General features: G+C 39.2%; 1 protein-coding gene across 1 annotated transcript; it reads right to left on the bottom strand.

The window, feature by feature from the left end:
• Positions 1 to 526: 526 nt before the first annotated feature.
• Positions 527 to 60,530, bottom strand: NUDT14 (nudix hydrolase 14). The gene is given in 6 exon segments (XM_066188969.1): positions 527 to 2,029; positions 12,367 to 12,604; positions 17,402 to 17,466; positions 31,543 to 31,586; positions 60,182 to 60,475; positions 60,477 to 60,530. Coding segments are annotated over 6 exon segments (936 nt in total). The 3' UTR covers positions 527 to 1,788.
• Positions 60,531 to 72,089: the final 11,559 nt, after the last annotated feature.

Consider the following 72,089-nt stretch of genomic DNA (forward strand, 5'->3'; position numbering starts at 1 on the left):
CAAAATATTTTATTTTTCCCAATTTCTGCATTATACAGAAAAAAGTCTTGTGACATGTATGTACACAAGCTGCTGTGTGACCAGTAACTTTGATGGAATCAAGTAGAAACTTTGTAACTACAGCCTGGAATAAAAGGCATTATTTATTCTATGGACTGTAGTACTTCATAAAGGCCTCAGCAGCAATCAGGACACACTGTACTAGACAGAGCAGTGTAGACCCCACCTTAAAACACCTTCCAATGTAAATACATCAGAGAGACAGAATTTATTTGCTTCTCACAATAACTCAGCCCTTGACTCACCATGGACCAGGCCCAGCTCAACACAGCTGTGTCTGAACTTTCACAAACAGTCTGACTCCACAGACAGAGGCTGCTCCTTCTTCAGTGGCTTTCCAAGGACCTTTCCTCCCTATCAGGAGGGGAACCAGCAAGCAGCAATTCTAAAAGCTTTTTTTTAAAAAAACCCCTTTTTTATTTATACACCAATTGAGATTTGCAGTGATTTAAAATCAGCCACTGGATACCATCAGACACCTCTGCTGCATTTATTTCAGCTGTTAAGTTCAAGTTTGCATATTTGCAGTCCTCTTTTAAACACACTTAGCACCTCAGTACTCCTGGAGGCACATATAATGTGAGCATGTTGATTAAGTCAGTAAATAACATAACCCAGTGCATAATTAAATTGTCAGACTTGATTCTCTTTCATTCATGCTCTTAACAGTTTCACACGACAAACAGTCCACCTCCAAACTACACTGACAGAACAAGTACTCTGTGTTCTAATGAGACCACTTCATTAAATCAAATTGTGTTCCTCAGTACATCTGTGCAGGTTGCACAGGCTTCCATGTAAACTACATAAATCATTATAAAATCACAATAAAACACTTCCAATCATTAGATTCCAAGAAGCGTTATCTGAGGCTAAGTCCCATTCCTCCCATTTGGGTGGTAAGGAGATTGAGACCACAGAAAGCCTCATAGAAATCACTTGTATTAGTCACCTCAGAGTCAAATCAAAAGAATCTGGCCTCTCTGGTCTCACTCTAGAGGACAAAGTTTGATCTAATTTATCAAGTATTGCCCATAAAGCAAACAAAGAAGCATGTGTTCCAGCAGAAGCCCCCATCCTTCACTCCTCCATCACCATCACTGCTGCCCAGCATTGTGACGGGAACAAACAGGAGCACATAATCTTACAGCTGCTCCATTGTCAAAGTGACACGTTAGCAGAAGGATTTATAAACCTGTTTGCTTATGAAATAAAGGTTTGAATGTTCAGAAATGCAAACGCCTCCTCTGCACAGGAGCCACACACCACAGAGAAAGCTGCTCCCTGAAAGCTGTGCTGAACTCAGGAACATTGTTAAGGTATCCGGGACTATTAAGGTTTGCTGCTTTCTTCAAAAAAATACCAAACCCGACAATGAATACACAATTGCCAGTATGTACAGACAAGGTGAGAGGCTCCTGAGTCAGCTGCCCTGAGGGCTTGGGTTCTTCAAAAAAGTGCTGTGAAAAAGGAGAACTGGACACATTCACTTAACCTTTGCACAAAAATCAACGTTTACCTCTCCAAGTAAAATCCTGGCCCCAGCGATGCCATTAAGTGTTTTGCTAATAATCGAAATTGTATGAATACTTTAATTCAGATTTTACTTCAAAATTTATTTAAAGAAAGATTTGTCTTGTAGGAAGTTGAGTTGATTGAGGAAGGCAGATTTGCAGCTTTCTGCATGCGGAGTACCAGCAGAAAAGCTTTCCTTAAAATCACGGTGCTTTACTTTTTGGGTAGTTTAGGTGCTATGTTGTTGTGGAACCACATGAAGCTGAAGATGACACCCATTGTCTTTGGGAAAGTCTCATCATAAGCAAACTTCATGGATTCTCCTAAAGGTATTTCAACAACTTCAATCAGCTCTCCTTCTTCAGGCTGGCCACCTCCTCCACTGGTTCTCATCTGGTCGTTCACTTCTGCATAAAACAATGTCTGCCTAGAACCTGTCACACCAACTCCAGACCTGGAAAAAAGCAGAGGGGAACTCTGTTTTAGACAGAAAGAAGGCAACAAGGAGCAAGGAATGGAAAACTGGGTCCTTAACTTGTGAGACAGAAATTGATTGAGACAGAATTACTGAGACAGAAATTGATGGCAACTTTCATGCAGAAATACCAACAGCTGTGAATACAGTTCCATATAAAATAGACCCACCTTCAAATACATTCTTTGGAAAAATGTGAATTTGGGAGAAATTAAAAAAAAAAAAGATTTTGTATTGGTGAACTGTTGTTCTACACATGCTGAAGTCAACAGAAGTTCTTTCAGCTGACCTCAGGGAGAGCAGAACTGCAGGATGACTCACAGAGATGCACAAACAACAGGAAGAAGCTCCCCAGTGTATCTGTGTGCTGTCGTGCTACATTTGTTTGCTTGTTTTTACACAAATATTTAGCTATTTTACTCTTAAGAGGATTATGTCCATTCACAGCTGGAGTCCTCCACTCATGGACTGGATAGGTAAAGAAGGGAAAGGCAGTCTGAGACTCGCTTTCTATCCTTCCTGAACTTTAGCCTTGACCCAAATGGACCACTGTAAGCACGCACATGTCCAAAGTAATTCAGTCTGCCTGCTAAATTTGCTTCAGTGGATTTAGTTGAGGATATTTTAGATTATGTAGTCTTTCTTCAGCTAGACTGCTTGCTGTGTATTATACTTCTTATTTGTTAATCCTCTATTTCCTTGGGACTATTTAATTTAGGTATTATTAAATAAGGGATAAGGACATAATCCACTCATTTAGTCCTTCCAAGAAAATATTCACATTGTAATCGCAAGTTCTTCATTTCACATGATTACAAGCGACTTTTCACATTAAATCTGGATCCAAAGTTCACTGAAACTATGAATGAGGCATTAAGGCAAGATGAAAAATTAGCTTCCATATTATTACACATACAGAGGATTCTCAGATTTGCAGCAGTGTTATGATCTTAGAGTGTATATCCAGATTTACCCAACCATTAGGCAACTAAATCTTTCAGTTAATCCAGCACACATCACACCCCAGAGCAGGAATTAATCATTTGTCTCTCAGTTTTCTAAGAACACTGGCAATTATTTTGTTTGGGGAATTAATAGTGACTACTGACGTTGGTTTCTAATAGTGACTATTGAAATTGATTTCTTACATTGAGATATACTTTTTAAAAATACTGAATAGGGAGCAGACCAGTGAACTCTTCTGTGACTTTGGACCCCCTCCAGGATCATTCCTGTACATCTATGAAAAGAAACTTAACCATCTTTGGCATTTTCAGGAACTCTGAAGGTTGATATTGGACCTCTTTCATTCTCTTTATTCCAGCGTTAGGACTGGGGTTTTTGATCCATGTTTTAACCAACTGTAAAATTTGCAAGACAAAGAATGCAGTTTGCTGGTTGCCACAGGTTCCATGAAAAACACAGGACTGTGTTTAATGTTTTTAATGTCCTGATATTTATGATGAGTGTCAAGTCTGACACCTTCCTCTGGAGTGCCCCACCTGGAGAATGAAAATGATCCTAACCTGAGTATTTCCATGTCCACTTGGTATTATATAAAGGTTATACACAAAACCAGCATATTTATATAAGAAGTCCTTCTATAAGAATATTCTGGCTTGATTATTTGCAGCATAATCTCCCTCTATAGCACCTGTGACCATTTCCTTATGAAATAGCTACAGCTGTGGAAATCAGTTCACTTTCCACACATCTTTTCTCTGAAGTAAAGGAAAACCAATTTCCAAGGTGCTACACTGTAAGACTCAGGTTCTCGCCACCACAACTCAAACAGCAGGGGGTGATTACCATATGGTGTAATTTCTTTGTACTTATTCATATTATACTCTCTTGTTATGAACTAAATATATCAAGAGTAGCTACTACACTTAATATACTTTAAAAGATCAAAGTCTTGGACATCAAGGTCTTTCCTTTGTTATGATGCCCAAAGTTATGGTATTTCTTCACATCTATTGGCATATAATTACCCACAGAAAAGAATAAAAATTTGTAACAATGTATATTCAAAGGATGACATACCCACGTGATCATTCTCTCTTACCTGACTACCTTAGCCATCTCTGGTGCAACTTTGCCACAAGATATTAGTTAAAAAGTAATAAAAAACTTCCAAATGAGATATAAATAAAATTAAAGAATGGTGGTATGAATAATCAATAATCCTTACATTCTATTCTACTCTTTCCTCCCCAAACCAGCAAATCTAACATTGCTAAACCTACCTAGAATCCCTTCACTATTTAGATGGTGACTTTGCAGACTGTTGCAGGATGTTATTTATAAACATATTCACTGCTTTAATTGGTTGTCTAATCCCCCTCAAGAGAGCTGACAGTTCGTCCCAATTTGATGATACTAAATTGGGAGGAGCTGTTGACTCCTCCAAGGGCAGAGAAACTCTGCAGAGAGACCTCAGTGAATTAAAAGATGGGCAATCACCAACCATATGGAGTTTAACAAGGGCAAGTGCTGGATTCTGTCTTCAACATCCTCACGAGGTGCAGCAGAGGGACAGACCCGAGGAAACAGCATGAAGCTGAGTCAGGAGAGGTTTAGATGGATAATAGGAAAAAGGTTCTTCACCTAGAGGGTGGGTGGGCACTGGAACAGCTCCCCAGGGCAGTGGTCATAGGCCCAAGCCTGACAGAACTCAAGAAACATTTGGACAACGCTCTCAGGCACAGGGTGTGACCCTTGGAGTGTCCTGTGCACGGTCAGGAGTTGTACTGGATGACCCTTGCGGGTCTCTTCCAACGCAGTATATTCCATGAGTCTCTGATTCTAAAAGACCATTTCAATGGTTTCAGAAAGAAGTTGAAAGATGTAGAAATACACTTAATTCTTAAAAGAGGCAAATATCTTACCTTTTTTTCACTTGATATTTAATTCTCTAAATGCTCTGGCTTACCCTGCCAGTTGATCATTTTTGCATAGATCCACGTGGACTGCCCTTTACTAAATTAAATATTCTCCAGTATTGCTTACTGCTGCCTTTCACGACATTTCCAGATTGCTAATGTTTCCTGCTTGTCCTTAGAAAATTGCACAAAAATCAATGCTATTCACATTTTGTCTGTCTTAATACCTTTGGCTTTTATAGAAATCAGAAGATAGGTTTGTTGCTTTGAAGATTTTCTGGTGGAAGTAATAAAGTATTTTTGCATTTAACCTTGCAAAACATTGTACATTTCAGTGATTTTGGGCACTGGGGCAGAGGAGAAGAGAGCAGAGAGGGAGAAGGTGGGTCTGACTGGTGAATAGTCTACAGGAAATAATATGTTTGCAGTCTGCTTTCAGGTTTATCTGTCACTAGGAATTTCCTCTGCTTTTGCCTAATCACTCACACTTTCTGAGTATGCTGTTAAAGGAATTTTGATGTGTGTTTAATCATATTTATACTGCTCTTTCTGCTACTGTCTTCTTCTCTCCCACATCTGTGACATACGCTTTTCCTTACCCCAGTATTTCCCACTACAAATAAAACACTTTTGCCATGGTCTGAAATGAGTCACCTATTAACAGATTACAGCTCTATTCATTAGCTTTGCATCTGTGGAAATCACAGGGGTCAACACACCCGAACTGCAAGTGATGAGTTTCAGCCTGGGAAAGCCACCTTCCTGATAAAGGTGCCTTCCTGGGACAAGAGAGGCTTGGCTGGGGGGAGGGTGAGCAGGTCTGAACTCAGCACCAGCCCATGGTGAGACTTCAGGCTTTGGTGTCAGCCCAGGGTTTAGCACCGTGCTGCCCAAACCCGGCATGTCACGGCTCACACTGACCCAGACCTACTAAGCCTGGCTTGACCTAGCTGACTGCTCCAGCTGTGTTCTGATGTGTCTGCATGGTGCTTGACTTATTTGCCACTGTGGGACAAAGGCAAATGTTCCACACAAAACACAGCTCGGTTTTCCTCCTCTCTTTATCACGAGGATCAGTTTCCTTGAGGAGTTTATGGTCATTCCAATTAACAGCTACATGACTGACAAATACTTCTTGTCAAGTCATTAGGGCCTAAGCTCACAAGACCTGTAATTTCAACAGAGAGATTTTAAACCCCAAAACTCTATTAGCACTAAACTTTCTGCACTGCTTCAGACAGTTAGAAACCTCCATTACCTTTGACAACAGCAAGTCTAGGAATGTAAGCATGTCAAAGTAAGGATACCAAAGTCGTATGGTTTTCATCACAATAGTAACTTATATATAAGTTTAACACATCAAAACAAGATTGTATGCTGCCTTCCCATATTTCATCTTGAATAAAACACTCAAACAGTGAGATTAAATCATGCTGTGGCTTTTAAAGCCCTGGGCAACACACTTTTAGGCAACGCCATACCAGAGAAGGAGCTTCTGCAGAATGACAGAGAAGCGCTTCTCACCTCCCGCCCAAGGGTGGGACTGGCTGGCAGCACAAGGCTGTAATTACAGCATTTCCATCTACTTCCTCCTCAGACCAGGGGAAACACAGGAGGCAGATTGTCTCTCCAATCTGGTTTTGAAACACGGCAATAGCAGCTACCAAAAGCCTTTGTTTAACTCTTCCCTTTTATCAAATGCATGAGGAGACACACAGCGCATGAAATGGAGCTCACGAATTGGGACTTTTCACTTGTCCTAAGTTCAAGAGCATAAAGATACAGTACATACATTTTTTATCAGAAGTGGGAAACACTATTTTATGGCTTAAAAAAAGGTTTAGTAGCGTCTGAAGCCACAAGTGAGATCGGGTTTGCCAACAGTCAGTGGGCTTTTTCTTCACACTGTGCGTGCACACACGTGTGCATGTCCACACACAAACACACTGGTAATCCGGGCCCAAATTCAAAGCTTTTGTTTCAGATTAGCTTTGCCTTTTTCCCATGTCTGGGTGCTTGCCTATGCCAACCAATTATCTCATTCATAAGTATCATGTTTGTAAATATTGTATTTTTAATTTGAAGAAACAAGCATGTATGAGAATATAAACAGTATTTTATACTCTACTCCTCTGCTGCAACACGGGGGACAAATAAATTCACTTATCCTTCTGAAGACTTATTACTTTAGTTCAGATTTCTGATGGACAGCAATTAAGAGCTAAATTTCTTGTAATGTGTTAATATTAAAAACATACAAAATCTATAAACAATCAACATTCTTATCAACACAGAAATATATCTTCTTTGTTGTTTTAATCTTACATAATTAATGTGCAAATTCCTGAAAGCAATATATCCTTTTGGAGGACATAAACCATCTGGATGCAGAATTTGGATATAGAGTGAATGCATAATTCATGTTTACAAATAAATGTGACACAAATCTCTGTTATTTATGCTTAAATCAAGATCCAGTTAGGCATGCAACATGTAAACTGATGATCAGTGACATGCAGCATCTATTGTCACTTCTTAGGACCTTTGTACAGTTCTGACATTATAAGCAGCAGGTGCAGGGAAAAAAGCACAGAAGTAATTAACATAAAATTATATTACACTATGCCATCACCCAACAGGTGTACTAGCAGGTGATCTTTCTAATTATAATGCACTCCAACATTTTCAGGGCTATTATTCCTTCCACATAAAAACCTTTGTATTCCTTCCACATACAAACCATTTTTACCTCATTGCACAGAGGCTAAAAGCCATGGCATACTAATTGGAACATCCGATATTAATTCTCTGAATGCTCTTCTTGTACACTTTGGGAAAAAATTAAATGTAGGAAGATTAACGTAAGTATGTATTTTAATATAGTCAGTCCTTTAATGCATCTGATTTCTTTGCAGTGGGGCTGAGAACCTACAGCTCCTATTGTATCCAGGTCAGAGCCAAGAGTTTTTTACAGCCTCTGGGACAAAACAAAGATGTAATGAAGGGAAAAGGAAGTTGAACCAGAAGCTCTGGTTCAACTCTACCCTGATGCTCTGAGGTGTTATTGAAGCTCAATTAATTTTATAAATATTCTTCATGATAACCAAAATTTTCCAGAACTAAAAGAAAATACTTTGCAATAGCAACAATAACATCAGTGATAACGACAACAACGACAACAACTTATTTCCCTGCTGCTGTCTTATAAGGAAACAAGTCTCAAGGCAGATCAGATAGCTGGAAGTACTTCAACCTAAGAAACTACCTCACAGCTGAATTTCAGCACATGAGAGTCAGTCAAAAAACTGCTGGGATACCATGACAGATAGAAAAATTCTTGTATCTGGTATATGTGTAAGTCCAAGATAAGACGTTCACTTAAAAAAACCTGCATTTGTGAAAAAAACCCCCACCAAATTTTAAGGAAAGCTCACAGATTTAAGAGCTTTTAAAAATATTGAATTTAACTGCAACCTTCAACCTTCATGAACCCTCAGTTTATAATTATACTACTATAGGATTAGCTTCATTTTGTTATTTTATTATTGAACCAGGTCATTCCTTTACACCCCTCACATCAACCACCTATGCTATGACTGATGCCATACATACAACTGACAAGAACTCATGACACCAGCAGCCACCAAAACTTACTGAAAGTCTCCAAAAGTGAATTAGCTGCTGCCATCATTTAAACCAATCTTTTTGCAATACCAAAATGAAGTTACTGAATGCAAAGCACAAAAGCAGAAATTTGTGCAGTGATGACACTAAACTCACCACACAGGCTGCAAACAATACAGATTCTTCTCAGAATGATCCCTCCTCTGTCTACACAGCAACACAAACCATCTGCATTTCAATTCACCTCCTGTCTGGCATTTTTCTATAATAAGAACAGATATTTTTGATTTTTGAAGTGTGATTCCTCTGTCCTCCTCCAGTCAAGTTCCTCTAAATATGTTTGTGTTTCTTGTTACCTGCCCCCAACCAAGCCTCCTTCACTCACCCACACCATACTGTCCTCCTGTTGCTGGAACAATTTGTTCCAAAGACTCTTACTCAAATGGTGTAAATTCCCCAACTCCTGGCTTCTTTCCTGATTCCTCATTGAGTCCACAGCTCCTCTGTGGATCATCCAAGGTAATTAAATCTGAGATCTGTTTAATTCAGTGTCTGAGTTGTATGTGATGAGTATTAAGTCACTGGAGCTTTGACAGAGCTTAATAAGGGGGTCCAGTGGGTTACCTGCAAGTGTATGAATTACCTGTAGCAGTACTGGGGCACTTTCCAGGTTAGCTGAGAACGGCTAAAAAAAAAAAAAATTCTCCAAAACCACTGCTACAGGCCCTGATATAAATGAGGAAAATCCCTGCTATCTTCAGATTACCTCTAACCTATACAATTCCCACTGTTTGACAACAGAGCAAAGTTGAATACAGTCTAAATACTTTCTTCATTTCCTTGCAGAGAATTCTTCACCACAATGAACGCATTTTCCCCAGGTCCATTTAGTTCTCAGCCTATGATTTTTCTCTGCATTGTTCCTTCATCTCTTCTTCCTCTTTTTCCACTCAAGGTTTTCATATTCAATTTTCCCCCACAGTCTAAGTTCTCCATATGGATTGTCCATGCTCCATCTTTCTTAATCCATTAGGCACAGAACTGTATTGACCTCCCTAGCCAAAACCATTTCTCCCTTTACATTTGACGTGTCTTTGGCTTTTCATGCCCTTCTGTCAGGCCTAGCTCAACTCCTGCTTTTATTCCAGGCAGGCAATTTCTTCTCATGACCATGATTCCAGAAAGGGGTGTCACTAGGAATACAACTCCCTGCTTTCAGATCAAAGGCTGTGATGACGCAGAATACGGACAGGAGGTGAATGACAATGCAGAATCATGGAATATTTGGAGTTGGAAGGGACCCACAAGGATCATCAGGTTCAACTCCTAGTTTTGAGATGGGGGAGGCACTGTGGAAGATAAATTATATCAATAATGTAATGCCTCTGCAAATAAGGTAAACAACAAACTCCTGTGTACAGAGAATGATCAGTGAGACTAGGGGAGATAATGCTTCCATTCTATCCAGGAAAGACCCCACTAAAGTATTGTGCTTCAGTTTGGGCACCAAATTTTTAAGAAATACGCAGACCAGATGGAAAGAAGGCAGAGGACAGCAGAAGGAATGATCAGATATCTAGAAAACATGATCTGAAGAGAAAGACTAAATCAACTAAAATAGTTTTGCACAGGCAAAAATAAAATAAAGGGAACATGTTTTAACAAATAGGTGGAAGGTGCAGAAGTACTTCATGTCCACTGGGGACAGAGTAGTAAGTGTCAGTCTTGAAATAAAGAAAGGGGAATTTAGGCAAGACATAAGGGCAAAGTTGCTTGTGGTACAGACAGAAAAGACACTTCAGACAGAATGCCAAAACCCTCCAAGAGGGGCCACGGAATGATCAGATTTGAGAGAAAGCACAGATGCACATTTGTCACAACTGGTGCCAGTCCAGCTGAGGTTGATCTTTGGAAGAGGAGCCATCCAGAGAGAGCCCCCCAAAACTCTGACTGAGGCACTGGAACAATAAATAATGCAGAGCAACTATTACACAGATTGCTGGGATGGGAGATAAGAGTAGAAGTGCAGGATGCATTGCAATTGTAATGGCATGCATATGCATTAATGCAATGCTTTATGCCTGTGCTTTGTATTGACAGTCACAGCATGAAACAGCAGCAAAAACCACTTGGAAAAACCTGCTACACTTGGAAAAAGCCCAGGAATTCTTGTATGTAGTATAGCCATTGCAGATAAAATGTCCTTAGGAGACCATAAATGAAATTATTATTTCCTGTCTTTGCATCAAATCCTCAAGGATCAGAAAGATATGCCAATCCTTACAAAAACTGTAAAATATCATCTTTGAGGCTTCAACCTTTCATATTAATTTAAAAGTGTAAAAATTATACAGGCCCTTCTGACTTCAGCATGGATCTCCATGGGCAGAAAGCTGTGTCCACATGGACAATGGAGGATTACGAGCTCTTTGCAAGGGTCTCGACAAAGAAAACCCCAATTGTATACACTCTTCACAAGTCAGTGCAATTAAAAAAAAAAATAAAAGCAACTGAACAAACAACCACCTGTAACATACAAAGACATTTATCAACACCAAAACACAGAGAGTTTTAGGCAGATATAAATCATTAATATTGAGTCAAACTTCCACACTAAATCTACAACCTTCTACAGGAATTGTATTCTACTTTTCCTCATTTGCATTTGTATGCACATACATACGTACATATACATATGTATATATCTGCATGCAGCAGCCTGTCAGTGTCACCCAACCTATGAAATTCTATAGACAGCTTTTGCTCATAAATCTGGAAGACACTTTTTCTTTCAGCAGAACAAACCCTTAATCTGGTTTCAATGAGTTGTAAAAGACAGCTCCTGTGATTCACCCCCTCCCCTCAACAGAAGCACTGCTTGTTAATCCAGCAGGAAATAACATTTGCCAGGATTGACAGCTGTGGATTTGTATTCAATTCCCAAATTAAAAACCAATGACAGTGCCTAGTTCAATGGAGATGTCAAGTAACATAAAGAAAGTAAAAAACCTGCTGCTTTCTCTGTAAAATACAAACATACATACATTTTGGATAACAATACTAAAAGCTCGGAATGAGATATAATAGGATTAAAGCTGTGTGCAAAGTTTCTCTTGAGGCTTTTTTTTTTCAACAACAATTCACATTTTGTATTTTTCCACTTACATATTAATTTTTCCCTTTACTCCTAATAAATATTTTAAAACATGATAAAAACTATTTCAATTACTATTTGAAATCCTGCAAAAATACAAAGTAATAATTTTCACAGTCAAATCAGCAACATCTTCATATATAACCATAATTATTGTCCAATTCAAAGAAGCATTAATTACAGACCAAATATTATGAAGAGATCTACTGCCACAGGTTCTCATGCTTCTGCAAAATCATGTTAAAGGTTAATCAGAGAGCATCTTGGGCAGTTTGTATGGTTAATCTGAATAGTAAGAATCAGATATGGAAAACACCCAGTATAGTAAAGATGGGCTGTTTTCTAATGCTGTCACAAACTGCTCTGAAGAGCCCAATGCAATTTTTCCCTGTTCTAATAGTCTTTGGAGTAAGTCACAATAGTATGACTGTTCCTGGGAATTCAATCCCATAATTATCATATTGATTATATACTTCTAATTCCTTACATTTCTGTAAATACTCCTCTCACTTGCTAAAAATTACACCTTTCTTGTACCTTCAGATTCCCCCGTTCCTCCAACACATTGCTTAAAGAAGGCAAGAGGGAACATTCAGGCCACTTCAGCAATCTGTGGAACAAAGAAATGCAAAGTGTTGTAACTTGCTGCTATTTACCTGTAAGAAGTGATCCTCTTGAGGTCTGCAATGGAAACACGATAGCCACACTCTTCCAAGACTTCCTCACAGGCAATTTCTTCTAAAGAAAGGCCTGGCTTGTCCACAATGCCAGCACAGAGCTCATAGGTCACTCCAACCACAGCAGGTAAGGGATTCTCCAGGGAACGGAGGCTCTCCTTGTCCTGATTCAGAAAGCCTTGAGGATGATGCCTTTCTACTTCACACATGTAAACAGCTTAAAAAAACCCCAGAAGACAAAAGAAACAAGGGACAGTAAGTTAGTCTCTTCATATTAAATATAAAAAAAAGGGTGGCAGACAATTTTTTTGACTGGAAATTAACAACCATGAGAGTACTTGAGAGTAACAAGGAGTTCAGCTGTGTTATCTGTTAAAGTAATGAGACACAAAAGTGGAATTTTAAAAAATAAAGGTTCTCTTACCATGTCCATAAAATTATTCCTTAAATTGTTATTTGAACTTATATCATCTGAAATGAATTCATGCACACCTTAAAATAAATAAAAATTGAAAAATGAGGCTAGTTCATCCAAGAAATCTAAGCGCCAGAAGCACCATACAGCTTCCATTTGTTGGGCAATGCGGATATTGGGATTTAATTTAAACTATGCAGTTATCTTGCAGGAAAGTTGGGTTGCACATAAAGCACCATGTGCACAATGACAAGTCTTTCAGCCTGTCAACTCAGCTGTTATTTAGAAAGGGTATGAAAAGCATGTATGTTTGTTTGAAAAAAAAATCCTCTTTTGAACATACAGTTCCTTGCACAGATTCCTGTGTGCAGTCTGAAAAAGACTTCTTGAACTAATCTACAAACAGCTGCCACTGTAATGCACTCCTAAAGAAAGTGCAAATGTCAGATTTTAGTCCTTATTTAAGCAAAACCTCTCACTGATGTCAACAGAAAATTTGCCTGAGTGAGAACTGCAGGACTGGATGTCAACACACAAAGAATCCCTGCTGACAGACAACTCCAGATCATTGCAACTTTAATATACAGGTATAATTCCACTTGTTAATTCCTTGAAATGTCCTTATGTCTATCCCCTTCCTTTTCATGAAAGGTTTCCAAGAGAGTAAACCACTTTGAATAAAACTATTTTAAACTTTGAACCTATTTTTATTCCATTAAAATATTTTATATTCATATTTCACATGCACATAACATGGTTTTCAAATCGGTGTCTCTTTTACTTCCCATTCTAAATCTTGCAGAATTGATATATAAGAACTGAGGTTTAATAAGCAGGTTTTTGTCCTTCCAGGTATTGTAGCTTGGTATTTCTTTAAAAAAAAAAAAGTCTCTAGAGAAATGTTATTGCATAACAGTGAAGTACCACAGTGACTTCTTAAGCACTTGGTCTCTGAGGCAGAGTCTACACCCCAGAAATTTGTGCCTGGGCTCTTTCTGCAATGCTCGTTTTTACACTTCAGAAGTGTGGAATAGCAAGATCTGCACTTCAAAGGGAGATGTCTGGATCAGTCCAATATCCAAAATCTAATCTTGCTCCAGAAGTTAAGACTTTCAAAGCTCCTAGTCTTAGGTATATCCAGTTCTTTGAGATGCAAACAGGTATGGATAGGAGTTGCCATTTCTTATTTGAGAGACGTGACTTAGAACTCAGTTTTCTTTTTAAAGTGCAGCAGGAAGCCAAAAAAAAAAAAAATTCCCTGCCAGCTCTAAGGGACAGCTCCTTGAAGGGTGTCTATTGTCATTATTCCAAAAACTTCAAAAAGCTAGGAAAATTATCATAAATGACAACCACATCTAAGATTTCTGTGAGACAAGCCAAATCCTCTGAAAGTTTTATTTCATTTTTAGTACTGACATACCCATATCAGATAATTAAAAAAGGAACAACACATGCATCCCATTAAAGGCTTTGGGCAGTAAAACAGGATGCAGGTAAGAGTGTGGGGTACAGAAATGTGAAACTGTGACTTAAGAGTGTTAAAAGTATTCTGTATCCCTGAAACCCTTCCTGTCATTCCATCAGGCACCTGCCATTCTCCTTCTCCCTCAGCACAACTGGGCTCCACATAGATCAAAACCTACATTCCCAGAAGGACCTAATCCATCAGTCCTCTTCAGAGCAAAGTCCTGTGATATGCCCATACTTCAAGCCCACGGACAGTTTTTCTCTGTAGATAAGGAAGAAAAGAAGCAGTACCAGCCACTTCTATGAGAGTCCAAACATTAGAGCATTCACCAAGGAGTCTTATTATGAATTTAATGTCACCTGGCTTGCAAAGGTCCAAACTGAATTTATCTCTCACAGATAAGCAAAGCCTAGAAAGCCAAGCTGTCTGCTAATATCAGGGAACAGAGAATCTCCCAAAACCCCCTTGAAGGTGCAAAACTGACTGCACAAGTGATGCACTGGGTGATAAAGAATTGGATAGAAAAGCAGTGTGTGACCTACTGGCTAAGGCACACTCTTCAGAGGGAAACCTGTGACCCTCCTCTTCCTCACCACAGGCAGTCATCTTACTGCAAATCCACAGTTTGGAAAACAGAATCCAGAAGCCCCAGCACAGTCACCCTCCTCCCCCACTTGTCCCATGTCCATTGTTCCCTAGTCTTCAGATGCTTCCTTGGCCAGGAACGGCCACGGCATCATTGCTGGGCAGTCTCCTCCACCTCCAGATGGACACGGCCATGAGCAGCAGCACAGTGAGGAATCAACCTGTGCCAGGGAGCTTCTGGTGGCAGATCAAGAAGAATGAAAACAGGAAGGGTTGTCAAGTTTTGGAAAAGGCTTCCCAAGGAAGTGATGGAATCCACATCTGGACTAATTACTGTGGAGCCACTCAGGTGTAAGAAAGTTTCCACTCAGAGTGGAAACTGCAGCAGAATTGATGTTCTCACTTGCCTTTCTGTAATGTGGGACAAAGGATAAATGGTTGAACCAAATGGAGCAAATAAGATCACTGTTGTTATTAAAAGCAGCCCTTGCAGGTGACACATACAGAGACCTGTTTGTATCCCTAAACGGAAGAAAACAACAGTAGGGACTAAGGATCCAGTGGGGTTTTGCTGTCTGGGAAGGTGCTGGCTCCTCTCTAAACTTCTGACTGTGCTGGTGTTTCATTTCTCCTGAAACGGAACACAGCTTATGATTCAAATCTTTGATACTGTTTATTTTAAGTCAGTGGAAAAAAAAAAAATCACAAGCCATTGAAAGGTCATTATACTTACAGTGAATAAACCATGTTCATAGGTCCCAACCCTAGCAACGTATCATTTTATTGTATTTGAAAAATTGTGGTTAATTGCCTACCAAAACAAGCATTGACCAATACCTTTGCAAATTAGTAATGGGTGAGGAAAGTATGCAGAGATACATGTTTATCTTTCTTCTCTCTGCTCCTCCCAAATGTGTTATGTCAGGATCACTCAAGATGATCTAAGCCCAGAGCACACTGTTTGCCTCACTGGCTGTGTGCTTCTGCCACCCTCAAGTCAGCATGAGCTCCTTCAGCTCCCTGATCCTCAAAACCTGTCTGCAGCCATTCTGCTGTGGCTGCAGAAGGGCTCCTGCTGCCAAAACAGAATGGGGTGGGAAGGTATGGGCAGGGAGGGATGAGTGCCTTTACAAGCAGCACAAATATCAGTGGGGAAAGCTGCTCCTGCCAGCACAGCATAGGGAAAGGTGACAGACATGGCACCAGCACACGTGCAGGGGATGAGCCTGGAGAGTGAGCAGCAGCTGTTCACTCATGAGTGATCACCTTCCTGGTGGGACCCTGGTAGGATCTGGCAATGAGAAAAGCCTCAGCCTTTGTCTTTGCTTTGTGGAACAGGCACCAGGGCAGACAATAACCCTGGAATGGAGATATAATTATAAATATAGGGATGTGAGTAATGGCAGAGCATGGTTGTGATCACGGAACTGCTGTGGGGTGTCTGACTGACCACTGTGCCTAAGCCCAGCATCTGAGCAGCTCCAGCCTCTGGAATGGTTTAACTCCAGTCTTTTGAGGCTGATTTGACACTTCCATAGAGATAATGCAATGAATGTGTTGCTGCTCAGTACATATATTTATATATGTGTGTATATATATATATATATATATATATATATACATATATATGCCTGCACATATATGAAGGCTTCTCCTCAAGATTGCCTCAAAGAGAGCAAGAGCTATGGGAGGCATTTATTCGCTGGCAAATAAAAGACAGTGGGTTAGTGATGAACAAAACACCAAACACTTTATACAAGTCAATTAGCACTTGATGAGAAGGACGCACTGTCAGTGTAACACTGATGCACAGTACTGGAGAGGCTGTAATCACTGTCAGGAAGAAAGGGCAGTGTGACACTACCCTAGAAAGTTTTCTATGAAGTCTACCATGAGCAGTCTTGAAATGGTCTCTTAGCAACAGTCAGTGAAATACCTTGTCATTTCTTTTAGTTAACATGCAGCGAATACACATTTCATTTTTAACTTCCAGAAAGTAAACACTGCTTTGAGTTAAAGTAATTGATACAAAAACTCAGAAAAAAAATAGATATTAACCTAAATTCATAATAACTGGTAAAATGAAGCTGTCCACATGCTGATGAAAAAGCATGCAGTCCTGAATCTCCCTCATTTTAAATTCCCAACTATAAAATGGACAATAAGATAGTACAAATAAAAATAATATTTAAGAGAAAACAAAACAAAAAGAAAAATACTGTGCTTCTGTATAAGTAGGTCAAGAAGGAACTCCAAATTAAAGCAATTTCTTGCACGATCATTGTAGAGCTGCTTGTAATTTCATCCAAAAGAGGACAACAACCAGCCCAAAAGCAGAATGGAAGACTACCCTGATCATTCGTTTCATCTGTAATGGAAATTTCCCTGGTTAGAAATTCTGACTGACTGAAAAGGATGGGCTATCATACAAAGAAACAGAATATAGAACAAAGATTTTATCACCACAGATGCACCAACTTTTAACTGCTAAACCCTTAAAAGCTTGCTTCACTAGAGAGCAAAATAAATCTAAAAAAGAGGATTACCTGGGCGGAACTGCTTCACCACAACAAAGCACTGCCGAGAAGAATTAAAGATCAGGATTGACACACTGAGGAGGAAGACAAAAACAAAACAAAACAAAACAAAACAACAAAAGATCAATGCTTTATGAAGAATTAATGCAGAACTATTAAACTTATATCTTGTGAATTTAATTTCAACTCCATAAATAAATACAAGATTTATTACTGAAGCCAAAACACCAGGTCCTTGTCCAAAATCCATCTAGAGGGATAGATAATGGGTCATGTTCCCAAAGCCCATGACAATTTTGCTCAAAATTAAGTCCCTTTTGCCTCCTGGCATGCAAAATAAGCACCAATCAATTCCTTCTTCCCAACAGGAACACCATCACCACCACCCCTCTCTTCCAGTCTAGGAACACTGGTACTAGATTGCAAAAAATCCTTACAAATAAAAACATTTTTCCCCTTATATCAGTCTCAAATTAGGATAGTCCAAACCTCAGGCACAGTCTAGTCTTATTCAGAGGCAGTGACTTCTGTATAAGCACAGAGCATCTCCTATCTGTAGCTACTTGCTGAGCTCAGGTTTCAGAACAGACACCATCCAAGTCCAATTTTGTACAAATTTAAACCAGTAGCTTCAACTGCCCCATTCAGTTGTTCTTCAGTTGCTTGCAATACGTGTCATGGAGACACCTGGCAGGCTGATTATTTGGACATGCTCTGGATGTGTCTGATGTTCTCTGCTTGCCTAACACACTCCCTTTTACTAGTTTAAGAAAATGCGGACAAAAGTTTTTCTCCTGAGCTGGTATACCACTGCCACCTGAAAAAACAAGTGTATATTTTGCTCATTACCATGGCAGCATTCTCTCATTTGTTCTGCCTCACTGTATGCAATCGAGACATTAATTCATTATTCTATGAACTCTGCAATAGATTAGACTCAACAATGGCATATTTGCAGGGTTGAGTCAAATTTTCAACCTCCCTTGTAAAAGAACTGTATATTTATTTTCACTATTTGATTCAATAATGAAGTCTCAAGCTGCCAAAGAAAATGCTATCTGATGATTATTAAAAATAATGTTAATGTTTATTATAATAATATATAAAAACCAAAACAGAAGGGAGAAGTCCAGATGTTAGTATTTATATTCATGCTTGCTATTCTCAAAGACCGGCACTGCATATTGATGGCTTCCTGCCCTGGGAGATGCCATTTGCAGGCAATTTTAAAGCAACAGTTTTAGCCTTCAGAGAGGCTGGAGGAAAACATTCACTCTGTTTACTGGCACTGGGGTTCTTCCTGGAATATCTGGGAGGTTGTGTAGGTTGCTGGAAGAAATGAAGTTAAACCACAGACCATAACATTTTTAAGGTTACTTAAATATTATTCTTTTATTCTTTGATTCTTTTTTTTTTTTCCTTTTTATGACTGTTCCTCTCTTCTGAGGGCAGACACTGCTCTAAATAAAAGGGGAAGAGGAATTACTGCTACTGAACCTTTGTTTTGTCCATGGGCACTGCCTAAAACTGGAGAGAGCAGCAGCCTAAAGCTGCTGAAGAAGAGTGGAAGCCTCCTGAAGCAGATGGTTGCCCTTTACCTTTCTTTACATTCACCACTCCAGGCCCAATCTTTCCTTTGGCTTGCCTTCTTCAGCACGTCTCATTAAATAACTCATACCAACTCATTAAAAATGGCTCAGCTATTAGACATTATTTTTTCCTAGGAGTCAATCACTTGAGATTTTTATGGAACAGATGGGAAAATTAAAAACAATCTGTCAGAATTAAGGAACAGGATCAAATTAGCTGGAAAGGAGTAGCAGCAAGTTATTACAATTGTCTGCTTCTCACACCATCTTGAGATGAGAGGGTACAGAAATGGCACAAATCTGTAGAACTTTCTATTTAATTACTTCTAATTTTCTGAGAGACTGACAAACAATTTTGAACAGAAATTTACATTTTTTAACAAACCACAACACACAAGTTTAAATGTTTCCCATCAGAGTTGGAGAGTCATGGAAGAGAAAGCTCAGAATTATACCCTCTTAGGAGGGGGGTAACACTGGGAATGCCATTTGCTCTTTCTTTGTTCACAAGAAACAACATAACATGAAATATTTCCACGGGTCACCAGGTCTGTAACTTCTGAAAACCCACTGAAGGCTGCATTCAGGACAGGTATTTGAATATTACACAAAGTTCAGCTGAGCTAAGTGGAGGAGCCTCACTCCCATTTTCAGTGGGTTTCTTTATAACAACCCAAAATGTGGGTTCAGATGATTGGTCTGGCCTGTAAGGAATATATATATCTTCTGGAGTTTTAAGCCATCACACAAAGAACTCACTACATGATTAGTTTGAGATTGCTATTTTTACAGATGATACAGGCTACCAAAAAGAACTACTACAAATCCATTGGTAGGTCCATATGCATCTTTCAGTGGTACCATGCCATGGGGTATTACAGAGGTATTTGATGTTTCAAGACAATTCCCTTCAAAATATTACAACCAGACATATTTTAGGGTATTATATATATGGTTTTTAAGTAAGGAGTAAACATATAAAAAATTAAAACATCCACAAGGACTTCTGTGAGCATCTCCATAACTAAAATATACAGAAAAGAAAGGAAGCCAAAGTTATACATTTGGGAAAAACACACAGAAGCACTAGAAAAAAAAAAAAAAACCAACAAAACAACAACAACAACAAAAAAGCTCAGCCACATTTCCTAAAAGAAATATTATACAAGAATTGAATCTAAAACGAATATCAAGGGTCCTAATGTAGCAACAGGCTTCATGTCTCAAACCAGGAGCACAAGACCACTTCTTGATCATATTTTACAAAGGAAAACAATACCCTGATATGAAAGGGTCATAATAAATCCCAAGCTTCCATCCATGCCTTAAAACAAGCTGTAACACCTCTGCACTAAGGAAACACTGTCTCAGACTTGCTAATCTTTACACTTTGTGTGGCAGATTACTTTTACCATATTCCAAGGGTGTGGATCTTTGCTGGCTATTCCTCCAGCAGCTGACTCTCAGGGAAATCAGAGGTGTAAAAGGAGAGGTCAGGAATGCAAATACCACTGACCAGTGATGGAGACTCAGCTCCTCCACACCTCATCTGTCAGTGGCTGCATTAGGGACTACAAACAAACAGAAAAAGAACTTATTAAGAGATCACAGGGTGTGTACAGTGTCTTCCAGAGCTGGTGAAGACCACAGACCTACTGAGGTCCCAGCCCAACCTCGTCCTCAGCTTTCCACTGCAGTAGTTCCCACTCACTTTATACTTTAAAATAAATCACTACACTAACTACAGTAGTGCTCCCCAAAGAAAGTATGCATGTAAACAGCTCACTGTGAAATGATGTAGAATATTGTTCTTTCTATAAAATAAAGGAATAGAGTCACTTTAAAACATTTTAAGAAAGAGATGTACCTAAAATGTCACATACAAAGAGGATTTAACCTGTACTTGAGCTGTTACTCTACTCAAGTTTGCAGTTGAAGTGTGTCTGGTCTTGGCATCTAACACAATGTTTTCTGAAAGAGATTCCAACTATTCAGCCAAGGCTCTCATGTAGCATTTAACCATCTAAACTTCAAAAAAGCCCTGAGCGAAATACGTATTAGGATTCTCTGATGGATATTTGACTTCCCTAAACTAAGTCAATGTGCAGAAATCAGACACATGACCCAAGGACATTGCAACACAAGAGTGCAGAACCTTAACTCCTCCTTCACCTTTAAGACTCTTATGAAAAGACAAGATACCCACCTGAATACAGCTGAAAATGTCTATGAGAGAACCTTTACAGCTGAAAACATCTCTGAGAATAGTTTAGAAAATTACTCCATTGTGTGCCATAGAAAACTACTTCCACATTTTTCCTTCCCCCAACATAGTCCAGCTCTGTATTTATTGAAATTTCAGTGCCTGATGCTTTGCGATATTCCAGCTCAGCAGACATTTAGCTAGAAATACTACAGCTTCACACTCTCAAACCTGAGAAAGGAAGGTGCTGTTTCATGGAGCAACACAAGACATGCAGCATTTGACCACAGCAGCTCCGAGGCAGGGGACAGATGAAAACTGACATCCTGTTAAAATGTGCACACACACATATGGACCATGCAAAGTTAATTTTTTTGAAACACATCCCAGTAACCAAGATCAGCAAATGAACTTTACCACAGCTTCTTAAACATGTACTTCTAGGGCTATAGTTAACCCACATGCAACTGCCGACACTTACTAATTGCTTTTCACGAGACAAACTTTCAAAATCCTTTAATAAATATGGATTGATTCAGTCTGTCTTTATTCTTTGATGTGGCCTTAATGCTGACTTTATAAATGTGAATTTGTAAACTAAAAAAGAATTTCAGAAAATCTCCATAGTATAGCAATAGCAAAGACAAGGACAAGACTCCTGTACTTCTGTCAGTGAGCTGGGACTCTGAAGGCTGGACATGAGGACTTTCGAAGGCAATCTTGTACTAGTAACTAAAATACTAATACACCAGGTAAACGATGAGGTAACACAGGCAAAGAAATTGGCCTTTCTTATATCCTTGTAAGAGCAACTCAGGAGCTGCTTGTGTCAAGCATGGGTATATGTGTGACACACACAAATTGTGATGAGGAATGAATAGTGGAAGATAAAGCACCTAAAAAAACCTGACATTAACACTGAAAACCAGGACACCTCAGCTATTAACCTCAGACACTTTCACCTACTTTAAAAGGCTAAAAAGTATCTCAAAATTAGTTTAAAGCCTATAATACTGGTAAGTGCTGCCTACAAAGAATAATCTCAGCTCCATGGGGGAGACTTTAGAAACTAATGATGTATGATTCCTAAAAAACCACAATAAACCAACCAAACCAAACTACCAAAATCCCTCCAATACTACTAATACCGCCTGCAGTATTTCAGTTACCATTCTCAAAGAAGACAAAGAAAAAGGAATTGCAGATTCCAAAAGGAGACACAAAAACGGCATGCAGGAATAAAGGCAAGTAAGCGATTTAATCAGCTCTCTTGACTCTCAACAGATACTTGGTTTTAAAAATCCCTTTGATATAATCAGAAGAAAATAATCAAATGTAGTGTGCAACCACAGAAGTATTTAGAGATGCATTCATCTCTGCTGGAGAGCATGTGAATATAAAACATACATTTCATATTTTTGCCCACATAACTCATAAAGGAGAAACTGTCAAGATTTACAAATCATACTAGATGAAAAGTTAGTAAGAAAGAAATAAATAATTTAGAAGTCCCATAATTGTTTTAGCTTTAAAGTATAATATTCGTTTTTCTTCTTGAACTGATATGAATTTGGCTTTCTTTGTTCATAGAGGGATGACAAATTGATTATTCATAGTTTTGGATATTAAGTCTATAATTCCATCTAGTCTTTTTAAAATATTGTGGTTGGGAAACACCCGAGATGACAAACAAAGTATGTTCATAAAATGCTAAGGGGTTGGGATGGACCTTGAAGATCCTTTATTCCCAACCCCCTCTGCCACAGGCAAGGACAGCTCCCACCAGACCAGGTTGTTCAAGGCTTTAAACCAAAAAAAGCCATGTTGTGTCCAACCTGGCTTTAAACACTTCCAGGGTTGGGACAACCTCCCTGGGTACCCTGCTCCAGTGCCTCACCATCCTCACAGTAAAAAATTTGGTCCTAGTGTCAAACCTAAAATTTTCCTCTTTGAATCTGCACCTATAAATCCTTGACCTGTCACTACAGTTCCTGATGGATAGTCTCTCTCTGGCTTTTCTGTGGGCCCCCTTCAGATCCTGCCAGGTGCTGTGAGGTCTCCACAGAGCCACATTCATGTTTGTGAACATGTCCTCTCCTTGTTCGAATCCAAAATGATTGTGCTTTTAATTTGAAAGTGATAATTAAAAACCACCTATACTTGTTCGAGCGCCAGCACTCATAAGCAATTCTTTGGGAGGAGTCAACCTTCAGGAGGGCCTACTCATCTTATTTCAAAATTATTTTTGATGTCCGTAAGAAAAAATTGTATGTAGCCCTTGAATACTTCTGTATTCAAATTAACCATCCATTTCACAGCTGGACACGTCCTGAAAACTTCTAATGTGATGTCTAAACCACTGCCTTCTTCCTTTTATCAGCACAGCACCCAGTACCTTAAGCCAGAGAAAACAGCCCCTTCGTTTTCAGAACAGAGATGTAATAAAGCTGTACCCTTTGATTATTCTCCAGTGCAACTCCTTTAGTTTCCCAGAGCTTTAACTATAATGCAGATAGTCCTGAGATTAAATGTGTGTGCTTGCACAATCTTTACTGGTTCATTTAAGTCTTCCTTCAAAGCATTTTGCATCTTTCAAAGGCCAAGACCAATCCAATTGGCTGCTTAAAATGCAGCCTATTACAAAAGCAAAGCCATAAGCTCCTGACAAAAACATTCACCCTTTCATACTAATCACAGATAAAGTGGATTTGGCAATAGATAATTAGAGACGTCTAAAAGACTTCTGTATTCTGAGGAAATTTGAATCTTTCCCCAACACAACATAAATATTTAATACTAAGTAAACCCGGAAAAAAAAGTGGTGAGCCATGTATGCCTAAGAAAATTAACGTTACTTTTGAGAAAATCAAAAGGAAGATTGGTTTCAGTAAACTGAACTGCAGCAGGAAGTTGTTCATGACACCATAAAGCAGGAAGCATATCTTTGGTTAATCATCAGACCAGTGTAAAAATGAACTAAGAAGTGGTAACAAACCCATATACATGCACTTTTAAAACACAATTTATATCTACTTGTGAAGTAGCAATTTGTATTGCCAACCAGAGAATATGATCAGGACAACTTCTTTGGAATAAACAATTCTCTCAGCAACTTATTTTCATACAACAAAGAAAAAAATAAAAAGAAAATTCAACTGCAAAATAAATGAGACATCAAAGCACACTGCTCTCAATAACATTCCTTAAGTGTCATATCTTGGCCAGTATCCCAGGATACCCTTAGAAATGACACATTGCATCTCAATGGGATTCTTTCAACAAAATATTTTAATAAATAAATTCAGGTTTTATGCTAACTTATTTAATTAAATACAGCTTTATAGGAATTATGTGCAACAGATGTCAGAGCCTGATGGGCTTTTGTTCCAATTCCTAATTATTTGTGAAACTGCCATTTATAAATGCTATCTCATATTAAGACCAATCAATAATCCACCTAAAAAGCGTAAGTATGGCTCTATTCCATTCTGAAATGGCAAAAGTCAAAGATTTAAAACACCATCAGGTTTCAAGGACAGCTCACAAAAAAAAAAAAAAAAGTCCAAGTGTTCTGCACTAAGGGAAACCAGCAACTTTATTACCTACCAAAATCCAAGTATGACGTGCATAACACAGCCTTTTGTCAGATATAACTGCATAGTCTCAGTACCATGAGAAACTGGTAGTTGTTCACATTTTCCTCAATTTTCCCATTTCTAGACTAAGGTTTAAATAATTTCCTCTTTTCCAAGAGATATTTTCAGCTAAAATTCTAAAATACAGGCACTTCAATTACAGAACATTTCCAAGCTTTCCTAAGATTATTTTTACCAATTCCAAATGCAGGCCATGATCATGCTAGTGTCTCTAGGCCATGTACAAACTCTTGGCACCCTTCACACAGAACAGGTTTATTTCAAAATCACCTGAAAGAGGGAAGACTCTTTCTCATTTTGGTGATTGTAAGAGAATAAACACATTCATTTATTTTGCACTAGAAAATTAAATCCCAAAACTTATAAAACTCAAGATGCTTCTAATCTGGATACCAGAAACCTATATTCAGAACTTTATGACCAACCAGCCAAAAGTCTGTGTACCTGCTTATAAGTTATAAGAATTTTCATGGATTCTATTCTTAAAATTAGGCAAACATTTAACTTCCTAAGGAAGCAATGCCCTCAATAAAGATTTTATTGCCCTTTTACTCTGTTTCTGTGATAGAACTGCAGAAAGATTGTATGCTATAGGATGCTTTCATATCACATGCTTAAAAAGATGAAATGAGAATTTGAAAATTAATGATTTCATGTTTCTCTCTGGTAACGTTACAGCATCTCATCTCACGTTTCTCTCATTCCTATGCTTTTATTTAGATTGGATGCTAAGGTAACAACATTGTAACTCATTTTAAAAGACAGTAAATATGCCTGCAGAATTTCTGGCACAAAAGCAGAGGATCTGTCAAGTCTCCACTGTAGAAAACCCCAAAAATGAACAACAAAAAACACAGATTTAAGTGCATTTTATTTGCAATATTGTGTGCAAACAAATCATGTAATTACTTGAGTTGAAGGAAACTAATAGGCTACTACATTTTTTCCTTCTAATACCAGGAAAATTATCATTATCCTGATAACATCCTTGATAGACAGATATCAAGCCTAGACCTGAGCATTTTCAATGACAGTGATTACAAAACATGCCTTCCTGGACTATCTTATTGCTTATTGGTAAAAACAGTTTCTTAGTGTTTAATTTTAAAAATACTTTCCCCACCACACATAATTTCTCCTTCTGTCATTGATTACTGATGAAATTAACTGAGTCTGGCCTGCTCTGAAATGTTCCTTTACATTTTGTGATAAGTGGTAATTTCTCACCTCAGTTGTGCTATCCTTTGCATGAACATGCCCAGTCCTCATTACCTTCTCTCAGCTATTATTTCCCTAAACTTTTCATCATTTTTGTTTGTTGAACTACCTCCAGTTGATTTTAAACAGTGCATTATCTTCAACACTATCTTTGAAGATAATCAAGAAAATTCCACATCATTGACACCCTGGAGGAGACATTACAAAGACAGACAAAGTTTACAGAACAACAGCACATCATTGAAAGTAAAAGGCATATGCCACCCAAGGAAAGCTTTTTTTTTTTTTTTTTTTTTTTTTTTTTACCTGTAAGGATGTTAAAAAGCTGTTTTTTTAAAGCTACTGTGATAATTCTTACACAAAGGAAGCATCTGAGTTAAATTTCATGGTGTCTTATAATACACTAGGACACAAACCAGAAAAATACATACAGGATTAAGTTTCCATAAAGCCCAAATGATCTGGCATATGAAATAGGAGAAGGAATTTAATCCACTCCTATAATGTGGTCAGGGCACATGACTTCCACCCTGTCTCCATAGCTGCCTGCTACAGCCACTGAGCCAGAATAGCAACGGTGGCTCCTGCAGGCCACTGGCCCGGCCCTGGTGACCCATCCCCGGTGGGATCCCGTGGGATGCAGCCGCCTCCTGGGGCAGCTGCTGGGCTGCATTCCTCACTCCCCTGGGCAGTCACCTCCTCATCTCTGCCCTGGGCCAGGTAACTGCACAGCACAGAGGCTGGACACCTCCATCTCCTCCTTCTGAGGACCTCCTCCTGCTTGCCCCCAGGACTGGTGCCTGCAGGAGAGAGCAAGCCGAGGTGCAGATTGCTTTGGTCTCCTTCACCCTGTAAACTCACTCTTGATGGAAAACTATACTTTTCAGTTGTCTTTGTAACAGATAAAGTGTAAAGTCATTTCTTCCAAGGAAGGAAATTAGATTAGGAATCATTTTGTTTCAAATTAATCTCTTTATTAAAAAAAAAAAGGCAAATCTTATAAAGCAGGAATATAAGAATAAACTTTCACGTTTTCTCATTAAGAATTTTTTAAGTCAGGAAATACTGCTGAGTCACTGTGACATGTTTTTGAAGGTAAAAATGCAGCATGAATGGGGTACAGTGCACATGCAGAGTTGCAAGCTTTTTAGTCCAAATGCTTTTTATTCATCACATGATATTTTCTGAGTTGAGAGGAACTCACATAACTATCTTGCACACAATTCAGTCTCCTCAAATTTGTTCTCTTTTAAATGCAGTGAGCTTTATAGTGAATTTTTCATACTTTCAAATAGAAAGGCAGACATAATTTTGTTTTGTCAACTAGGAAAAGGTACAGTTGTGTCCCTGCTCTCAAGCGTTATTACTCAAAGCACAGAAGGGAGCACATGACTGTACACTGACCTTCATCTGTTCCCAAATTATGCCTTCTAAAAGCCTTGAATCTGTTTAAGGGGAGCTGCTGAAACCTGAAACGAACGTGGTCTATTGCTTTATAAAGTAGAAATGTAGAACTTAAGTATTACATTTCAGGCTCTTACTGTACTAAATATAGCAAAATTAGGATGACGAAGAATATAACTGTAACCTGAGTCTGGCTTTAGAGAATAATTTTTTGTTACAGGTATCGATGGTTACTCTGTAAAATTTAGTATGTTTCTATTTCTAACAGAAAATCACCACAAATTTGCAGAAGGAAAATGTTCTCCTGATAAAGACTTGTATTTTTAAAAGCTGACTCTTTAAAAAAAATTAACAGCTCTTCAGCCCGCAAATCACACCCCCACAAATTGCTAACCAGTTCTGACAGACCCAAGTCTAAAAAGAATCTTGAAGTACACCTTCCATCTAAATTTTCATTGCTTGCACTCTGCTTGATTTTCATCAGGATATATTTAATAATGACCAAACACATCATCTTGAGTATTAAAGGGAAAATTACAGTTAATTAGTAAAGTAAGCAGTGCATAACTGCAAGCAAGCATCTTTTGCTGTGTGCCTAACACAACAGGCCAAAATTATGTAACTCTTAGGAGCAACACCTCTATAAACCTGTTCAATAATTTCAAGCTCAACAATTACAGTGGAGAAGAGGTAATCAAGGATTTTCACTTCATTCATTTTTACTAAAGTTCACTGTCATTTCTAATGACATAATAAAACCTTCCAGCGAGCTCTGATAATGTTCATCTGCATGTTTCAAAGAAAGATAAACTTAAATCTAACTCCACAGGACAAGAACAATTGTAAGCTCATTATTTTCCAATAGAAAAACGGCTTAGAAATTGAAAGGTTTCTTGACAAGTTTGCAAATTTTTGACAGTTTTCAGATGGGAACTGTAACACTCATTAGGCATTTAATATGCCTGTAAAATCATAGAAACCTTCACGATGTAAATGACTTTTGGAAATCATCTGAGCCAATCTCCTGTTAAAAGTCAGGCTAAGTTCTGAGTTAGATTCCTCGGAACCTTGTCCAGTCAAGGTTTGGATTTCTCTAAGAATGGAGATTTCCCAGTCTCTCTGAGCAAAACATTATGGGAACAAACTATTGTCCATGGTTATGTCCTTGTGTCATGGATCTTCCTTCTCTTAGAATTTAAACCTAAATATGGTAAGAAATGCTGCATCTTTTGTCTATGCTGACACACAGGTGACTTGACAGCAGAGGTTCTGAAGGTTTGCCTTAACACAGTTTGTTGTGTGACCAGTAATAAACTGCTAACTATTTTTATCTTTAACTGGCAGGGAGGGATTGGGAATAAGCAATTATTTGTTCAACATAAAGTACAGCAGTGACTTCAGGATTGATGTCTAGTTCTGAATGATCTTGATCTTAAGAAAGCTCATGCACCACATACTGTAGACTCATGCCCAGATCTGCAATAACTAAAGGAAAGAAAAGAAATAAAAGGGAAAAAAGATAAAGTAATACAACTTCTGCTATTTTACCTTGTGGTAGAGTTAGACCACCAGACTGCACATGGTTAAATGATCTTGCCCTACTGCAACATATAGTGAGATTTTAAAAGATGACTCACATCTAAGGCAAATGAAGTGACTACTGCAGTCCTTGTGTTTTAGTCTTTGTATAATTTAATCAGCTGTTCATCTGAACAGTTGGAAAGGATACACTTATACAACAATAACTTCCTCTCTCTTGGTAAATATTTTCCTGTATCTTCTGATACAAATATATTAAATATTGGCTTATATTGACCTAATTTGAAACGAGACAGAACACTGGGGTCCCAAAGGAACCCAGCAGACAAGCTCTCAGTTCACTGCCATACAGCAAGGAAGTCAGCCTTAAGCATGTTTACTTGTGCTGCTGAAAGAGGATGACAAACAAAGACATGGGTTAGGCACAATGGCTGGTTTTATATGATTACACAGTTGTTTTTTAAATTCATCATCACTGAATTCATAATACGTATCAATTCTATGTAAATACATAATATATACACGTGTTCTTTACAGATCTGGCATTCCAACATGCTCAGTTCAGGTAAACAGCCCTATTACAGACACTGGAGCATTTAAGTCTTGCAGCACTTCCCTAAGTAGTAAGCTATAAATACTTATGGAAAAGTGTATTATGGAAAAGGGATCTTAATTCTGGAAAACATCTACAATCTTGTATAGAAGACATAGACACAAGAAATCCTGACCAACAGAACATGTGTCTCAGAAACCTCTCTTCTTCAATATTCATCCTTCATTAACAGTAATGAACCTGTAAGAGCTCTCTCAGTATGAAGTTCTCTATAATCTTCAGGAACTGGTTAACATGACTTTTCCATATAACAAGCATCACAGGTATTAAAATACAGCAAAATGTAAGGTTTTAATGCATTATAAGGGATCTTGAATCTGACTGATGTATTGGATAATAACTGCCTTCCTATTCACAAAGAAAAAAAAAAAGTAAACCCATGAATTTCCTATGCAGAAAGTTCACATTACTGCCTTTGGTGTCAGAAGCTGCAATGAATTTCCTTGTGAAAGAGTGTTAGACATTCTGCAGCTCAACAGTAGTCACTAATAAGTTCGGGTGGCAGCTGTTGTACATCTGAAGCTAACAAATGTTATGTGACCAGAGATGACTGGCATGACATGTGGCCATAGCCTTTTTATAAAGTTATGTTCTCAACTATTTTAAAAATGTCCACAAAAGTCCTTCAGAAATACTGTTCCCAAGAAGTTCATGGAAAACTGATCCTTTAATACTTACCCCACTCAGTTAGTTGCATATATTCACACATTATCACACAGTGATAAACTAAAGTTTAAACAAAATAGTCATACAAATTCATCTAGAAGTCATGTTCTCAGCACTGTGACTTGAGGCTGGATTCACTTGCTTGAATGGGCATATATTAAATTTCCAGCAATCAATTATCATTTCAGCCTTTGTATCTGCCATCATAAATTCAGGCACATGCCCATATGGACAGACAAAGTGCAAAGACAGAACTGTCTTCCAGGCAAATTCCAAAAGCAAGTGTGAAGTTCAGTATTGAAATATCACTCCCTTTTTTGTCCTCATTCTCAAGCAGTACAAGCATTTTTAATCTAGCTAATACTTTCCTGGTCTTCATGAAAATTTTACCTTCATAATCTTTATAGAGATAAAAAATGTTGCTAGAATTTTATATCCCTCCCAGGCACCCACATGCATGTAAAGACTTGTGTCATAAAAAGATTCATGTAAGGACTTACAAGGTTCCAACAGAGAAGAATTTCCCAAAATGCAACAGATTTTAGTTATTTAATGCACATGAAAAACACATCTCTTGATGTGGTTCTGGTTACATCACAATTTATTTTAGTGTCTTGCTACATTTTTGACATTTAATAGATTTAAAAAAGCTTTTTCTTGGAAAAAGTTGTTACCCTTGCTTTTTAATTTTGTCTTCTAGTACCTGAATTTTCAGCAAACAGATTAAATATTTATACTTTTTGAAAGATATATAAATATTTTAGTTTTTAATAACACTGAGACTTGGTCTGTTTTATATACACGGTATTTGTTATAATCTTGTATGAACTGATCTTTGATATCAGGAATTAATTGCTTTTCTTCTCTGATCAGAGAAATACATTTGGAAAGACAGAAAAAACTCCTTCCTTCAAGTAATAAATTCCCACTCAAAAAAGAGGACTTCATACAATCCAAATTTACAGTTCCATCTTCTGTGTAATCATTAAAATGTACAATAAATTGTGTCCTAAAACTCTAATATTGGAATAGTCAAGCACAGACAAAACTTACTGAAAACATAAAAAACCACAGGGAGATTTCAAAATTTCTGCTAATTCTATCTTAAACAGTAGAGAACCACCTGCAAGCATTACACAAAAAATGAGAACTGAAGAGGAAATTGGAGACAAGAGAACATCAACAACGCTTGACCAATGAAAGAGAATATAGTATGAAATACTACATGAAGACAATGGGAAATAATGTGATGCCATCGTTACCTGTCATGTGTCCTCATAAAATCCCAGAACTTCTTAGTGCCATTCTGGGGGAAAAAAAAAAATTAAAAATCAGTCAAATTAACTCCAAATGAAAAATTACTGTAATGAAATTTAACAAAACTTAAGAGGCATTTCTTTGAAAACTCAGTATATTTGGTTTTATTTATGAGGCCAGTATTCTGGATTTTGACAGTTAGTATTGCAGACATTGAGAACTGTCTTAGCACAGTTCAAAATCTCAGACCCACAATATTATGATGACAGCGAACATCCGTTTATTGCAGCCTTCAGGCCCAGTTTTGGCCACAGCATCAACATCAGCTGCCCAGTCTAACCATTCATAGTACCAGGAAGCTATAAACGGCTGTTTTAAACAGAAAAATAACCCACAGGTATGTTCTTCCACATCCAGAAATGCTCTTACCTTGAGAACAGCTCAGCACTTACCTCCTAACTAAACCAACGTGGGATCCAGGAACAAGACACCTTCCCTCTAACCCCTTGCAAGGACCAAAATAGGAGTTTTATCCACACCTGACATGAAGGGGTCACACTCCACTCTACACAGCAGCTGCTCCTCTGCACTGCTGGTGGTGCTGAGAGCGCTGGCTCACAGCAGGCTTGAAATCACAGCACTCACTCAAGAACTGGGAGACATTAAATGGCTGATTTTCTCAAGATGGGCCCATTCCTGTCCTCTGCCAGCTTAAAAAATAATATCCACTACAGCACAGCTGACAGCGATCTCTGAAAACAAGTGTTCTTTCACAGTTATAATGAATTCATACACCTTGCTTACATTTATATTATAGTTACCTACAGCAATTCATACACGTCAGTTAATGGAGAGGCGTATAATTCCTTACTCTGTTTACTGGAAGTGTGATGGTGTTTTTCAGCTCAAATACAACTCAAGAGATTTCACTCCCAGGTCAGTTTTAAATCTACGTTAGGAACCAGTATGAAACCAGAGGAAATTCTTGTGGTTGATACCTTTTTCTTATTAGTAACACAAAAACGAGACCTGCTGAAGACCTACATATCTAAAATATGCTCAATGTGAAAAGCAGCACTTGACTTCTATTATAAAGTATGGTTAAATGGATGATCAAACCCTGAGCAACTGGTTAATGATTTAAAGCAGGTAAATGTGAGCAATGAGAGAAGAATCAAGTTCAGTTGGTGGGTAAAGGTGCCAACCAATATAGACAGGCCCTTCAGCTCTATTACAGATGTCATGGCTACCAAGTACACAACAGCTGGTGGGGATTAGATAACAAGCACTGTGGCTCAGATATTAAGCCCCTGAGCTTTATGAGTTTACCAAGCTTTTTGGAAGAGGGACTGTTTGGTTGCTAGCTGGGTTTTTCTTCATTCCCACAACTCTAATTATAAACAGTTGTTCACCTCAAGAGAAACTCTAATCCGTGCCTCCATTGGTGTCTGCACATACCTTCTGTTAGCACTGACAGGAATCGAACGTGTGCATTACAGGAGAAGCCCTGTCATTGTTTAAATGCAATATAAAGCTGTAGGGGAAGGGAAATAAAGACAGCAAATTCTCAGTGTAAACTGAAATATTAAAGCCATTGCTTCCAAACCTGAGTGTATATCCAACTCATTCCACCTGGTGAGAGACAGAGGAACAACTTTGACAGGACTATGATACAACACAGAGCTCCAGCATGGGCTGTGTTCTATGGCAAGATAATTGAAGGTATTAAATGTGCAAGGTCAGCTCAATCTTTCTGTAGGTTTATTTCTACCTGTAAGCAAGGTATGTGTGGGATTTGTTAGCAGATTGCTGAGCAATTTTCCATTTAACACAAAAGAACTGGAAAACGTTGTGCCAAGGGTAATGTCTTCTCATGTAACTTCATATTGTTTCTCTAGTCTCAACCTTCCCCTGCACCAAATCATAAGTTGGTACATCATCTATTCTCCCTTTGTAGTATCCACTTTGGAGAAGTGTGGGTGTCCAGCTGATGGAGATGCCAAAACCAGCCTGAATCAAGTCTCTCCATGCATTAATTCAGGCTGTTAGTCCTGTGATAGTGCATTCTAACACACAATCCCACCAACAATCTTCCTGGCTCTTTCCTCTTGCCATCATCTTGCAAATTATAGAACCTGATCACTTTGGAGCACTTATGAGAGGGTTTCAAATAGCTGAGGAAAATTACACCCTAGAGAATCATCCTCATACAGATGGGATCCATCAGAGCTAAATGACCTCTTCCCAAGGATGAGCACTATTACCATTAACAGAGCCCACCTCACAGACATGCACATAATTTTTAGCAGAAAGTAAAAGAAGGAACTTAGTACCTAAAAAGAAATCAATCAGAAAAAAAAAAAAATCTGTATTTTCTAAGCCCAGGTAAAGCATTTTCTCTAGAACATGATTTGATTAGTCTAAGACCCAAATTTAAAACCAGCCACAGGCTAAATTAATTTGAGTCAAGACATTGGTTAGTATCATATACTCTGACTGGACAATGCTTACTAAGATATTTTTGGCCTATATTTGAATTAAAAAATTATTTCATATGATCAAGTTGCACCTGTCCAAATAAATAAATCAATAAACAAATGAAACATTCCAACATCTCTTTGTTTACGGTGGCAGAAACTCAAATGAGCCCCATTCATGCCCCGTTGTCGAAGTCAAATGTAATTTGAACCCAACCGAATGGAGTTGAGTTTCTATTGTACCCAATGCATGGTTCTTTTCTAACAGACTGGTAGGAAGGTTGCTAATTATTAATAGCATGTAAATAGTTGCCAATGGTGCTTATGCTGCTTTACATACTTTACAGAACATTAATTCCAGCCAGCTTCTAACCAACTACATCAAGCTGCATGTAGTATCTCTATCTTATCTTTGAGACAAAAGTATTACTTGTTGAACTGATCAAGATTCGTGCCTTTAAAACCCAAGTGGCTCTGATTACTTGTTAAATTGTTCCACTCTATATACCCTGGTCTTTGACAAAGCTCTGCTCTGCTATCACCACAGTTACACATAGCTGCAATATTAAAGGTCTCAGTGGTGAACATCATTCCTGAAAAAGAGAATATCTTTATGAAACACAAAGGCTCTCTCAAACCCTTTAACATTTTTCATTTTAACAAGCATATGTAATTGCATTATTACAAGTAGTCCATTCTCCAGTGTTGAATAAGTAACGATCACAGTATCTCTCAATGCTGTGAGAACTGAGTATCACTGATTGCTGGGAGATCTAAACATTGAAGACAGGAAGGAGAAAGGATTATTTATGACATTTGAGAAAGATTCAAAAATTATTCTTTAAACAGGAAAGGTGTTCTGGCGTGTTTATAACGATGAGCGTGTCAGAATTATTTTACACTAGTTTTAATCAGTTCAGAATAGCAGTTCTGATACTGCAACAACCTCTGGTAACACATAATCGATTTGGTAAATCTTTAATCACAAAGTAATCACACTCTAGTTCTGTGCTCAGTGATCAGGTTCTGTGATGTTGCAACACTCAACTAGTGCATATAGTATGTGTAAATTAATAAAGCTGTATTCCAGGAGAGGCAGCATGTGAGACAACTTCGTTTCACATTACACAGAAGACAGATCACTTACATAAGTACTAATTGCATAAGAAAGCCATACCAGGTCAGACGAGATGTCCATCTTGCCTGGCAACCTGTCTCTAAAATTTAAGAACATAGAAAGCACACAACCAATGCTTCCCCAGAACACTCTTCCAAGTCTGGCAAAAGGCACTGAAGGGTGGCAAAAGATAGTGCTTCAAAAGGCACCCAGTCCTCTCCCTCAACTCTAAAAAGCAAGCGCAAATAGCCATTTCTGTACTACCTGAATGCGCAAAGTGTGTCACAAGACCACATTGTCTGTAAGACTGACTTGGTGATGGCATTGATAACTTAATCAGAATTAACAGCAGCTCACTCCCCGTTTGACAGTCTGCACAAAGAGACTCAAAGCCTTTTGGTTCAAGTAATTCCAGGACAACCAGGCACTGCCAAGTGCTCTCTGCTAAACAGGTGTTGACAGTGGCTGCAAGTTCAGCAGACGTGACTCCTACCTGCACAGAGCAGTTTATATCACCCACAGTTGATCTTCAGACTCTCTGTCCTGCTACCATCCTTGAAATAATTTTCCTAAGACTTCCTGCACCAGCTCAGTGCCATAATTACACTGTCTGTAATGGGTAAGTTGGACTTGTCTGCAGTCTATCAAAATACCACTCCTTTTGCCACATAACCTCTGGCTAAAATGCCTTAAGAATCACTGTGCCAGGAATATTGCTGTCCTTAGCTTTCCTCCACTACCTGAGGCAATAAAATATCTGAGCAACAAGGTCAAATCACTGCCAGAATGCCTAAAGGATAACTCTTGCTTGGTAGAGGAACTCGCCTAAGACTTAGCCCAGGAGAGCCAATACAGAAGAGAAAACGGACTTGCTGTGCTAATGATGTAGAAAGAAACTTTCTCTTGCATTGACTGTAGGGCAATACTGGTATGCTCCACATCTGACAGACCCTGGACATGCTCTGACACAAGTCACTGGGAGTTTCCACTCTTCACCTGGGACACCTTCCGTGCCTATGTCCTTCTTTTCCCTGAGGACAGTGCCCATGCCAGTCCTCTCAGTCCGCCACCTGAGAAGCTCTTGAACCATCTCTTACCTGAGATAATGTGTCTGCACAGGTACCAGTACTCATCACTCTTAGACTGACACCATCCTGGGCTTTCAAAAAACCCCCAACCCGAACAAAGCAAACCCCTCAGTCTGGCTGTGCTGTACAGCCCTCCCGGGACTCACAATTTCTCTGCAGATGCAGCTTTTCCAAATGGAAGGAATAAGTACTTAAACACAATTTCAGAGAGGTGTAGGCCCTTCCTCAAGGATCATTCCAAGAACCTTCCCAAAGAATGAGATCCTTTTTACAAATAATTTAATTGAATTAGAGCTGTGGTCGTCCAGTTATAAGATGCTACTGAGTTTCAAGGTGAGGAAGAGAAAGGACAGGGATGCTGTAGTCCATGCCACACAGCTTATGGTAACCTTGGTACAGTGCCACACTAAGGGCTGACACAGGAGAAGTCAGTAAAACCATGAATCACACTGAGATGGTGAATGTGAAAAAAATATTCACTATTTCTCATAATATAGAAGCATTATGTCATAGCTGGCTACCTGGGAAAAAGGCTGAGGTTTCTCTGGGCACTGATCTGCCTCATCCCAATGACAGTGCTCAAGTCCTGCAGCTGCAGAGAGAGGTTTGCCTTGCTTATGTACAAAAGAATTAACTGACAGCTTCTGAAACAGTTACAGACAAACTATATAATTGCTTAAAACAGTTATGTTCTAAATATGTGCAATAAAAGACTTATTCTTCTTAGATTTTATTAAAAGTTTTATTCTGAAGAGTAAACTGAAAACATGTTGGTGTAACAAGTGAAAGAACACTCACAAAACTGCTCTAAATGCTTCCTTTAACTTTGTGCAATATTTTTTTCACAACAACACACAAGGGTATATAAAATAAATCCTCCACACACAGGTTTACAATAACAGATTTCCTGTAGTTACTCTGTTGGGAGATTTATTCAACAATACAAAATTTACATTGGATTGTCACTTATTTAATGACTCCTTGAAATGAGCTCTGGACAGACAATGCACAAGTGTAAGAGAAATTATCTTTACCCAAAATCTTCTTAAAGCTTCTCCTATATTATTTGCCTTATACAAGTATTTAATAATTTAAAAAGTGACCAAATTAAAGTCACTGCCTTATGTCATCTCCCACGTTTATCCACAGAAAACTTCTGCTTGGGCAGAGAAAGTCTAAGTGGTCAAACACTGTAAAGTTACACCAAAACCACCTCAGTAAAATGGTTTGTACCTTGTATTACATATTTTTGAAGAGAAAGGTAATAGGCCATGCAGGCAGATCACTTATAATGCAGGAGACATATGTCCAAAATATGTCCAAAATAAGCAAATTAACATCACATATACCACTAAAAAAGAAAGAAAAGAAATCTGTCCATGACAATGATTAACTTCTTTCTGTTTACTTTACAGGAGAGACAACATGAGGTTTGGTGACCCATTGTGAAAGGCACAAAACACATATAGTGGGAACAGTTCCTGTTCAATGATCTTACAATTCAGTTAGAGCCCAGACAAAAGCTGATGTAAACAAACAGAGGCAGTTAAGAAAAATTACAAATACATTATGATTTAGATAAGCTACATGCACTAGTTATGAGGGGTTAAAACGACAAACAACAGTCATGATCCCCCAGTCTCTACCATTTGGATTAGGTTTAAAGCAGTCACCCAAGAGGAAAATGTTCCAGATCTGTGAAAAAAGCCAACTGGAGAAGTTGAAGCAATTATAACATAAAAATAACTTTGTCCTCATTGCTCCATCTACTCGGTTTCCACACTCCTAAGACTCAAAAGCAGTTAATGTCCTTAATGCAAAGGAGCATATAATGAGCATTCTTCATGTAATAAAACAACTATAAGTACAGAAAAACAGATAAGATAATTAATTGGCAAATAACGGTCTTAAACCAAAGTCAGCAAAGCCAAGCAAGAGTGAGGTCCCTGTTTAATGATTTACATGAACCAAAACAGTAAAATTCCCTTGAGGAATAATCAATTCTTTGCTTTTTTACTGCTCTCAAAATTTTTTTAAAGGTTTGAGAGTTATGCTTTTCTTTCAAAAAGTGTACAACTTGTTTTTCTATTGCACTTATTTTCACGTCGAACCAATCTTCTACGAATGTATTCCCAGTTTAGTACCAATGTGGAGAGCAATGCCTCTGCCTGGAAATTCATCCTGCGTTCTGCTGTGGAGGTGTCTATTTGTTGCCCAGATCTTCAAAGCAAGAGAACACTGAACTTGTCATTTTATTAGATGGTTTTTTCTCAGGTTAATCCACATAAGCAGTGTGCCTGGGGACTGAAGTAACTGACTGATGAAGACAAAAATCTGCACCAACACAGCCAGCTCCAGCTGCCCCCTGCCACCTTTATTTCCTTGAGTGCTATCAGCTTAATGCTTTTTAGCCATATTCACCTTTTTATGACCAGTAACAGCCGCCAAGAGATACATTTGAAATAAAAACAACTCAGTAATTCAGAACTTTTTGGTTTATAAAAGATATAGTTCTACAACAGGAAAGGTGCTTCTCAAGTCCCAGATTCTGGGTTAAACAGAGTGGACTTCTCCTACAATAAAGCCATAAAAGTTATGTCCTCATCCCTCTGTAAATGAACCTTTCCCTTCCTTTCCCCACTCACTACTGAAGAAGTGCTGCTACCACTTAAGGTTTCCTTGTTTCGTTTCTTTTTTCAACCTAATGGTACCTGATGTCACATCTGTAGCAGTTTTCAGTGGCAACATATGAGCATTGATAACCTAATGTAAACCATATCTTGTTAGCTGAATTATTAATGCTGGAACTCTCCGTTCTATAGAATCAATACAAGATGTTTTATCGGTGTCCGCAATGATGTGCCCACAGAAACCGCACTTCCAGGACAAACTCAGGACTTCAATATTTTCCCTTCACTATCAGAGACAATTAGTCACCAAATTACCTTGAATTGTCTGAACATTTTTCATAGTATTTTCAGTATATGCCACATACAAAAATCAAGTGAATAATAATATTAAAAAAATCACCCTCAAAATACAAAGTTTGGAATTTTTTAAAGAACAGAAATCAAACTGAGATAGACAGCTAAAGCAAGTTTGGACTTCTGAAGTTCTCCAAATGTCAATAAAATACCTATTCAATACCAATTCAATACATTTTAAAAGCTTCATTGCTTCCTGTTGAATATTTTTATTGGATTAATGAGTCAGTCGGGTGGATTTTTGTTTACAGAAGCTAAAGACCTGCCATGCTGTATCTAAAAATCTTCATCCACAGAAAAAAAACCCAAAAAACAGTGCAAATGAACAGTCAAAAATTCAAGGACATTTAATATTCAACTTTTTCATCTAAAAGAAAAACCCTGTCTTGAAAGGACTACTTTGCACCTGAAATCTCTTTGAAATAATGACTTATCATAATTTTTTTGTCTACTTGAAAGGTTTGATTTGTAGCAAGCAGGAAGAATGCTGCCTTCTTTTTATATAATTACAGACTTCATAGAAAGTTCTACATTATCTTTCAAAATGAAAGGAAGCACTTTCAGCTAGCATAAAACCTTGCAACTCAGTAAAAAAAAATCAATAAAATAATTTTGATTTGCAGTAGTTGAGTAACCTTTTTTTTTTTTCTTTTGAATGTACACATTAGTATTAGGGAACTGTCTTATGCTGGGGTATCTTATTACATAACTACTAATTCAAATACAAAGTCGAAGTCACTCTGTCCTGGGGTGGAGTCCCAAAACGGTGTAAGACAAACAAAAACCAGGCTGCCCCTTCTTTCTACTCCACCTGCATATCTTTACACTACTCTTACCCCACCACTGATATTTGTGTGGGCTGCTTCTGGGAACTCACCTAATTAATTATTTTTTTCTCTAGGAAAAAAAAAAACAAACCTGCTGAAAAAATTACTGAGTAGAATGAAAGCAAAAAATTAGTAATTAAAAGTTAGTAGTCAACATGAATGCAATGCCACCATACGGATTGCAAGTCTTCAGCAGTGACTATTATATAGAACAGCCTTGGTCCACTCACAACCACTCCAGGAGGACAGAGATGTGTCTGATAATAGGGAGTGTTTTACAGAGAGACACATGCACACAAAAAAGCCTAAATTACCATTTCAGTCCACACCCACTAATCCACTCCATCAGACTGCACACGCTGGAGTAAATGAAGGCTCATCTTCAAAAGCAATTTGCAGAATTACTTGCTGATGTCGAAAAACTACTTCAAAAGAGTTTAAGTGTTATGGAATTTTACTGGGTTTTTTAAACAAGCCACTGTTTAAGCTCAAGAGGAAGGGGGGGAGTGTTTGCTTTTTAAACAAAGCTTGTAATATTTCATTACTAAACTATCCAGAGTGTTTATTTTAAAAGCATCATGATTATAAATAATGGCATTTTTCAGTTTTTAACTTCCCTATTCGAGTTTTTCTGTTGGAAACAACTGAGTTTAGTGCCTTTGTGGAGTATGCATCCAAAAATACACAAACTGATGACATTTTAACAGAATTAAAAGTGAACATTCTACCTGAAGCAAAATACTTGTGCTGCTAATTGGCTTTAATCGATAACATTAACAATTTCAGAAGACTGAGCTAGTAAAGCCCATGGAGACAAAACATCCTTTACACTAGAGGACATCATGCCGGCCCCAGCTGACACAGCAATTCTGGGCAGGGCAGGACAAAGTTGCTGGGGTCTTCCTCAGGTCATTTTAAGGCTTGAACAACAGACTGGGGTGCTCAGCTCTGTGTGACAGCCAACTCTTTGATGCATGGGTTTCTTATCTAAAATTAACTGGAAGATACAAAGGTACTTCTTGAAGAAACCCTAACATCTACCAGTGCAGACCACACCAGGGATACCTCGAGGGACATAAAACCTAAGGTCAGAGACCGTAATTTTTACAACCCATATCAACTTACTCTTCAAAGAGGAGGTTATTCTGGTAGGAGTGTGTAATGAAACTGCAAACAGATGGTTACAGCAAGAGAGGTACTGTTCAAAGGTGCAATTTTTTCACACTTTGGGAGGTAAAATAAACAATGGAGAATGCATTAATTTATTCAACTGTTAATGCAATACTGGGCCAAGCCACTTTGTTCACTTTATGTACATCAACTGCCAGAACAATTACAACTAAGATACCTGATGTGTAAGTAAACTTTCTCCTATAATCCTCTGGAAGTTTACTTTTCAGGTCACAGTTTGTTTTTTAGTGTGTACTTTTCAACAATGGAGTTGTTGCAGTTTACCTTGGCATTCAGCTATCATTAAGATCATTTACCTTTGAATGAAATTTATTAAACACGAGAATTAAGCATAAGTACATTAAATTAAATCAAATCTCCTTTCTCGCCTCGTTTTTCTGTTTTTAATATACATTAATTATCAGGAACAATTGCATGTATAGATCAAACACACTTTATTCCAAGGCAAATCCGCAGCAGTGCACTGAAATCTATACTACAAAGAATAAGGACATTAAGAAACACAAGATGTACAAAGGTCAAATTTACGACTTTTCTCACATCATTTTACTGCCAAGTCAGCATATAATTTAAGGTTATAAGTTGAAATACGGATGGGGATTTCCTAGTATTAAGTTTAATACAATTCTGTACAAAGCAACCAATTGCTAACAGGTAGAGTCTTCAGACTCCTCTGTCACTGTATACAAATAATAAAATTTAAAGTGAATATTCAACTGCTCTTTTACATAAATTCCTGTTACCTTATTAAATTTTGCTGCATGAATTTTGCCATGTTCACTAAACTGTGTTTTCCCTTTGAAGTTTGTAACACGTTTTCTTATTTTGCAGGGATAAAAGGAACATACACCTTCCATATTTAAAAAAATTACTTACACTGTTTTTTCCAGAACACTACAGGAAAACATGAAACTTGAAACTTTGACTGGATGGTAGGTAAGAAATATATTCCTAATAACAAAAGAAGTTTTAACAGAGATAATAAAATCTGGAAAGGATGTGACAGCAAAATGCTTTACTGTAAATAAGTGCGGTGCTTTCAAATAGATTTATTGCACATCTCACACTTGCTGAGAACCTCCCAAGCAAGGCCTTTTCTGCAATCTTTTACCAATATTTTTCTGTTATTGTTTAAGAAAAAATCTCACATAATCTGCAATAACCATAACAGGAGGCTGAGAAACATAGGTTCAGGAGGCAGATCTGCTGGCTCCAGCTCAGAGAATAAAAGCCAGGAAAATACCTCAACCAAAGGCTGCTGAGAACTCCTGGGTGTTCTGTGCTTCAGTACTTTTCCTGTAGTTTTCCTTATTTGTATAAATGGTTGCATATTGTTGCAGTTGGAAACAAACAAACAAACAAACAAACAAGCATGGCCTTTGTCGTTCAGTAATAAATTAAGCTGGGGAACACAGACACAGGTTCACAGCCCTACTCCCAATTTATAATAATTCATTAATATCTCCAAAAGATGAGATTTATGAAAGCACTTTTCAGCATTCAATAACCTTCACCTATAAAACCCTCACTAGAAAGATGGAAGAATTGAATTTAGACTTTACTCTGGATCACTGCAATTTCAGCCAAATGCCAGAACCCCCCAGTTGCATCTAAACATCTTTATTGAATAATGTAATTTCTGTGGTGGGACCTTACCTGCAGTATTTATCTAGGATTACAGAATTATTTCTGCTCTACTACCTGATGGAGCATTAGTGAAATTAAGTGAGACTGATTCCTGAAAATTCCTTTGGAAAATGGCTCTTAAACTCCTAAGTTACTAAAGACAACATTTTTCAAACTTCTAAATTTTACTGAGACACACATAACTATGAGAATTTTTTTAATTTTTTTTTTTTTTAGAGAGACCAGAAGAATTAAAAACATCTCCAGAAAACTTGTTTTCTTCTTTTCTTGTCCACTGGCAGCTACTTCTTTTGACGAGTTACCAAGATAAAGGGCCTGACTGAAATTTCAGACTAGTGATATTTAATGACAGGCAGGGGCAATAATTCTGCACTCATCATAACATACCTAGATCAATCATGTCTGTCTGTAGTAGCTGTTTCAAGACAGTGAAATTCAATATAAAGTACCCATTGCAAGTTTGAGACCCCACAGTTGATGAGAATTCTTGCTGAATATTCTTGAGCTCCTTCCTGTACACATCCTGTGCATGCATCAGTCCAAATAACCTTTCAACACCTTAGGAAAAGGATTCTCTAAATGCTACACACAGGACAAACACTGCTTTGGTCCACATTCCCACAAGTCATGATTAGTTCCTGGTACAGCACAGCCTCATGTAGGACCTCTGACTCAGATTCACCCCCCTGATTTTGCTGGGATTTAGGGCTTTCACCTCATCTCTGCAGGCATAGCAGGGAGAGAAGCAAACACTAGTAGGTAGAAGGAGTAAACGAATCTTAAAATCATCAGTCCCAAGGCAACCACTACGCCTACAAGCATAATTTCTTCTTCTTTGCTACCCTAGGTCATGACCCTCATCCAAGAGAGGAAGGAAAGAAACTGTCCTTTCATCATTAATTTTGCTATGTCATTCAGGAAAACAACACTGACAACATCATAAAACCACAGTTTAAGTTGCCACTGGTACTTCAGCCAAAAGCTAATCACCACCATCAATTGTCTAATATTTCTCATTACCTCTTTAGTCATTCTAGCAATCCACTGCAACTTATATGGGATCTGATTAAAATCTTTTCTGGCTGACAAAGAGCCAGCGGGAAAATAAAACTATCCCTCTTCTACCACAATACTGGGCCACTCCACATTTAAAGAGACAATAAATCTGCATTCAAAAACTATGCAGCTTTCAGATTAGAACACTGCTCTAATTTAAAAAAAACCCCAACTACTGACTGTGTCACCTGAAGCACAATGCTGATAAGAAAAACTCTGTCCATAGACTGTTGTATCATTAAAATTTGATTTTTAAAAAAACTCCAAACAACATAGAAAACAATTCATCATGCATAACTGCCAAGTTACTTGGTTTTCCTAATGCACCTGATAAGAAATATCATGGATCACATGAGTATGATTTTAAAATAGTTAACAAATCTATTCACTTATATATATATAACTTACAAAGGACAAAATACTTGTGATGCAGCATTCAAACCAATGCAGCAAAGACAGCGCAATGAACTGTACACCTGGGCTCACACACCAGGCTGCTACCTGCCAACAAAGATCCAGCGTTAATAAGCTTGACCAAGGTTAGTAGGCAGCACTTGGGATATCCTGAGACTCAACAAAGTTGGGAACAAAGCCAGGTGCAGCACTGCTGTGTCTCCATGGTGAAGTAAGAGGAGAGGAGGACACGTCCTGTACACCCAATCTCTCACAGGAACTCAAGGCTACCACTTCCTCCAAGTATGTTCACAGACAGGGTCCCAGGATTTTGAGCATATCTTCTCAGCCATACTGAATCCTGTGAGCATGTTAAAACTATTCCTTGGCTGCTTCTGTTGGTTCCTTCAGTAGAACACCAAGACACTTTAAGCCCTAAGACTTCATTCTGAGCATGCAATGGCACAAACCCAGCATATACAGAAGAGCCTAAATCTTAGACAAAGAACGAAGGTCACAAGTTCACCCCACAGTGGGTCAGCAGGGCTGGTCTGAGAATGAAGATTTAACATTCACAACTACTACAGGCAATTACACACCTTCCATTGCAAGAGCAAGACACGCTTTTCTCACTAAAATGTATATATAACATAGCAGTGCAGAAAGCTGTTTCTTCTCCCTTTCATCCCCTCCCCAAGGCACAACTGTTGGGTGTGGTTTATCATCCCACTTAGTGCAGGACTGGAAGGCATGACACTGCTCTATCCTATGGGCTGCAGAAGAGTGTACAAACAGAGGGGAGGGAAAACACAATGCCAACTGGCATTCATTAGGTTTTTTTCAGAAATACTTCAAAAGCAAATATCCTGACAATTTTTCCTTTAGTGAAATAGTTTCCCCTGACTTTTTTCAGCCCCTGGGTGTGATTAAATCTCTATTCTCCCACCCCTCAATGTAATTCTTACACTTAAATCTTGACACTTGTTAACAAATTTATCTTTCTCTGTTGAGTGTCCCATAATGCTCTGGAGAGGCTCGCATGTTCCCATGAGTCCTGTCAGATTTCTGCCAAGACGTTTGAACTCCTAGACAGATCAAAGAGAAAATAATGAGATAAAAAGAAACAGAGTTCTTCAGACTGGCAGGTCAACCACCTCTCCTTGACAAGAAGAAATAAGGGTGGTTTACAGAAACAATCAGGAAGACATCAGTGTTTCAGACTTGGTGGAACTATCCCGTAAAATACTATAGCAGTAATTCCTGTACTAATGATTAGTGACTGGTTTCACTGAATAGGAAGCCAACATTCACAGAATTATTTGGGCTGGAAGAGACCCTCAACATCACTAACTCCCAGACTATGGGCTGGGATGCCTTCCACCAGGTCAGGCTGCTCAAAGCACCATCCAATATGGCCTTGAACATTTCCAGGGATGGGGCATCCACCCACAACTTCCCTGGGCAACCTGTGCCAGTGCCTCACCACCCTCACAGCCAAGAGTTTCCTTCTAATAGCTAATCTAAATCTATCTTCTTTCAGTTAAAGGCCGTTCTCCCTTGACCTATCACCATCTGAAATAATCTCATATTGTTTTTTAATTTATCTGAACAGTAAAAATCAGATTAGTTACAGATAAAATTTTAGGCTGTACAAACTGCAGTACTATGGAAATGTCACTCTGAAGAGCAACACAGCTTTGCAAAGTAGGCCAGAAATTGCCTGTGTTCAATATTTTCAAGTATCAGAAATGTTACAATGCTGAAAGCAGAGTGCTAAGTGCAGACACACATAATAAATTCTAAGGCAGATTTCCCAAAAGGTTTGATTTTTGAAAGCAAATTTTTCTTCTAATCCTGCTGCTTCAAAAGCTCAACAAGTTTAAGTGGCATAATGATAACAAAGGTAGGTCTTGAAGCCAAAATGAAACTAAACAAAGTCAACACTGATAGTTTATTTCTGCTGTTCTGGATATATACAAGAGATAGCATCATAGCCTCACTATTTTTTTTAGTTACTATATGTTATAGTCACACACAAATTTACTGTTTCCCCCAGTTTTTACCCCATCTTGACTTCCAGCTCAGTGCGTCACAATATATAATTTCTCGTTAAGAACCACTGAGCTGCTGCTACTTCAATCAGCTTACCTACTAAATTAAATAAAATAAAAAAAATCTATTTTTTTAAAAAAGTTACTCAAATTGCTTTTGAATTTGCTCAAACTAGGACTGAATAGAAACAAACTAAGGGACCTGGCCTCATCAATGAGAAAAGCTGAAATACCATTTTATCCACCAAGGCTGGAATTTCACAAAGTTAGAAAAATTCATGCCAAGGATCTTAATATCTGGCCAGACCCACTTATGGTCTATGGCCAGACCCACTTACTGTCTACAATCTTTTTACGCAGCAAACCAAAATGCTACATCTGTTTTAAGTTCACAAATAACCATTACAGCTAATGAAAACATCATCTAAAATGACAAATATCACTGAAAATAATTCTTAAAACAATAACATCAAGTGACCAATTTCTATGTAGTTGATTGGATAGTCAATACTCTTACCCCCTATTTAAGTGATCTCATACATCATGAAAAATTTACAGATTTCACTCAAATAATGTCATGCTTTTTGATGAAACATACCATTTCTAAGCATCATCATTTGCAGAAAATCCAGTAATTGCAGTCATCATATATTAGGCTTTTGGGAGCCTACATTTCATAGGATCAGATCTGGAGTCAGGATCCTGTATAGATATAGCTGTTTTACTCCAGAAAGAACTTGTGTATCAAAATTGGAACTACAACACTGAATATTTTTGAAATCTGAAGATGGATATTGTGCTTTATCAGCTTACTGAGGAATTCTTTTACTCTATAAAAAGAATTGTTTGTATTCGCTTACTAAATGTGCACCTTGATCACGTGCAGCATGAGATCAGAAAAAAACCATTTGGTTTAAAAAAACGAGGCTCACAGTTTGAGTGAAAATGCTGTTTTCAATGCACACCTTTTTCCTTCACTTTTTTTCATGAAATCTACAACACAACAGTAAAAAACACGCTATTTTCTGACTGGGAGCAATGTGGAGGGAATTTACAGTGGGGAGAGGAGAGGAAAATGAGAGGGCAGGTTCCAGAAGAAACATGCAATTACTAGATGATACACAAATGCACTTTGCACACACTGAACACACAGAACAAATATTACGCACTGCAACACAAAGGAAAACAGCTATTTCAGAAACAGATAAGAATTTGAAGCACTAGTTAATTAAAAATACCAGAAAAAGGCCTCCTTAAAGACACAGAAAATTAAAAAGCACAATAACGACCACCTACATATTTTAATGCTTCGGTACTTTTCCATCTACACATTATGAAAAAAACCGCAACACTTGTGAAAAAAAAAACAAACTTGCAGACATATAGAGGGTCACAAAAGCTATGAAAGAGATACTTAACACAGGTTCCTGAGCAGATGACAAGCCATTAAACTTTCACCTTTAGGCAGTTATGATTATCTGATGTCTCTTTTATGATATCAGCCATTTTTTTAATTAAATCTACAATGTGTTTAACAAGCAATTCTTCAATCAATCTTTGATGTGTTTTACTTATAAAGCAATGACAGTTTTCAGTTCAGGCTCCTTAAAGTTTCAGAGAAACCATTTTCCACTCACTTGCTTTGAAAGCCATTAAAACAACTTGATGAAGAACAGCAGCAGGGGGCTAACAGAAGCCAAGGCTTAGGAACAATCTTTAGATTTTTCTCCTAAGACTTTCTCACAGACCCTCCTCACAAAGATCCTCAGGGCTTTTCATCCTGTCCTTTCTCCCCACCCCCTTCCAAAAATCAGTTCAAAGTGACAGATGCAACTAGCTCCAGATTCTGCTCTTTTCTTAATTTCACTTTTACCTCTCAATTTTGCTAGACTCAACTGAAATCTGATTCCCACAGAGGCAGTCCTCTTATCATCTTCCCATTGGGAAAAAGTAATACACAGAAAGATTCAAGCAACTTGTGAACAGCTTCTAATCTGTCATCCATTCTAATAGAGGGCACTACTAGTGAGACATGAACCTGTTACTTAAATACCATATACCACTGGCATTCAGTAAATTGAATGAATTGGTGATTGATTAGTGATTCATATACAGCTCCTGCAGTATTTCTGAAACTTGCATGACAGTGACCTTGTAACATTTTCAATACTGGGATATAAAGTAAGGAACTATGCAAGCCAATTGTAAATTATGTTTAAAATTGGGAATTGCCTATAACAAATGGTAAATTCTTTGGTTATAGTTTCATGCAAATACAGAAATCACAGTTTTAGGGAAACACACCTATTAGGACAGTAGTCATGCTAACTAGAATCAGTAGAGTGGATTTTTTTTTTTTTTTTGTCTCTGTTTTGCTCTGCCCACCACCATTTTTATTTCTTTGGTTATGGCTGACTGAAGGACAAATTTCATTGATCGCTGATTTTGTGGAACATCTGTAACTCCAAAGCTGTACTGACTCTTCAGCTGCTGTGTTCAAGTGATGTCACTGTGGTCAAGACACTGAACACGGAATTTCTCAAATGTGAACAGCCAATTTCATGAAGCAGGGCTGTGGGACACATTAATCCCAGATTCTGTTTACAATTCCTTGTTCTTTTACAAACGAGAGCTACAGTTCCAGTACACATGGCTAGGAGTAAAGAGGGACTAAAGGAGGCCAGCCTCATGTCTCCTCAGCTTGAGGACAGGGGCAGCACATATGAGGGATTTGAGGTCAGAAAGGACAGATGGTAGGCATTCCCATTACAGCTAAGTCACCTCTTGTCCTTACAGCATTGAGCTTTATGTTTTCCAGTTGGTGTCTCTCACAGTTTGTGTTCCTGCATTATTTTACCAAGCTTGTATTTGTAACTCAAACTGTGAGAATACACTGTGGAATAAATTTCTAGATGTCTTGTGAACAAATCTTATTGGTACTTTCTCAGAACATTAACAATTATGCTTTCTGCTTGTCCTCTCTTTAGCTAAAGTAATACATTATTAAAATGTTAGTGTGAGATGTTTCTAAATGAGTTTTTCATTAAAGAAATTTGAAAAAAAAAATCTCGTAAGAAATTCTAAGTCAGAAAACTGACATACAGCCCTGTAAGCAAACATGCAGAAAGTTTCTGTTGGCTTTCTGACATAACTGTATCATAAATATTGGAAAAGGATCCATCGAGAATATAAACTAAGGAAGTCCAAGAAGTAAAGAAACAATACCCTAAGGAACAGGAAGAGTTACGTATGATTTTCTACACGCATTCAATTACTTTACAGAATTGAAAAAATGTTAAGGCTGGAAGGACCTCACAAGATCACTCAGTACAAGTCTCTTAACAGTGGCAGGATCAAACATATGTTATGTGAGTGCTATGTAATACATGCCAGATACAGAATATGCTTCTAAGCATTATCCAGTCAGAGCCACCATTCCAGGCTGTTCCATCATTCAAACTATTCCACCATTTGTGCAGTCTTATGACTAAAATAAACACTTTCAATCCTGCATTTGCAATAGCACTGTAAGATTGTTATGCTGGAAGTACATGACTTAGAGTTTATCATGAAGGCTCCTGCAGAATAATAATTTAATTAAGAGTAGCATTAGCATTACTTCTTTCTACATTACTCTTCAAGAGGGGTAAACTTTTCCCATATTTTCTATTTCCAGAGAAAGAACATCTCTCACCTTCAGGAGTTTAGCCTCATTTCCCTATAATGTATTCATCACCACTCAGCACATCTGTCCCAGCAAATCCCATTTCCTGTTCTATTCATGAGGCTCAGCAACCTGGAGCTTTAGTGATTGCCGCCACACTTTTCCCATGGCCTTCTCACCTCTCACCCCCCCCCACGCACCCCGCTCCCATTGTTTATCATCTGTTCTCCCCCGCTGCAAACTGCTGTCAGATGTTCACTTATCCCTAATCTTACTCACTGCCTTTGATATTCTTTCTAATCCAACAACCTGTCAACTGGGGCATCAGCCCATGTCCACACCAGCTGCTCTGTCACAGGCCGTAAGATTCTCTCTCTGCTCCAAGAGGTATTTAAAGGATTTTGACACAGCAACCTCAACGTGAAACAAATAATTAATGCTGTTTTGATCAGTGATCAGTGCTTTAGTGTGACATGAGCTGACCACTAAGAAAAACTGAGCTCACTTTGTTTAAACTTCAGTAAACTTTAGTGTTACTGTATTAACAAGATTTTGATCAGTGTCTGAAGGACAGTGCCAAAAAGCTAAGTTCTTTAACTTTAGTTAAAAATTATGACGAATAATTAATCTGAGTGCACGTCAGAGGGGCAGATAACATTATATGCCTGCTGTGTAAAACATGCTCATTTATGCAGTATCAACTTTTAGGGTTTTCAAAGCATGGGAGCTGACCTTTTATGAGTTACAGCTGAAAATACAAATGTACTTTAAATATGGCAGCAGTTGAGATAAAATTATTTTAAATACACTTATTTTCAGGAATAGAGTAGGATAGTTTCATTCTCTACAGAACATCAAACTCTGACATTTTAAAGAATACTGCCATTTACAGAAAATGTCTAATTTCCATGATATTCAGATTTGCTATAAACACTTAAAATTTTACAGTGTTCATCTGCTTTAAAACATATCAAATACACATAATGTCATAGCTGAGACTGTGATTCAGATGACAGATTTTTTGTATGAGAAAAAGTTTCTGCTATTTAAGTAAACATGTGAATTTTGATCCAAACTGAAAAACAAATACAGCATTTAGTTGTTGGAAGAACATGAGCACTATTTTATTTCTCAGATCTAACTGCAATTACTACAAAAGAGATGGTACCAAACAAGAGAAAAAGGCCTACTTTATACCCTACAGTAGTCGTATTTCACACACACCAGTATAACAAAACTTCAGTGATGAATTTTATAACATGGTTCATTCACTTAGAACTAAACCACTTTTATTCTTAGGGCTTGTCCATACCAAGACATCAAGAAAATGAATCTGAAATAAGTACCTTGATGAACTTGAATTCTGCTACTTAAACTCCATTAAACCCCTGTGTGGACACAGTCATCCAGTTTAGTTTACTGCTCCCTTAGGGCACACACTGGAAAGTTAACATGGATTAAGGCAGGGTATGAATTCAAAGTGCAATCGTACTTTGAAAATGGTTTAATGTAAACAGAACCAGACTCTTTGTTGTAGAATGAGACTTGGGAGTTAATCAGGAAAGTCCTGTGCAGACAAGTCCTTGCAGATGAGGCCACTGGAGTGGTATTGCCAGAGCTGATGGTTTTCAACTTCTTCATCTGCAGACCTGGAAACATCTTCCAGGGAAGCGGCAGGCCTTGCTAGCACATTAAGCCTGCTGATAATTGATCTGCTTTTCTTAGCTACCTCATATGGATGACCTGCAAGTATTCCAAAGGCCCTCAGTGAGCTGCATATCAGAACTTGAGAAGTATGGTTTAAGCTCACTGCAACTTACGTACCTCCTCCTGCACTCAGTCTTAACTTCACAGTTACTGTGCAGTAACCCAAGTACTCTGATGGCATTAAATGAGATTCTACTGATCGTTTATGTAAGTGCAGACACATCTCAGCTACCAAAGGTTCTCAACAAGGCCTTATTCTTTCCATTATGTGACATTTGCTGTCACAAGTGTGTTAAACTGACCTAAAAATACGAACTTTTGTCACTGTCAACTACTTCTTGTGCATTTACTTCAGAGCTTACATTCACTTGTCAAAGCATGCTGGATAGAGAAATTAAGACTAACACGACATAATTTCACTGAAACAAAAACAAGTATTAGTGTTCTTTTCAACTACTGCTCTTATTAACTAATGATTCTCATTTCCCCCTTCAGTAATTCATGTCTTATACAAAAATAACTTGTACAAATTTTCAGAGTTGAATTCAAAGCATATGGCAGAGCCAGAAGCAGATATGCCTAGATTCCTTGGTTCCTTTTCTTAAATCTGTGTTCCAATTGCAGAGAACACCATTTCTCTCAAAGGAAATTATGTTCCCTCAGTACTTAACTCCCTAACACTGTCTCTGCAAAAACTTTCTTTTCTTTCACCCATATGAAAGAATTATACTGCACCTCAACTGCATTCACTGTTAACACAGCAGCAGTCAGATCAAAAATTAGTCTCATCCAGGATCTACCTCTGACAGAAGGCAAGAGGCCCAAGGAAGAATATATTGTTAAAACACTCTCAGACTCCTGCAATTTGCAGCTCAGGGACTCCCTGAGCTGGAATCAGTATGTTTCCATTTAGGATTAATACTCAACACTGACATAACAGACTTGACAAGCTGAAGAAAATGAGACAAACTTCACAGGGAAAAAATGGCATCTCCTTTCACGGCACTACTGCTTTAAAAAAATGAACTGCAAATAAATGTGCTACTTGGTAACATATTTCCTACTACTAGAACCTTTTGAAGATTCAACAGAAGACTTACTTGTTTGAACAGGTAACTTAAAAATCTGTTTACTCCCTCAACAGCATAATTTTTAACTGTCAAAACAGAAAAGAATGTTTTATGTTTATAAAAAAGCAGACGGAAGTTCCAGAGAATATTTCAGGCAGCTGGGCACATTCATGTTGCTATTACCACATACAAAAATTCCTAAATGCAAAATAAGATTGTTAATATTATTGCTACACTGCCCTGCTTTGCTTTTCATCTTCAAAGTTTTTGTGGCATTAATGATACAGGCCTCACTTCTTTCTCCATGTATACACATATTTTAATCTTGATGACATCTCCAAGAGGCTTAAAATTGTAAGACACAGTGGTCATGGTCACAAAAGAAAGCAGTAGCAAACTCGGATCAGAAGAAATTCTTTCTTCACTGATGAACTGCGCCCTGCTCATGAAGCACATTTTCTACCCATCAAAAAGCTCATGAGGTGTAAAAATCTACAGCAGCCTTGAAAATTGCTTTAGAATGACTGCAAAACTCAAAGATATAATAGTTTAGTTCCCTTAACAGTGAATGAAAAACATCATGCATTAAAATGAACTTGAAGGGAGCATTTTTCACGTTTAACTTTAAAATAAATTATTCTAAGTATTAAATCAATAGAGGAAATGTGATGTTAAGGCATTGACCTACTCTGAAGTGTGGAAGGAATGTGAAGTTCAGAAAAGAGCAAATAGTTCCAATTTACCACTACTGACTGCATGATTCAGTCGATATGCACGGAGTTTTTGGGGTTTATCCCACATGCATCACTGAAACAGATGCCCATTAACCATTCCACAGACTCAAAACACAAACTCACTCACATAGAAAACGCACTGGGAAAATTACTGACAGTTGGTTCTAGTCTGGTGGCAAACTTCTACAAGTTCCTGGGCAGAAGGCACATATATGTTTATACAACGCAAGGAAACAGTGGCAAGAGCTGCCCTGCCAGAACAACTTTCAAAAACAAAGGTAGAGGAGTCTGGGCAAGATCCACAAAGGCTTTGATTTGTAAGCTCTGGACAAAAGTTTCTGTAACAGCTCAAGGTATTATTCTCCCAGCTAGATGCTTCCCCCCAGCTGATGGATGCTCTGCCTCCCCCTTTGAAGGGTGCTGTCCCTAGCACAGAGGTCACAAAAAAAGAATATGCAAAGGCAATTCACTTAGTTCTGTGTAAAGCTCAGTGATTTGGCTTAAAGGACTGATGGCAGTGGGTCTGAATTGGAACAACAGAGTAAGAGCTGGAGCAAAGCCACCTTCTGCTGATTCCCTGGGGGTGAGAACCATGAGCACAGGGAAAAACCTGCATGTAGTAACTTCTTAAATTGCTACAGCAAGATCCACCATAGCTCTGTCAAAACCGTGTGTAAGGGTCCAAATCCAACATGCAGAACCTCTGAAATCCCTCCCTGCTCAGGTGCTGATTAAGAAGACTTTGTTGCATCCAAATCTCATTTGGATACTATGATGCTCAAAATCTAAAGGACTCTCCTTAACTGTTGCTACTCAGAGTCCACTTTCATGACAGGAAGTCTCAGCAGAGTTCTTAAATTTGTGGTTTTTTCTCTTTTTGGTTTTTTGGATTTTTTTTTTTTTTGTTTCTTTTTTTTTGTTTTGTTTTGTTTGGTTGTTTGGGGTTTTTTTGCTTTTTTTGTTTTGGTTTGGTTTGGTTTTTTTTTTTTTGGCCAATATATAGGCTAGTGCCTGGCTAGCATACACAAAAGAGCTGAAGATTTACACACAAATGCATTTCCCAGCAGTGAGCACACTCTCCTGTGATGTGGGAAGCAATATTAATTGAAGTGAGATCTTGCAGCCTGACTCTACCACATCCCAGGGAAATGCCCTAGCCCTTGGGCATTGAGTTAATCTCTCATTAGCCATCCCTCTGGTCTCTTGAATAAATTATTTATGAAAAGCAGAAAAACTTCAATAGGAAAAAGTGAAAAGAGATTTACCATGGAGTTCCTGGTAAAGAAGCCAATTCTTCAGGAGGTGATGTATGTTTAAAAAAAGCCAATTTAGATAACAAATCAATTTGCACTTTGGGGGCAAGTACACATTAAAGCTAGACAGATGCTATCCTCTGTGTAAGAAAAATGAATTTTCTTCTCTCGGTACCAAGCAGAACCAAAATATATAGGAACATAGGGTTCCTAGAGACAAAATGAAGAGGATATTCCTCAAACTAAGTGAGGGAGCTTGTCTAGCCCTCAACCCCAGGCTACCTCACTTTCAACGTGGTTGATTTGACTAAGGGCCCCACCTGGATCAGGGCTGACAGCTGAAAATCCCAAACAGAAGCTTGTAAGAGCCTGTTGGATGGATGGGACAGTAACGAGAGATCTCTGGAGTCCAGGGCAGCTCTTGGATCATGTGGTTTATTGCACAGGTCGTGGGTGCAAGAGCTTTGCTTAAGCAGCCAGCCACAGCTATAAGTGGGCCCGAGGAGAGAGAGAGTGAGAGAGAGAGGGACAGAGAGCCAGAGAGGGGGAGAGGGCAAGCTAAGAGCAGGAGAGCGGGAGAAGGAGCTAAGAGGGGGAGCAAAAAGCAGGGCTAAGTTCTTGTTACAATACATTGTATCTCTTTCTGTGGTGAATATTCTAATTTACACTAACCAACCAGTACAAGACACAAATCCTATAGAATCTACATACAGCCTATAAGAACTACTACATTACCATACTGTGTTACATTTTAAACTCTAAAAGCTATTCTTTAGACTCTTCTCTTGCTGCACTGACCTTTGCATCCCTCAGCCAGCAGAAGGGTATTGTTCAATCAAAAGGGATTCTCCTTCAGCTGGCTAGACCATTGTTCCTTGGTTATATAGTAACTAAGGCTCAGTATCCTACAACTTAAAGCTAGCATTCATTTCTACTTCCATTATAAGTTTCATATTTTAAGAATCTTTTGCCAAGCAATCATATTTATCAGGTTTCCCTGTTCCATCTTCCCCAACAGAAGCTGAGGTCCCTTTGGAGTTCTGTCAAACACCTATTTTGAAGAATATAATCAATTTTAATCTGTACTTTACCTCTCCATATTGACCCTCACCAAAATCTGACTGCAGCTTGCTGAATTCCACAACTCCTTGGCTGCACTTCCATTTCTACCTTTGCACAACACAGAGACAGAACTAATAATTTAAGTGAGTGACTGGTACTGTGATTTGTCCAGCAAGTCAGGCTATTCTCCATAGCTTGGATTCCCAACACAAAGCTGCAGGGTGCCTCAATCTGCAAGGTTTGAAATCTGGAAGTCCTTCAGAAGGGTATATACCTACTTTTATGCTCTACAAGAAAAATTCAGAGCTCGTTGCTTTCATTTAAAATACAGATGGGCAGAAGGAGAGGGTGATGAAACACTTCATATGAAAAGCTCTCATGACCCTCCATGGGAAGAACAGAATCCACCATGGGCATGAATTGCTGTAACTTCAAGAACTGCCATGATTTCTTACAATCCTCACTTTAGTGAAAGAGCCAGAAACTGACATTTTTCTCACGGTCTTTTGGAAGAGTGTTTCTATATGTAACCAAATACAGTCTAAAGGATGATTCAAGCTCTTACAGCACAGGGAAACTTGGGACTCAAATACAAACCTACAAGGACACTGCGACAGTTCTCTCAAACATGACAGTAATTGCCTGGGTTCTATGTACACACAACTCTGTTCTTGTGTTTGTCCACAGCTCCCAGGCTGAGCATCTGTATGTCCAAGGAAAATACTCAGCTGACCAAAACATTAATGCAATCCTTGGGCCTGCAACTGTAAATGTGTAAAATGCCTCCAAGAGCAGGTAGACAATGATCTGAGTCTATGGCTCCACTCTTCATCAGGTGTGACCACAGCCTCCTTCAGATGTGTGACCTGTATGGGTTTACAAAAGTATTTCCAGAATCACAGAATATTCTGAGATGGAAGGGACCCACGAGGATCACTGATCCAGCTCTTGCGTGAATGGCCCATACAGGGACTGAGCCTGTGACCTTGGTGCTATTAGCACCATGCTCTGACCAACTGAGCTAATTTACTCAGCATTTTGTTTAAATTTCAGCCCCCAAATGGATCCTCTTCTGATGTCTTACAGATTTTGAGTGGTCTGTAATGCTGCTAGAACAACAGTGATTTACAACTCAGTGGGGTGCAGGTTGAATGGATAAAATCAGACTAGCAGGGTACACTGAAATGTAAATCACCTATCTAAATTTATCTTTAAAATAATAAAATTTATGCTTATGTGAAAGACCTTGCTGTATTAGGTATAGTAGTAGGGTTTAAAGTATCTCCACACAAGTAGCATAATTTTGATATGAAATGTCTAGAAAATAATGCTGTTACTTAAGCATTTATGAATGCCTAGAAATAATCTCAAAATCCCACACTGTATGTAAAAATTCCTTCCATTTCCTATTTGTACAGAAAAGCAGTAGTTGTGAAAGAAAACAAATTAATAAAAAAACCTCTCACTCTCTGTGTGTCCTTGGACAGAAGCTATGTTAAACATCAATGCCTATTTTAGGAATATACCTCTTTGAAAAAAGATTTCCAATTCTCAGTCTTCAAGGCCCCAGTTATCCTTCATTAATACTATATGAACAAAAAAAATGCATCAATCCATCTTCTTTGGATTACAATGAATTATAGGGGATGTGCCATAGCTTCACAAAACGTACCTATAAGACCACCCCAAGCCTTCCAATTACAGCATTATCCCACATATTGCATAATTTAAGTATCCAAACTAGTTTCAGTTTTCACAGTGCAACAAATGCCATTATTCAAGTTTTCCCCATTAGATTATTCTGTTATCCAGAAAGATTTTTTTTATTAGATTTGGGTCAAGTTCATCAAGCAAGTGCAGGGAATTCATGGAAGGGGGAATTTAATGTTACTGTAAGATACAGCAATTAGGAACTGGGAAGAAGAAAAGTTTCTTTTCTTTTTCCAGCAAGTGAATTAAAATAGTTGGACAAGGGAAGACCTACTCAGCATAAAAGCATTAAGATCAAGGGCTAGATTTTTGGAAACAATTGTCAGTTTTAGAGGAGTGGTGGAATTTTCAAAAATTCTTAAGCAGAACAGGCATCTAACTCTCTTGGATTTTAGACCGTTGACTGTTTAATGGGGTTTTCAGCAGACCTAAATGCTTTTCAAACAATTAGTCAAATGAGAGAAAATATTTAGTATTTCCTCTGGTTAGTAAGTCAGTTTTTAAATGCAAAATGTGTTTCAATAAATGTAGGGTCTGTTTCTCAGGTCAGGTACAGAGAGTTGTGCTCACATTGAGCTCATGCTCTCAGCAGGCTGGACCCAAGCCAGCTTCTGTACAGATCCCATAGAAACTACATGTTAAAGTTCATTTCAAGACAGTGCTGCAGCCAACAGAAACAATCTCTGCCCTCACCAGGCCCCAAACGCTCATCCCTAACTACTACATTACCACCTCCCCTCTGCCAGCATAATGAACTGAATCACTGATCTTGTTTAGCTTAAAATTGACTTCTTTTTCTGGCTAGATTAGGTTTGACCCTGGTCCAGCTCACTCAGTTGCTGCACAGATACTTGTGCAAGGAGAGGAAGCAGCAAGATGGGCAAGTCTATTTCACTTAGTGGCAATGCTGGCCTCTGTCAATCCACAGCACATGACCAAACATACCCTTATTTCTTCTTTAGAATACTCATCACATCTAAGGCACATCTATTCAATTAAATGTAATTTTGCAATACTGTTTCGAACATTTTAATTAAATCCCCTTTTTCATGTAAATAGAGCATGACTCAGAAATGAAAATGAAATTAAGTAGTAAGACCCATCACTTGTAAGCAAAAATTCAGAATGTGAACGAATGTTTTTCAGGTTTACTTCTGATACCTGAAAAGACATAATTCAGTGTAGAGCTCTCAACTGCTCATGAATCAAAATGGTTTATTTATCCCAACCAATGAGAACTTTCTTGAAGAAAATAATGTATAAAATGTATCTAAATGTTAAAAATCGGCTCATCTGCTTTGATGAAACCTATTTGAACCCTTGCTATTCATTTTCTATACTTTATCTCACTGTTGGACTCAATACGTTCCTGTTCTGCCTTTCCAATTGATGCATTTAGGAGCAAAGCAAAGGAGGAATGAGAGATGTGTTTTCCACCATCCATTTCTAGGGCTGTCCAAAGTCTCCTTCCCCTTTTTTCCCTCCACCTTTCACCACTCTGCCAGGGTAAAAGCTCACCCTGGACCAGCCAACAACCAGGCCCAAGGAAAGCATCCAAGGAACATGCAATGTTTTGTGCTGTGAGAAATGACTTTCCTTTCAAAGCTCACATTCCTGCTGCTGTTGGAGGTACCAGTTCTCAGTGATCCTGTGAAAGGTGACTCATGTTGATATAAAGATGGTGAGGGACAGGATTTCCTTCCCTGCCTCCCACCTGCAGGCATTGAGGCTATTCACAGAATCACAGAGTAGCCAGGGTGGGAAGGGACCCCTGGAGATTACCCAGTCCAAACCCCCTCTCATGGCAGGGTCACCTGGAGCAGGTAACACAGGAAGGAGTCCGGGTGAGTTTGGAATGTCTCCAGAGAGGGAAACTCCATGACCTCCCCGGGCAGCCTGCTCCTCAGTGTAAAGTTCTTCCTTATGTTGAAGTGAAACTCGTGGTTTAGTTCATGGCCACTGCTCCTCATCCTGTCACTGGGCATCGCTGGAGAGAGTCTGGCACCATCCTCTTGGCACCCACCTTGGAGAGGTTTATATACATTAATATACATTAACGAGATCTCATCTCAGTCTGCTTTTCCCTAGACTGAACAGGCCAGCTCCTGATCTGAGAGGCGCCCCAGAACCCTAAACACTCGTGGATGAAAGTGATGGCCTGCTGAGGTCTGGCCAGCAAAGGGCTCGAGATGTCAACAATCCACACCAAAGAGAGGCCCAAACCGAGAGGTGAACCCGAACACCAGCACGGGGTGAAAGTGACAGACCCGGGCAGAGGGGACACCCACGGGGACACGGGAACCGGTGGCACCGCACGGCAGCGACGCCGCGCTCTGTCGGGCCGCCTGCGCTGCCCTGCTCGAGCCCCACCTCAGGGCGGGCCGAGGGGGCGCCGGCTGCATGAGGTGACACCGGCTATATGCGGTGACACCGGCTGCAGGAGGTGACACCGGCTCCATGAGGTGACACCGGCTGCAGGAGGTGACACCGGCTCCATGAGGTGACACCGGCTGCAGGAGGTGACACCGGCGCTGCTCCAAAATGGCGCAGGCGGGGCTGACGGGCCCGCACGGACGGGGCACGGCGGGCGGGCGGCCCGGCGGCGCCACTCACCTGCCGGTAAGAGAGGCGGAAAGGCCGCAGGTAGAGGGAGGAGGTGCAGGGCTGGACCGCCAGCTCCTCGATGGCCTCCATGCCTGCCGGAGGGGGACAGCGGCCGCGGCAGGAGGAGGAGGAGGAGGAGGAGGAGGAGGAGGAAGGGGAGAGGCGCGCGCAGCCGCCGGCGGACGGGCCGGGAGCGGCGCCGGAGCTGACGGGCCGCGGCTGCGGCGCTCTCCGGGCTCTGCCCTCAGAGGGAGCCGGAATCACGGAATGCTGCGTTTCACCCCCGAAACCGGGACACAGCAGCCTCGCCGCCTCTATTCACAGAATCACCGAGGTTGGAAGAGACCTTCAAGATCATCCGGTTCAAGCGTCCACCTAGCGCTACCCCTGTAACCCTTAAACCACTGAACTACAGACACCTCTAGAACTGGTGACTCCACCGTCTCCCTGGGCAGCCTGTTGCAATGTCTGACCACCAGAACAGTGAAAAAATGTTTCCGGTATCTATTCTGAATCTCTCCTCTCTTACTTTAAGGCCATTTTTTCATTTCCTCTCACTGCGGGCGCGGAAGAAGAGACCGGCCCCCACCCACCTCACCACAACCTCCCGTGACGGAGTAGAACTATTCTCCAGAAACACCTATTTGCGGTCTCCTGTTTTCTCAGGAGCTTAGCCGATGCTCTCAGAGGGTCAGTTATCCCCACACTTTACACCAGAATTTATGGGGTATGCCAGCACTGAAGGGAAACACACTCCCCTTCTCTAAAGCCTTGATGCAATCTACATGCTCCCAAGATTATCCAGTTCCTGGACTTTATCAGGCTTTGCAGGGTGAGCACCTTGCTGTGAAAAGCACAGTCCCTTCTGCCTGCCAGCATGCAGGGTGCTTTCATGCTAAATGGTAATCTTACGAGTGGTGTGGAAAACGCAGGTACAGATACAGATTCATGGATAACCTACAATCCATGGCTTGATGCATCTCCGACTTTGCTTTCCGCAGTCAGCTTCCAGTGCTGGCCATGCACTCAGCCCATGGCAGAAGAATAAATGCAGCTCAGTTAGACTCCCCTGGCTGTTTTCAAGTTATAAAATAGTTATCCCCTCTCCTTTTATGTCATTATTTTTTAAGCAAAACACTATTCGACTCAGCAATTTCCTGGTTTTTGCACAAGTTTGATCACAGTTATGCAACATTAGGTTACATTACTGTGGGTGCTTTAATACTCCTAATAATTATTTTCTAGGTTCATGAGCAACAGAGCTCAAAATTTGTGGTGGTGATTGTCTCTGATTTGTGATCACTTTCCATTCAGATCTGCCTGTGTACAGCAATTTAGGTGCCATATAAATCAAAATATTTTGTCAATGTATTTGCCTTACTGAGAAATACATGAAGTTTCTGGTGTCTTTTTTCTTTTTTTGTCTTCCACTGTACCTCCACCGCACCTCCACTGCATCACTAAGAAAGTTTATTGTCTTGTCATATGGTAGTAAGAATTTCAGCAGTCTATCTAAAAGGAACAGACCCAGCAATTACAAAACTCACTAAGAAATAAATGAGGCAGCACTTACATTGCAGAATGCTTACCATCAGTTCTGATAACGCAAGTGGCAAAAAAATGCTTGGTGGGGCTGAAAAGTGTGGTTTTAAAAGTATGTTTGCAAAGCTATCATAAAAAATAGGCAAGGAAATGTATTTTATTAGCTGACTTTGAAAATATTTGTGTAACTCTGTTTGCATCACTGTATATGTCTACATATTTCTGGTTTTTTCAGAATGATCTCAAGGTCATTCAGAGCTCCTGGGAACTTAAGCTATATTTTTCTAGTAAGTTATTTCAGTCTTCCAAGTCCAATTTAAGTATAAACACAGTTTCCATGCACAGCAGGTTTACAGTATCTCTGTTTGCTTATGTTAAAAGTTACCGGCTACCCAGGTTGGTTCAGCCAGTCAGATTGCCCTCTTCAATAAACATTCTGACACCACTTTCAGGTTTTGAGTGTGTGTGTGTTTTGGGGAACGTGTCACATTGTGTGATGGATTGCTTATTCCATTCCTAGGCTTAGGTGGGAAGCTTTTGGGGTTGTGATGTGTCACAGACCTGATCTCGTTAATGTACCTGGAACAGTTGAGTACAGCGTCACAGGAAAAATGCATTTCAGGATGCTCTGCTGTTGTAATTGCAATGGAAAGCTGTCAATTCCTTTGTTGGAAAATCTTTGTGAGTATGCCAGCTGAAATGAGGATTTAACAGGCTGAGATTGAGGGGCTGCCTTAGTGTTCCTGTTTTACAGGTGAAATCTGAGCAAGAAAATAAATAGGAAAAATATGTTCTGCATAGTGGGACTATCATTCAGCACCTGGACCCAAATTTCATTACAGTTCTTTATTAAGGCTTAGATACCCTCTGTAGCAAGTGGCTATGCAATTGCTAGTCCAGGAACAATCCCAAGAAGGAAATTTCTCTCATTTACCATTTATTCAAAGGAACAATAACAAAGGGGAACAACTTACTTTTGTATGGGTGAGACACACTCCTGCTTTCCTATTCCCTTTCACTGCTTTTGTGGCTGACTGGCACAGTGACACCAGCCTGGCTCTAAGTGCACTGAATTCACAGCAAGGATTAGGAGATGACACAATGCAGAGATGCTGCTCAGCCCCTCAGCTCAGGGGTCAGGAGAGCTCTCTTCCCACCTGAGTTCCAAAGGATCTGGCGTGTTTGCTCAGTGAACTGCCGCAGCTAACTCTGTTGTGTGTTCCTTGACATCCATGTGTGTTTGCTACTTTTTAAAGCAGAAATTCAAGCGGTGGCATGTGTCCAGAAACTTGGGAAAACACACGTCCATAATTTGGAAGTGTTAAAGAATTGTGTTCATGCCTATTACCTTCAATGAGATATTTCCAATACTTAAGTTTAAGCTCATGTTTAACTGCTTGCAGAATCTTTTGGGTTTGATTAGCATTATTCCAGTATTATTTACATTTCTATGATCCTGTCCCTAGTTCATCAGTTCCCAAACCTCTTATGTCCTGGATTACACTTGGCTACCACAGTTTCTTTGTAGGGTGCTATCCAGGTCTATCATTGCACTTCTAATTGAAATAGCCACCTCTGATGTCCTTCCACCAACCAAGTGCCTTATGTCATCACATCTTCCTTGCCAAGACTTCCAGAAAACCAAGAATTTGTCAGAATGACAGGTTGCCTTTCATTACATTGAATATATTCCTTTATCTCCCTTAGCAGTGGCTTCTGGATTTTTTTTCTTATTATTAAAAAAAAAAAAAATTAAAAAAGACAGATACAAGGTTGTGAATGCTGTTATGGGTGGTTTGCTCAGGGGTTCTTCAGTCTCCTGGAGCTGCTGGTCTCCTGCTGTAAAATAGTAAAATCTAGATGTTTGTCCTTAGGCTGTCATAGCTCTGAAAATCTGTTTGTGTAACAGTGTGACAAACAGCCTAATGAAGAAGAGCAGAAAGTGTGAATAAAAATTTGTTGCTTTCCTGGAAAGGAGAGTACATCAGCAGGCGGAGAGGGAAAAAAGAGAAGTGTCTGGAGTGTCACTGTCTGGAGTGAAGAGTCTTAAGGGAAGATTCACTGGGATTTCTTATTAAAAAATGAAATGTTAACCTTAGTGTTAAAAGGAATTCTTTCTGCAGAGTAAAGTTCTTTGTTTAGCAGACCTCTTTTTCCTTCAAAGCAGCGTTTGCTCTGTTACTTCGTGAGTAACTTTTATTACCAGTAAAGTACTGGTAATCGCCTTGAGCTTGGAGTTTCTGCCGGCACAGTCCTTCCCTTCCCCTCACAGCCCCGCAGTCCTTGGACGTGCATTCTGCAGAGGGTCAGGTTGCATCCTCATTAGCAGTTTGTTTTATTGCTGTTTGCTTTGGGACACAACCGGGAATGTTTCCATCGCAAGCCCGGTGCTGCTGCCCTCCTGCTTGTCGTGGCTCTGGAGCCAAGCACACTCTCACCTCGGCCCGGGCTTGCACTGAGTGGACACCCAGGAAAGTCCTTTGCAGTACTTCCTATTCCCACTGGAGCTTAGCAAGGTGCCTGAGCTGTAGGGTTCACTCATGCGGAGTTAGGCAGCACATTTTCCGTGGTGATTTTTGTGTGTGTACGTGTCTGCGTGTACTTTTAATCTCTGTCAATCCCTGCCGGGCTCACTTTGTTCTTCGACATCCCTTGGCTCATGAACAAAAAGTTATCAGGTCCTGAGCCTTTCATTTCCAGAGGACTCCTTAATATATTGCAGAGTATCATTACTTTTGATACTTGTGAGTACAGTAGTTACTAAGATACTACAAGTATGAAAGCCTCAACAACTAGAGGCACGCTGACTTGCAGTTCTCAAATTTCATTTTAAAAAGATATTTCTGACCCTCATGGTTGCAGGGAAAAAATACGGAAAATGTAAATGATGGAAATGTAAATGATGGCAAACTCAGTGGTTCATGAGCTGTTAAGCCGAGATGATGCCACATGTTTGGCAGAAAGGCTTTGCTGTTGTGGTGTAGATAACCTGAATCCCCAGCTCTGGGCAGAAGAATGCCAGCAGAGGCTGCTGAAGCCAAGGGGCACTGGATGAAGCTGTGTGCCCACATCAGCGCCATCCAGCTGGGATGCCATCAAAGCCGTTGTCTTCTGCCTTGAAACTGCTTCCAGAACTTTCTCCTTTGCCTCAGCTCCCTGGGCCACATGCAGTTTTTGTTAAGGTCACATTGGGGTATTAGGAGAGTTGAACACCTTTGCTGTAAAGGCTTAGTGAGGAAGATGGATGAAAGTGTTCCAAATTAAGTCTATTTTGTAAACTCACATTGGGAATCCTTATGGTTGACAGCATGAAATCGTATCCTCTTCATGTGGGCCATCCTTGCATCGCCACAGAGACGTTAGTTTTGAGTGCCTTTCTGGGGATCAGATGCATGTTCTTTCTGTAATGAAGTGGCTGTTGGGAAGTTTGCCTTCTAAAGCTTACTCCTTAGGCTCCTGGGGAAAAGCAAGCCTGAAGTTGCCAATATCTAACTTTTAATTATTTTTCAGTTCTGGGGCATAACCACCCTGGTTACATTCATGAAAGTCAGGAGTCATGCTTATGCAATTCTTTTGGCATTGTAAATAGAGCCCTAGAGAAATTTGTTTTGATTTTAGTAGTAACTTTTCTGAGAGACGACTTTTTTTTAAATAAATTATTTACATTTCAGTTACAAAATATAAAATTAGAGGTCCACGCTGCATTACATAACTTTATGTTCCAACAATTTTATTCACCATCAATTGGTTCAGGGCTGCTTTAATCCATGAATAGCCTCAGTTTGAAGAACTTGGAGCAGTTATTCCTGTATTTGGTTTGTAAGGACTGACAGCATGATCAAAACAGGCATGGTGTGTGGTATTGCTGATGTGCACCACAGCGAGTTAGAGGAATATGTCAGTTTGTTTCCCTTAGATGTTTTGATTAGCTCTGCCTTGTTTTCAAAAAAAGTGTATCTCTTCTAATGAGAACTACAGTCTCGGCCTTTACTTTGCAAAGTCAAGAACTGTCTCATGGCTGTAGTAGGAAACTCACCTGTGTCAAGTTAAAATAGTGTGATTTCCCAGAAGAGCTGAAATTTATCCATCTGCCTTGTGAAATGAAGGTCTGATAAAAAACTTTTTTTTTCTGCCTATCATGAGTAAAAGTCTTGAACTAAATATGGTAAGAAAAAAAATTAAACATATTCAGTATAAATATAGATACGGATATCATGACATGTAAAATTGGTCTCTCTAAAAATAGTGAAGGAAAAAAGCTCTGCAACATAAATGTGTAACTAATATGTCAAATAGTTCTTAAGTTATTCACAATATAATATGACAAGTTGCAATATGGTATAAAGTAGAGGAGGGGAGGTGAGAACATGGGACAGAAATTCTCATTTTTAGCTTTTGAGCCGGGGGAAGAACAAACACACAGTCTGTGAAAAAATAAGAAACAATATGCATGCAAAATTTAGATACTTTTATATTACATTAATTACTCCTCAACAAATGTTGCCTACAGCTAACAGAGTGAAAATGATTAGAGGGAAGGCTTTGATTTTTCAATAAACTTCTCTCTAAGGAGGGAAAAAAGAAAATGACAACACTGTGTTGTTTGTATTACAGAACCATGTACAACCAATATCTGGATTTCATTATGCTGGGAACTGTTCAAATGCAGGTAGAAAAATGGCGTCTTTCACAAAAAAAGGAGCAAAATAGTTTGTAGAAAAGAACAAACAAGATGAATGTACAGTAATAAGGAACAGCTGAAGGAGAGCAAAAGATCATGAAGAATCTTTTTTTTTTTTTTGCCACATATGTGTGCAATAGGGCTGGAAGAAGAAAAGTATTTTGATTTCTCAGGGAACCTTGATGTTCCAACAGTTTGAAATTGCCTGTAAAAAAAGGACTGGAGCCAGAGTTGTTGGATACTGGCGTGCTGGCCGTGGCTGTAGCCATCACCCTGGTATCTCTGAGCTCCCCAGTCACCACAACACTGTGCTGTGCCTGGTACTCTGTCCTAAACTGGGGGCATTATAAGCCCAAGGGTCCTTAATGTTCAGGCAATTTATCTAGCAAGATTTGTTGAAACTGTGGGAGCTGGAAGCCCTGGCCCTCAGGAGACTACCAGCTGGGCTGCTTAGAAGCTGGGGCTGGCATAGCTCCAGTGGAAGCTTGCCTGTTTTTCAAAGGAATTTAATTGAATACTTGTCTGGATGATATGTTTCTGTTTGGTAAATTGAGACATTCCAAAATAAAAATATAGTCAGGGAGGTTTTTTCCACCAGATGTAGGGAGCAGGTACATGGTTTCTATTTCGACATATTTAAGCATAAATATGTGTGTTTTATGTGATAGAAAGGTAGAGAGACACAGCTGGCCATTTTCCTGCCTCCTCTTCATTTGGCATGTTATATTATTTTCCTGTTTATTTCTATTATGCCGGTTCTTAGGAACCCAGAGCTTTATTGTGCTCATCAGTATCAAATCACAGCACAAAACAGCCTAAATGCTCTAGTGAGATTCTTGTGGTTGGAAGTGAGCTGGAGAAGCGCTCAGAGGAAGGACGAGGTAAGCGCCCCACAACTTAGTTCAAGGAGTTGTAACTTTTCTTCAAAAAGCACATGTTTGAAGGACAGCACGGACAGTGATTCTGGGAGTGCTGTGGCATCGTGGGATGTGGGCTGGAGACACAGAGCAGCAGGATTTCATTATCAGAGACTTGAAGTCAGGAAGAAATATTAGGGTTGGACTGAGTGAGTTGAAATGATTTAGCAAGTAACCTGCAGGTAGTTGAGCTGATTAGCTGTTGAGGGCTAGCTGGAAAGTTAGAAAGTGGGTCTTTAAAAGATTGGGTCTGGAAGAGATTGGATCTCCATAAAAATCAAAATTCTGAAAAACAAAATCCTCAGCATTTTATACTGGACTATCAAAACTGTTGGAACTGACCTTTCCAAACTTAGGAAAGTGCCTGACTTTGAAACCTTGGCAAGTTTTTTTTTTTTTTTTAAATAAATGTTCTGCTTACTTTTCAATTCTTTCGTTACAGCTCAGAAAAAAAAAATAACCACAAAAATCAACCCTTCCTTCTCTTTCCTATTTGCGATCTTTCTTGCTGGAATTATTATTTTGCGCTGTGTTCTTGGAGGCTGCAGAGAAGGTTTCCAGAGCATTTCAATTGGAGGTGTGGGCATTAGTATGCTCACAGTAAAACTGAGCCCAGGAATATGCAGCCCTAATCTCTGTCTATCTCCTGGAGCAGCCTATTTTCATTTTACTTTTGCAGTGCTCCCTCTCTTAATGCCTCTTCCTTGCCTGCAGCCAGTTCATTAGAAAGCCTGCAGAGGAGGAGGGGCAGATGTGTTTAATGTTGACAGGTGTCAAGACCAAGGTGTTTGTTTGGTTCCCTGCTCGTGTGAGGAGTTTGCACCTCAGCTGAACACAATGGACAAGGCAATAGGGTGTTAAGGTATGAAGTTGGCTTGTGCTGTGCAGGGGTTATCATTGCTTTTAAACTGGTGGGAATCTATTCACTGTGTTGCTGAGACTGGATTTGAGATTCGCAAAACTAAGCAACCTGTGGAAAGAAAATGCCCTCCTCCACCAAGGTCAGGAATTATACATTGTTTTAACCACAGTGCTCTCCAACAACCACTACAGTTTTCTGCTCTTATTTTAAAGATATGTAGTCCATGTATGCTAATATATCTGCATGAGAAATTGTCAGGACTTAGAGCCAGTCTTTGGCAGAGACAATAAAAGAGCCTCACAAACAGGTGGTTTTCATCACTGGATGCATAATGCTGTGAGCATGTTTTAGCCCCTTGTCTGATGCCCTGATGCTACAGAGTAGGCTGTTCTCTCTAGACATAAATGGGGATGCATTTGCTAGAAAGGGTAACAAAGTGCTTCCATCACTGAGGCATCCTGCCTGGTACCTGTATAAATACCTCTAGGCAAGCAGGTAAACCAACAGCACATAATCTGTCATTGCTAAGGACAGCACTGCTGCTCTGTGTATGCAAGAAAGGAAAATATGTTTAGAATGAATGTGGATGTTCTGTTCTTCATTCATGTGTGACCGAATTCTAATCTCTTTGAGTGTGCTGTAAATCCAAAATAACATACTGAAGTCAGTGCAGTTCCTGGGGATTTGTGCTACTGTAAATGAGAACAGAATAAAGGATTTTTTTCTCCTTCTCTTGTAATGGTGAGAAGAAAAGCTGGATTGTCAGCCTGGCTATGCTTCTTTGCTTTGCTGACTTTGTCATAAAATGGACATCATTTAAACATTCTTTATTTTTTTATATTTAGAATATAGCAGAAGGGGAGCCTTGATGGTTTTTTATTTTACCGAAATATAAACATTAAAGTCATTTTTCTTTTACACGTGACTTAGAAAGCATAATTTACTTGAAAGGACCCTATTATATACTCTGTCCTGTATTTGTTTATCTAATTGAATAGAAGAGCATTTACTGCAGTTTCAAAGTTAAGCCAATAAACATTTGTCTTTGTATTGCAGCAGTGATGTTTGACAATTGGATTGGGCAACACCCATTTTAACTTGGGTTTATTTTATAGTATCGACGAAGCAAAACTCCAAGTACCCCCTTGCTTGCACTGTTGCCACAAGTTGGATATTTGGCAAAAGATTCTGAAAGCCTTTCTTACAAGCTGCCTGTGTTATTTACATCATCTTTATTCCCTTCACCATATAGGTCATCTCACAACTTTACATTTTGTTTCATGTATCTCTGGATATCCTGGGTCCCTGGTGTGTGAAACGATATGTAGAGATAGGAGCGGAGGGATTTTAAATGGACCTACCTTTATATTTCCAGTTAAAATCAAGAGGAAAGCAGCAAAAACCAAACTGAACCTATTTCTCTTATGTGCCATGCTCACACCAAAACATCTGTCCATCCACTCTACCTGCTTTAGATCCAGGAACACCGTGGTTATAGGGGTGTTTAATGCTTATTTTCACTGTCAGTTAGAAGATGCCGTTGGCATACTTAAACATAAAAATACTTAAAGATTGCCGTATTATTTTATTTTTGCTCTATAAATGGCATTCTGGATTGTGCTGCCTGTATCAAATAGCTCCTAGAACATCCCTCCTAATCAGTTCCTTTTGGGAGCAGGATCGTCGGGCTCGTTCTGAAGCCGTGCCAGTGCCAGCAGTGCATGAGGGCTACAGATGAGATCTTTGTTACAGAAGCATGAGATCAATTCACCATTCCAGGCCATGTAGTAAATGCATTCCTGACTGAATATTACATCGTTTTTGTCTTCCTGGGACAGCATTGTACTGTGTCTCCTCACTGAAAGAGCCATGTTCATTAGATACAGGAAGTCCTGCTAATCATCCATAACGCGACATTAACAGCTGCTGGTAGATCTTTGTATGCCCACTGATCAGGGGAGAGTTTGCAGGAGATTTGGTGCTTCTTTGCTGTGATTGTTTCCCTCAGCATGCTTCAGAATCTGAAGTTCTGTAAAGGGGAAAAAAAAAAAAAAAGGCAGTTAATCCTTAAGGTTGTGAGGAAAAGTTTTAAAACACGCACCAGATGGAAATCAATGCAGTAGTGTCTGCAGGCAGACACATAGGCTGAGAAGCAATCTGAAGGCTGACACTATTTGGATTAAAGGCAAAAGAGCTGCAAAGCAGTTGCACAACTTAGATATCATCAATACAGTAAGGGGGCTCTGCAATTCTTCAGTGAGCCCTGTCTTGTTTCACATGGTTGATGGCTTTGTTTTTGCCAGTGGCTCAAGATAAACCAAATTTTCTCTCCTGTTGATTTGTGCTCCCTTTCTTTTGTATAGACAACTTCCATTACTTCCTTTAGCAGTGTACACAGATAGCTGATTCAGGAATGGAGCTGACCGGAAAAAAAAAAAAAAGGTTTCAAGTCTATGAACAATAAATTTATATTTCTCTACTTGTTTTCTGCCCATTTTCTCACAACAAGGAAAAAAAAAAGAAAAAGAGAAAAGAGCATAACTGATGAATGGTGAGATGTTTGTTTTGAACTGTTTTGATCTATATGAAACCCTTATGCTGGAGTTGATTACCCTAGTGGCTGTTTTGTGTGTAGTGAAGTCTTCAGGAACCCTTCCTGGATGCCAGGAGTTATTCCTTAGTCCCAGTTTGGGACCTCTGACACCTCTCTGTGGGTCAGATATAGCAGGATTTCTACACATTATTCTCCAGAACAATCCATTGTTCATGCAGGAGTCCTGTATGTCCAGCTCCCATCCAGTTTATGGGACAAATTCTCTGTTGACAGTGTTGCTGGTTTTGGTAGAGAAAATATTAATCCAGCATCCTCCTGGTAATACTAAAATAAATGATGAAATAAATCCCAAGGTGGTTTACAGTATCTGGGAGGAAAAGTACATAGCAAATCACATCTTGTACCCTGGAATCCAAGTGATTCCCCAATGTCAGCAGCAAACAGGGGATGTGATTTCAGAAAGCTGGATATTCCATGTGACACAGAGGTGATATAGGCCAAAAGCACATGAAAGCACCTTCATTCCTGGCCCTTCCAACAGAGGAAAATGCCCATAGACCGTAACAACCTGCTCAGGAGTGAGAGCTCTGCCAAATGAATAGCACAGAGCTGGTAGCAGCTGCTGGCTAAAACAGGAAGGCAGCTGGCGTCTGTGGATAGAGCCCATGGGGGGAACTGCCCTAAGAGATGGCAAAGGTAAAGCAGAGCAATAATCAAAGAAATGCCCATCCTCTGGGTGGAGGTGTTTGCGTGCATCACCTTGCTACACACCTAAGTGCCGGGCAGCTCAAGGTTGTTGATACTCTGCAAGACCATACATAGTACCATTTGCTTTAATAGTAGCAATTAGTGGGCCTGTAGAATAAACAATGATTTTATGAAGAGGAGGACTGGTCCATTCATGGATGGATCTGGGACAAAGATTGAACCCCATGCTTGTCATCAGCCAATGCCCCCCTCAAGGTGTTCATTGTTCAGCCAAATATCACTGCAAGATCCAATACAAGAGACATTTATTTTTGTACATTTGCTGCATTGCACAGTAACCTGGGGCTCCAGAGCAGCAGCTCTTTGCTGTTAGTAATGCCTGCTGTATGTTTTAGTGCAGACAGGCAGAAGAGCAAGTCCCAGAATCTGTTCACAAAATTAAATTAACAAAAAACCTAATATCATGGATTGCCTTGGTTTTGCCCAATTCACCCTTGCACGGAGATGCTCTGTGGCATTGCAATAGCCAGAATTTGCAGTAAGAAGCTGCAGGTAAGGCAAGTTTAAATGAAAATGAAGTGTGTTTCCAACAGTGGGCATCACTCACCAGGGGAGCAGAAGTTCCGAGAGAAACCACCTCATGGCTGATAATT

This window comes from Chamaea fasciata, unplaced genomic scaffold (genome assembly GCF_029207755.1).
Source record: "Chamaea fasciata isolate MVZ Bird 193981 ecotype frontalis unplaced genomic scaffold, bChaFas1.0.hap1 SCAF_7, whole genome shotgun sequence".
In the NCBI taxonomy this organism is placed as follows: Eukaryota; Metazoa; Chordata; class Aves; order Passeriformes; family Sylviidae; genus Chamaea; species Chamaea fasciata.